Raw genomic sequence first — 71,849 nt, forward strand, 5'->3', positions numbered from 1 at the left:
GGAAAAAACCTAAACAAAGGGGACGTCACCCCGGACGTTCTCTCTCCTCAAAAACTCCTTGCGCACCACTATTCCCAGAATTGAAAAATCATGATAAAGTTTGAAGTTAATCAAGCCTTACTTGCGATCTAGCATGTCTCAAGAAAGAGTAAATGGATTAGCTTTGTCATCTATTGAACATGAATTATCTTAGAATATTGACTACCCAAATGTGATTAGTGATTTTGCATCGCAAAATACAAGCAGAACGGTGTTTAAGTAGTATTTGTTTCATATATGATTTAACATTTACAAATTTTATAAAAAAAAATTTACATTTTAAATTTTTTCGACTTAAAGTGTAGGGGCCCTCGTCTATACGTTCGCCTAGGGCCCTCCAAAAGTCAGTGCTGGTACTGAGCCTCAGATATGCAATCCTTCCAACTGAGCTATAATCTATACAACGGTTGCGTGGCCTGTCAAATGTTCAACGTGTTTCAGCCACACTACAAATTCGTTTGACACGGTCATGAACCATACCGTGTCGTGGCATTGCTAAGTAATAAAAATTTGTCACGCTTCACCCCATAGCAACGAGACATTCATGTCGTTGGGTCATGGAGGAGGGGCGGAGCATGGCAACCAGGGGCGTATGGTGGTGGTTAGTTGGCGAAACATGTGGTTTTTTCAAATAAAAATTTGTTATCTGTCACCAACTTCACAATTCTTATTTTTACTAATGACCTGGAATCCTACTCCTGTGAATACAAGTATGAGACAGTATAAAAGTTACCAGAAAAAAAACATCGTAGAATTTGTTTTTTTTTTTTTTTTTTTTTTTAACTTATACTGTTAAAAAATTGTTGTTACTACTAATTGAAATGGAAAAACAGAAATGTATGATGTTGTACACGAAATTTCAAAGCTCGATTATAACGATTCTTTTAGACAGAACTTCACCCCCTTCTGATAAAACCACGAGTACACAACGGGTATGGAATTTTGCCTTCGGGATACGATGAAGTCTTAACAACTATTTTGGTTCAAAGCATGCACGCCTTGACCAAAATCGAGAGCACTCTAAATATAACTGATAATGCCAAAGTAATTGACCCGAAAACTTGTCAAATGAATTGATGAAAATTCCAAAACGCTTTCACTGTTTGTAAAACATAAAATGAGATCAGGACAGAGAGAGAGAGAATAATTGGTTGTTTTGTTGTCTGTTATAGAAATGAGGAGGAAACATCATTATAAATAATCATCCACTAGTTGCCACTTAAGAAAGATGCATCCATTCAATGGGATGTGTCCATTAAACATGGAAAGGTGAATGGGTGTGATGGCAACCGATTTTCTCTTGCACATAGCCTTAATAAAATCACGACATGCACTAAACCCAACTCACGTACCACTTGAATCGGCGAACAACCGAACCCTTTGGACCTGCTTCAACCCCAGGATGTGATGAGTCGACACACCCCATGCCTACAGCAAACCAACTTTTCAAATATTGAAAATTTCTAACATAGACATGGGTTGGAGTTTATGTTGTATTATTCTAATGTTTTCTCCTAATTAATCAATTCTTGAATAGGAAAACAAAAACAAAATATACTGCTTCTTTTGCACTAAACCAACTTTTTTGGAGTAAGAGACTATTTTAGGCGATTTGTTGTGAATTATTGAGGTGAGACTTGTGCACATGGAGTAGTATATTTTGATTTGCAGCAACCAAAAAAGAAGCAGTATATTTTGTTGAATAAGATACGTATAGAAACCAATTACATAAGAAATGCATAGATTTACAAATTACACTTAAATATGTTTGGAACAAAAACCAAAAATTGCAAAAGGAAAACCATAGTTTACACACCACACAAACGTCCTTGCACGATTTGAGTATCACTTGTATCGGTTTATTATCTTTCATGATGAAAACCCATTCTAAAACAAAGAATCATCTTTGGTTGTTTTATAGTATAAAGATACTAAAAAGGGTTGATCTACAATCAAATCTAGCATTTTCGTGGACTGCTGAGAGGGAAACAAATGGAGATTTTGTATTGCACATGTAATTCCAATTCAGCCCCCCACACGATGGTTATTTCGACTTAGCACATTAATGGTCATAGTTGTTAGAAAGCTTAACTATGTCTTGAGGTTAACTTCTATGCTTCAGTCATTTTCTGTCAGTTTGATGTACTTTTTTTTAGACAAACATAACATATATTGATTGATAATTAAACAAGATACATTGATGTTACGATGAGAAAGAGTGTAGTTAGGAAAACAAGTAGTGGTAGTTGTGTTGTTCTTCCTAGAGTTAACTACAAGATTATGAGGTTTACTGTTGAACTTCCTATTTACATGCACAAAGGAGATACTAGTAAAAGATGAGACTAGCTTCTAGAATCCTTTAAAACATGTTTAGAGCTCTAGATGATCAAATTTCTCCTCCCATTCAATAAGTTGCTGAGATTGACTGAGTTGCCTTCCACAATAACTTGCTGGAAACCATATTTTCTTGACCACCACTTCGAAACCAGATATAGTTCAAGCTTCACCGAAAGAACCAAATGGAAAAAGAAATTCATAGCTTCCAAGAAACCACACAATTTCTTAAAGGTGGAATCAAAAGATTCCAGGATTACCCCCCAGTATTCTTTTGATAGAGAAGTCATGTCTCACCCCAAACACCTGGTAAATAGGGTCGCTTACTAAGTATGAGTTGAAAGACTCAACAAAGCCAGCAGAATCATGCAGACAGGGCGAAAGGTGAAGTAGAGAACCATAACTAATGAGAAATATGGTCATAATTGAGGCCACTGTTGTAGTGCTACCAAGATGGGAGGAGTCCGAAACCATAACAAGTACGGAGATAAACCGATATAGATTGTATCGTCTGAGAAAGATGTCAGTCCCAAATGAGCTTCAGAGCTAAACCTCGACCATTTACCCGGGTCAAAAGGCTTACCAAACATATAGAGTACCCAGACCCTTTGTATTATTCCTGGATCAAACGACTGACCCAAATAGTGATGGAAACAAGTCCAACTATAAACTATGGGTTTGGGCCACCAAACTATCCCAAGGCCCACTAAGAAGTGCGACCCATTTACTGAACTAGAATATACACATAAGTCACACGTGTACCCCCCCTTCCCCCGGGCATGTAATTGCAATGCTAGTGACACGTGCATTATCTTCTTCCACCGAACTATTGTTGTTTCTGACGTCGGAGAGCTCGACCACCATCAACCCATGGTAAAGAAAATCAAACAGGTAAAGAAAATACGGCTGTTACATTTGAGGGCAATAAGTCTCCAGTGAAGAAACTAAGAAAACTACTTGACTAGTTCAAGATCTCCCTTAAGGTTACAAAACACTTAAACACAAAACGAACTGATTCTTATGGAAATATAGAATCCAGATCTGAAGATAAAGTACTAGACAACAATGAAAAATAAATAACCTAATACATGAAACTAAAACAAAAAACTAACAAACCTAATTTATATGATAAGACTACTCCGTGCATATTGGGTTCAGGGACACCCTTATCTACGACTGTTTCCAGCCAAGGTCCATGGTTGATGCTAGAAAAGATTAGGATGAGAGGAGTTGAAGTTAAATCTGGTTTCTCTCTCTAGAAAATGGAAATAGTTGATGATAGAAATGGTTTTAACCAGACAGATCTGAACCAAAATCGAAACAGAAAGGATCAGATCAGAGGAGGATCAAAACAAGATTTTTTGCTCCATGTTCTTGGTTGAGACTGTTTAGATCTACTTTGTTCTGCACTTTAAAATACAATAGTCAGTTTGATGTACTGGATTTGATGTTATCATATTAACGAATGAATCTTTTCTTCAAAAAAAATCTCCAAAAAGGAAATTTTATAGGAAATGCCCTTTATTGTTAAAGGCAATGTATTTTGCAAACTTGACTTGGTCAATTTATTATGACCAAGTTTAGTTAAAGGCAATGTTATGTTTGAGGGTAAAATTCACCCGCCCAACAAAAAGTCATCGCCTGACAATCTCTGGACGACGACCTTAATTTTAAAAAAATCAACTGATACCTTGTTCTTCCATCTCCCTTCGCTGGCAAAAAACGGAGAAGAGATAGATGAGAGGGAAGAAGAAGAAGAATGTCAGAAACTAAACCAAGTTAAATGGACAATTAGTATTGGTGAAAGATAATGGTTGGGAGATGCAACAAAGAAGTTTTATATTTTTATTATACACTAGATTAGAGAATAAAATTATAATATTATGAGGCCATGAGAGAATAGTCCAAAATAAAACCCTAAAAAGATTTAGGGTCCCAACTTGCCAAAAAATGGGTTTGTAGTCCTTAAGATGTTTTGCTCAAAATAACCTCATTCGTGTTTGTTAAATACTTTTCTATTCTTCTATAAATATCCCACAACCATTTAGAAACCTTCAGGTTTCTTCTCATTAGTTCTAACTCATCTTCTCTCTCCAACAAAAAATCACATTTTCTTTCTCCAAATAAAATTATAGTTCATCTTCTTTAATCATCTCTTCTCCAACAATGTTTATTTTGGTTTCAAATTTTAGTTTTTGAATTTCCCATAGAAACAACCATGTTACTTCTAATCCACCAAATCTTACTAGGCATTAATTCATCTCTGGGTTTTTAGATATTATTCTTTTTTTCCAACCTGATTTGTTTTTATTTTTCTCCTGTTTTTTGTGACTTGATAGAAATACGAAAATATAAGCTTTCTAATACATATTTTAGCCAACAAAGAAGATGAGAAGAAGAAAAGGAAGAAGATGGAGAAGGAAGTAAGAAGAGAGATAGAGAACAAACAAAATTCATTATTGCTTATTCCAGCGAATCCGTTCATTAAAACCATTTTAACCACTACTCTACAACAACAATTTATGACATAAGTGTGAAGTTTCCCCTTCGGTAGAATTAGGGGTGAACATCGGTTGGATAACCGACTTTTTAGGTCAATCCAAAGTCCAAACCGAAGGGTTCGGTTTTTTCAAATCTCAATACGAATCAATCCGTTCATGGTTTAGTTCGGTTACCGATCCGAACTGTGCATGAACGGTTTGGTTCGATTGGATAATCGAACCACCTGTGACATTTTACCATTAACAAAATTTTGCATTTTTGACTTAAAAACCGACTACAATTATACTTTAGACATGCTGAAAATTAGTATTGAGTCACAAACGATTAAGTCTACATGTGCATAATTAATCCGACATAGGTTTTCAACACTCAAGGAGTTAAAAAAAGAGGATAAACGCATGTTTTCTAGTTGTTGTGTTTTGATTTCTGATTTTTTTAATATTAGAATATTTTGATGTTTTGATGAAACTAACTTAACTATTGAATTTCAGCCATCCATCATTCCCATCATATATATTTATATATACGAAACATAAAAATAATAATAAATAGTTTAGTTCGATTTTTTCGGTTATCTGTCAACCACATCCATAAACCGATCCAAACCACTCGATTTTGGCTTTTTAATATCTGAACCAATCCGGATCACCATTAGATCGCTCCCAAACCCGCCAAATCTTTTTTGATCGGATTGGATTGACCTATTTGGATACTAAATCAACACCGGTAGGTAGAATCCAAAATTAAACTTATGAGGCCGCAACAATCGGAGGGGATGGACGACAAACATAGAACAGTGTACTTCCAATCTTTATCCATTTTAAACCCTAAACCAACAAACTCCAAGAGTGGTAGTAGTAACACTACGTGTGAGATGGCTAAGAAATTCAAACCTCATTGTGATTTTAGAGAAGACACGTGTCATTCTAGTGGACAGTTGAAGGACACTTAACTAATTTTGATGATACAAGCGTGTCTAATAAGCAGCTCTCAACTCTTCTCCTCTTGCCGCGTTTTACCATTACGTGCCCCCACCACTCTTTCCTATAAATACGCAATCTCAAACATTCATAGTAAAACCAAGCAAGTGTTCAAATTAGAATTGAGAAAAAAAGAAAGGAAATCCAGCAAGCTTTGTTGTTTTCTTTGTAGTTTCAAAATACCCTTTTAAGAGTGTGTGTGTGTGTGTGTGTGTGTGTGAGAGAGAGAATGGCTTCAGAACAGAACAGAGATGAACTTGATGCTAGGGCTAGACAAGGTGAGACTGTAGTTCCTGGTGGAACTGGAGGCAAAAGCCTTGAAGCTCAGGAACATCTTGCTGAAGGTATATCATTTATCATTTATTTTATGCTCTGATTTGATATACTCTTTTTTTTGGTGGGTTTGAATATTACTCTTTCTAAATTAGGACGAAGTCGAGGAGGGCAGACGAGGAAGGAGCAGCTAGGAACAGAAGGGTACCAGCAGATGGGGAAGAAAGGAGGGCTGAGCACAATGGATCAGTCTGGTGGAGAACGTGCAGCTGAAGAAGGAATCGAAATCGATGAATCCAAATATCGTACTGGTGGTGGAAAGTAGAGTAAAAAAAAAAAAGAATGTGACAATAACTGCTGAACTTCTTGACTTGGGTAGTAGATGGGTCTAGTCTAGTTTATGTAACTGCATGTTTTTAACTTTTAATGTCTCTAGATGTTGTTAGTAGGCTAATCTTTGGTTAGGATGTTGTTCTGTTTGTTCCTAGGGTTTTTTTTTGGCCTCCTTGGAGGTTGGTTTTAATGGTGGAACTGTGTGTGTGCTGTATTTATATGTTTGAATGAAGTTCAGAGTTTTAGGGTATAATCATTCTCCTATGGTAAATTGGGATCATACTCAATACTGAGAAATATTTTCAAAACTACTTCCCATGATCCTCAAGAAATATGCAAGCTTAAAATGAGTCTTATTTACATAATGGAGATTATTACGAGCATATATTTTCAACCTCCAATATTTCAACATCAAAAAAAGTCTATCTCTCCCTCCATTCCCTTTCCTTAGGAAAGCAATCTCGCCTCCGGGAGCAAATGGAGGGAGAAAATCTTCCAAATTCTAATTCGTCACAAATATGTCCTTATACTTTTACACTAATCTAGTATTGGTCCCGACTTAATTATAACATATGGGCCATAAAAATAATGAATATTGAGTGAACTTTTCTCTTCTCAAATTAATGTCTTCAAATTCCAATGATGTTTATTATTTTCATTTTTGTATTGTGATATTTATTGTTTGTATTTGTTTATTTCTATAGCTTCTTCCTATGATTTCGTTTTTATCTTGTTAGTTCAAGGTGTATGCATAATGCATTACTTTTGGAGAGGATGACGATAAGGTGTTGAAATTGGAGAGGATGAGGAGAAAAAGCAAAATAGAGAAGTTCCATCAGTTGGGTTGGAACTTAGTTGTGTTGAGAATGTTTATGAATTTGATTTCAAATATGCTAAAAAATACCCAGTCAAGAAAAGGTGACAAAAAAAGATGGGGGATTTAAGATGAGGTAATTTCTAAAAAGGTCAAAATAATATTGAAAATGAGTAGATAAGCACAAAACATTTCAAAATTATTATTCAGGTCAAAAAGTGTGCAAATACTAAAATACCCTTTTTGTCATTTTGTGTAACTAAATTCTTTTATTTTTCTTTAAACTTTAAATCAATATAACTTTTGTTTGAAATTTCGGATTTCTATATAAATTATATATTTAGATTTGATTTTTCATTAGCTTTCTAACAAGATCCACTTTCAATACTTTTTTTCAAAAAAAAAAAACCCAAAAAAAAACGGCGTTTTTTCCTTTACGTTTTTCTGCAAACGTGTTTGCAACAATCTGTTATGCAAACGTGTTTGCAACAGTCTGTTCTGCAAACGTGTTTGCAACAGTCTGATCTGCAAACGTGTTTGCAACAGTCTGATCTGCAAACGTGTTTGCAACAGTCTGTTCTGCAAACATGTGTTTGCCACAGTCTGTTCTGCAAATTTGTATTTGCAAAATATGTATTGCAAACATGATTTGCAAGCTTTGCAGAATATAATCTTGAGTTGCATATCTTGCAAACTCGATTTGCAAATCGAGAATATAAAATAAGAGTTTAAACAAATTCGTACGAACTAAATATAACGATGCGAAAGAATTGAAACAAATTCTTCAAGTTGTAGCCTTCCAGAACCCCGAAAATGAAATACAAGAGTATATTTAAAAAAGAAGTTTACTTAATTCATCACGATCTCATCATTAGCATAATCTTAATCATACGTGATTTGAATATATGCAGCATCACATACAAATAGGATATCGACATACATTCCAGCCAGAGCACATCGAATGCTTTCAAGCACTGTAAACAAGTAACCAAATGTGATGGCTGTCCAGAAATGCATACTTATTTTCCTATTATATATACCATCTGGCATCCGTCGGCTTATTGTACCAATCACTTGTAATGCAATCTCGAGTGACAAACCCACAACATGAAAACGGAAAAAGTGTGGCCATTCTTTCTTCCTCACTGCCCCAAAATATGCAGCAAAAAAATACGACATTAAGAACCAAGGCTGTAATCTCCTAAGTGCACCAAGAAATGGGTAAGTAATGGATTCAAAGTCTTCTAAAAATGGGTGAAGATTGAATATTGTTTCTGCATATATCCATGTTTCATGAAGAGGCATTAGGTATGGGAGACAAGCTAACATTCTCCACCGCCATCTCTGTTTTTTCGTCATAAGAGAAGATCGTAAACTTGTCGGGACGTCTTTGGATGCCCTGGGAACCATCTGATATCTATTTGACACCATATGTCGTCTGAATAATAATGGGATTGTGTGTAATAGGCTTCCATATCTCCACTTAAGAGAGTAGTAGAGCTTGTAGAAAGGTTCAATCCTGACATGAAAATTATAATACAGTGTTTGAATAGAAAAAAAGACAGATAGAGCTAATTGTTCTCAATGAAATCAAGTTGACACATTCAATAGTCTGATTGTAGGCTATAATTGTTAGGTAACTAAGATGAAAATACCTCTTGAATGGCATGGATTTCCATATCATATTTCGAAAATGATGGTTTCTCACAAGCTTGAAGAGCCGCAACAAAAGTAAACGAGTTCATTTGAACACCCGATTTTCTCATTCTTCTGAAGAGCCTCAAAGCCTCAAGAGAGTCTCCATTGTTTGAATAAACTGAAATAATAGAATTCCATGAAACAACATCTCCCATTTCAGTAGTTCTATCAAATAATTGCATTGCTCGATTATAATCATCACATTTCGCATACATTCCCACAAGAGAATTAACAACAAAGACAACCGAAACGAAGCCAGACTTTATTGCTAGACCATGAATCTCAGTCCCATAATTCAAATCTTTCATCACCCCACAAGCCTTTAGTACAGAAGGGAAAGTACAAGATCTACAGTTACATCGAATACCCGCATTTCCCGGTATAATTGTAGAGCTCCCAATGGTTCACCATTCGAAACATAAGCACCAACCATAACATTCCAACTGAAAATAGTTCTTTCAGGTATGTCATCAAACAACTTTTTGGCACCCGCTAATGATCCACAATTCCCATACACGAACACAAGTTTAGTAGTACTAAAAAACACTGAATCAGTTACAGAATTGAATGTCAGTATATGTGCATGAATTTGTTGACCTTCAGATAATTTCTTTTTTGATGCACAAAGATCTAGAATTGATGAATAAGCTTCATCAGGAGGAAATTGAGGTGGGTTTTGTTTAGTGATTAAATTATTAAATTCTAAGAAAGCTTCTTCAAGCTTCAGGAGGAAATTGAGAAGCTTAAAAACCTTGGACTTGTCATTCAATCCATTAGGTCTAGTTAGTCTCCCAAACTGGTTACCAAACTATATAATGTTTATGAGATCAATTTTGCTAATACAGGATTAGTCGGTCAGCTTCCTTCATGGCTACCACCATTTACTCGGTTGACAAGACTGGATTTATCCAGCAATAGATTAAGCTGAGAACTACCAAAGTGGATATGCCAAATCATTACTCTCAATTACTTAAACTTACCTAAAATTTTTTTCGTTCAGCTATCCCGAACGACTTCAAGAGCTTAGCAAACCTCGAAGACCTTCGAACAACTTCACTGGAGGAATGGAGGCAATTTCGAGAAGAAGATGTTGATTTCGAAGATTTTTTTTTTGATGAAAGATGTTGATTTCGAAGATGTTAATCTATATTAAGTTTTGAATGATTATTTTTAATTTAATCTATGAAGAAGAAGAAGAACCGAGATGAAGAAGATTCGACAAGAAGAAGAACAAAAGAAACCCTAAAAATTTTCTCAGGTTTTTAAGAGAGAGAAACTGACTTGAAGTAGGAAAGGGTATTTAAGGAAGAAAAGAAATAGAAAATGACCTGATTGATAAATACCCATATTATTTTGAACTCTACGTCTCATTACTTGTAATATTTTGGCACATTTTAATTAATAGAGAAAGATACTGGTTTTTTAAGTTATTATGAATAATTTATTGACCTAATCAACCATTTTCTCATTTAAGATTTGTTACAGTAACATGTGCAGGAAGTGAACGAAATAAATCTAAAAGAAGCAATCCTGTTTGGCAGCAACCAAGTATAAAAAAATGGATGCAATGTCAAAATTAGAACTAAATTATAAAATAATGGGAAATGGCAAATTAGTCGAGTCTGTCTTGAGCACAGCATGATGTGAATCCTGAAAAAGGTCGTTATTATAGATGTAACAGAAAGATTAACTCACATGTCCGACGAAGTAATTTGGTGAAGAGTTTGAATATGTCACATTGTAGATTGGAAGAATATTGGTGAATGTAAAACAACTAAAAAGTTTACTTACAATGTTTTGTATCATCACGGTAAATGTGACGTAAGAAGTCGATGTCATTTATTTGAGTTTAAGGGAATATTGTTTCGACATTCACTTAATGTACTGTGTAAAAACGAAGTTAAAGTAATACCTGATAAATACATTTTAAGGAGATGGAGGAAAGATATGAAAAGGTTTTAAACCAAAATTAATGTGAATTATAGGGGTCGGGACACTACACCGAAGCAAAAACTTTATAACAATTTATTTTAAGAGCTTATCGAGTTGGCTGACTCGCATTTGTGGATGAAAAAAGTGCATCTCATTTACGATAATGGATGAAGAATATAAGTTGAGTAAAAAACATGATGATGCATTGGCCAGTAAATCTAGGGGTTCAAGTTACACAGTTGACTGTGAAGACAATGCACGCGAAGACATCCTGTAATCCGGAATTTTGTAAGTCAAAAGGGCGTCCCGAGAGAACAGATAAAAAATAAAACATAAAGGTAGAAAGAAAAGGTAAGGCCTTTAATATAGTATTACGTTGTATTCAAGTTTGTTGTGTAACTTAAATTTCGTTATGTTTGTAGTGTATGGCATCCTCTATGCCTACAAGTGATTAGATACCAACAAGTGTCTGATGCCAACTAGTAATTTGATGCCTACCAATAAACCAATGCCAACATATGATTCTCTGTCAACACATGAGACAACTCAAACATACGATCCTATGGCAAAACTGCCAACACAAGAAAGCGTTTCACTTGGCAGTAATTTCACACTGGATGATCATTCAAAAGTGGTAATTTATAAATGTTCAAATTTAACTTTTAATACAAAAAGAAAACATTGATCTGTTGATGAGAGTTCGTCATTATAATTACTATCTTCATGGAGTCCATAGGGGAAACGATGGATCTGCAAGTACTTCAAATTATTAGTTGAGGGGCGAGTAGAAATTCTTAATTGAATACTTGGATGAAGACCACTTACTTTTGCAACTATTATCAGTTATAGACTATTTATAGCTTAGATTCATTTTGATTCATAGTATTATTAGTTTCAGACTATTTGTAGTTCATATTCATTTTGATTCATGTTATTTGAGTTCATACTATTTATAATTCACATTCGCTTGATTCATATTATTATCAATTTCAAACTATTTGTAGTTTAGATTCATTTGGTTCATACTATTATCAGTTTCAAATTGTTATTAATTCAAGTACTGTTCATATAAAAAAAAAAACAAAATTTACACATTTATAATGTCCCGTTTTGAATTACACTTTCACATAAAAATGAATTGATAAAAAGCAAAAAACATTTTGTTAATTTAGTGTTAGAAATAAAAGATTAATATATAAAAAGATTTCGTATATGGATGGGTTTCTCAAATCAAACAAAAAAATATGGATGCTCAAACAATTCCCAATTGCAACAATTGAGCAACGAGAGTACAAATTATAGGAACAACAAATTTGAATTTCGCTTCAAGGGAACGAGTCAAGGGGAATTGAACACCCACAATGACCAGATAATGAAGCAAAAATAATTGATGACAAAAGAAATTCTCCCATTTGACTAGATATATAAGCTCCAATGGGATACTCAATCTCTTACACTTAGAGTGCCACATATGTTTTTTTGAAGTTCCTGTTTAAAAAACCATCTTCAGTGGTACACTTTATTAGACACTTTAAAATGAGAGTGTCTCCTTGAGACTCTATAAGTGTTACTTTTTCAACTACTTGTTATCAATTGGATTGAAGAGGGACATTTGTATCAAGTATAGAGACTTTAGAGATCTCCATTAAAGACCAACAAAAATTAGAGTGTCTCTATATTGACATTTAAAAAAGAGAATCTCTATCGACACTTGACAATTAAGATTTAAAGAGTGTTTGTTAGAATGTCCCATTAGAAATACTCTAACCATGACAACATTTAATGTTTAAAGAACCTGGTTATTACTTCAAGGGCGGCCCCAATTGGCAAGGTGGCAACCTTGCGACTAGCATCAGCCCGAGCCCCGTGTGAAGACTGAGCCAAATAAAGGGACCTCCAGCTTATTTCTATCAGTTTTAAATGTGTGATTATGTTCAAAGATGCAAGTATGCTGGCTTGGTTTTTTTTTTTAAAACTATATAATACTCTAAATTCTTCTCAACTATCATAATTTTCCTGCAAGAGTGAATCGACTGATACTGTAAAATACTCAATATTCTTCTCAATTAACAGATCCTCCATTGTACTATATTTGGACGAAAGAAGCTTGAGCTTCTATAACTTTTTCAAACACTCATCATCTTGTATAGGAGTACTTGGCCCTATAATATGAAAAATGAAAAGGACTACTACAGTTTATTTCTTCAAGAGGATGGATTATGTATGGGTTATTTTCTTGAAGCACCATCGCCTTATCCAATTATTGCATGCACAAAATTTGACATGCCCAGTTCTACATGCAGTCACATGCGGGCAATGACTACAACGTTTGAATTGCTCACCCAGCGCACCCAAATATTTATTCAATGAAAGGACTAGCTCAATTTCAAAATTACCTCTTTTTTTAAACAAATTTTTCATGATCTGCTAGTTCTTCCCTCATCCTCTTCCCTCTTGACCTATTTTTACAGCGAAAGAATAAACTACATAACCATGTATCTTTAAGAAAATTGATCATGAAATGAAATGTAGTTACCCAACGTCCAAATGAGGTACAAGAAGCAACTTTGGATAGCGAGGGTAACAAGTTTTATAGCTTCACCAAAATAAATACTACTAGAACTGATTAGCCAAGAAGTATTCCGTGAATTTGTACAAAAAGTGAAGCTTATGAAATCATTTCTTTTGAAAAGAATGATATCAAATAGAAGTGATTTTGGTTAGGGTTTGCCTCAGCCCCTTAGATGTTTATAAGATATGGTCATCTCCGTAATCATTACAGGTCTATTGAGTCATCATCGACATTACCCACTAACCAAAGGAAGCTCAATTCAAACTAAAAATGGAAGATATTTAGATGCTCAACCTATTCCCAATTGCAACAATTGAGCAAGGAGAGTACAGATTACACAAGCAACAAATTTGAATTTCGCTTCAAGGGAACGAGTCAAGAGGAATTGAATATCCATAATGACCAGATAATGAAGCAAAAATAATACCTTGATGACCAAACATAACAATCTTAACCTAACATCCAATCAGCCCACTTTCAAAGAACTCAATCTTGACCTAATTTCATACTAAAACAATAAACTACATAACCATGGACATTTAAGAAAATTTATCATGAATGTAGTTACCCAACGTCCAAATGAAGCACAAGAAGCAACATTGGATAGCGAGGGCAACAATTTATATAGCTTCACCAAAATAAATACTACTAGCATTAAATACCCAAGTAGTATTCCGTGAATTTGTAAAAAAGTGAAGCTTTTTCCACCATTTCTTTAGAAAAATGAACTCAAATTGAAGTTATTTTGATTAGGGTTTGCCTCAGTCCCTTAGATGTTTATAAAATACGGTCATCTCCGTAATCATTACAGGTCTATTGAGTCATCATCGACATTACCCACTAATCAAACAAACCTAAATTCAAACTAAAATGAAAGAAATTTAGATGCTCAAACTATTCACAATTGCAACAATTGAGCAACGAGAGTACAGATTATAAGAGCAACAAAGTTTAATTTCGCTTCAAGGGAACGAGTCAAGGGGAATTAAAAATCCACAATGACCAGATAATGAAGCAGAAATGATTTTTGACCAGAAGAAAAATACCTAGGGTTTTAAAATCTTTTCCACCATTACTAAACTGTAGTATGATTGCCGCTACAGCTAATATTGAAGAACAGTTGAAACTGAATATTGCTTCAAGGGAACGAGTCAATCAGGAACAAATCAATCCTGTCGACCAGATTAAGAAGCCTATTTTAAACCTAATTAACATATTCGAAATCGAAAAATCAGTGAGTACCTGTTAGCCAAGCCAGTAACTACTAACTAAGTATGCTTCCTATGACTTTTCCTTGTCAGCAATGGCGATCGATTTCTTGTACATCAGATTCTGCTGGGAAGAAAAGCTAAAAAAGAAAAAAATACAGAGAAAAAGACCTAGAAACCCTAGATTGTGAAGTAGGAACTTTGAAGGAAATGAAGCCTAGAACGCTAACTAGTGTGATTATAGAAGCATTTAGGGTTCAAGATATATAGAGGTAGAAGAGGTTTTGATCGGACGGTATGTACAACATTTATCTACTTCGACGGGTGAGATTGATATGTTTCATTCTATGCGTAGCCAGACAACCCTAACTATCTACTTCAAGCAATAGTTAATGACTAAATTAGCCTTCTTGTTATTGGAAAATTGAGCCCTAGCAACACGAGCTGGGCTTGAGGTAGGCTATAAGATAAGGTAATATGAAGGGCACTATCAAACTATTAAGCCCAACCTCTTAAGTTTGTGTACTAAAAGCAAACAATATATATAAAGAGAATAGCAAGAAGGCTAATGTTTACATCTTGCTGTCAATAATGTAATAATTTTGCCTGTAACGAGTAACGAATATCGTAGTCGAATTCTCAAAAAAAAAAAAAACAGCTCCCGGTGAGGATCGAACTCACGACCTTTCCCTTACGAAGGGAACGCACTACCACTATGCTACGGAAGCACTTGCACATTCATGGCTCTATTTATTTATATATAGCATGGATATATGTAATTTAGCCATTTAGGTTCTAAATTTGTCTCTATGTAATATGACTCTACCATAGATTGACAAGATATACATTTTTCCCACATTGAAATTTCTTAGTTGTGTGCCAGATTCGTCAAAATTGTTGTTTTTAAATACTTTTAAGTCTAACTCTATCCGATAAAATAAGTTGAAATTACTTTGTGTTTCTGATTAAAACAAATTAGGCTTTACTGAGTCATATAAGTTAAACTCATGGGATATGTTTTTGTGTTTGAATATGACTCATGTGACTCGGATGAACACAAATTAACTAAAAAAAAAGAACTGTTTAGACGAGTTTGAAAAAACAAATATTCTGAAATAAAAGATTCAAATCTCAAATCAAATTTCAGATCTGACGTAGAGAAAAAAACAAGAACTACTAACTTAACTGAGTTGAATTGAGATACGAGAAGAGGAAAGAATAAGCACCACTTGAAACTAAACATATTATTCATTATCAAAACTATTTCATATACTTGATTATATTAAGTTACAACTTTCATTTTATCCTAATCTCAGGTTAGTGCAATGGCACCCTTAAGTTACTTAATAGAACAATGCAGTAAATAGTAACTGGTTCCAAGTATCAGGTAACCCAGGTAGGCACCAATGACTGCAATCTGCGGAGCGTTCCGGATCAGCTCTCTGACCCGGACTCAAATCCCCACTATATACAGATGGATGGCCATCTTTCCTTAGTTCCGAGAGGGTTGTTATATCAAGCAGATAAGGAGGGGAATTCATGTCTTTCATCACTGCTTCAACAACTTTCATCTGGTCTGGGTACACCCCTGGATACATTCCTCCAGTTAATGGCATCGTCTCACCATAACAATTCTTCGTCGTTGAAGTCATTGTCCATTCGTTGGCACTGTATAAAACAAAAGACACCCGTTCAGATCTCAGGTAAAAGATTACAAATTTAGTACAGTATCAGAGCAAGATCTATAAATGATAGGACTGAAAGCGGTAGACGTGCTAGGTTCATGCTTGTGGACCGTGACTGCTCCCTGCAGGTGAATTGCAAGAGCTTGACTTGACAAGCGCAACGAGCACTTCTGCGTTGGCCCATTTTCAAACAGGGTCAAATGTTTTGTGTATGTACTCCATTATGTTCGAAACGGATTGTGATGGGCCGTTCTGGGCCGACATGGCCCGTTCTGGGCCGACATGGCCCGTTAGGGAACTCAACCAGTCAGAGTTGCCCATATTGGGAGGCCACAAAGATTTGAAGAAAGCATTATTTGAGATAAGATTCACCTCTGCACCAAAGATAACATATTCACTCCCACTTGTCTGAAAATGCACCAAGCATTTCTAACCATACCGACATAATCTCTAATTTCACTTTTCTTGATTACTAAACCAACCAATCAGATCATCTGACATATAAGAACTCTTGAGTCAAAATTGCAGGACTAAAGAGGTAAACCAAGATGACTTTATTGTTCTACTTGCAAGTTGCTATTTCCTGCTATTATGAAGCATTTATTCCTACTTTTCTACTTCTTGAATTAGGTATTTCTTCATAAATCAATACCCTTCTCAAGAAAGAAGAGAAAATTTGAAACTTTAATCCAATAATAATTGAAGACAGAGAAACAATAGTTTTAGACAGAGAGAGAGAGAAAGAGAGATTACTTGTCGTGAGTGGGAGAGATGGACTGAAAGAAAACAGTGGTTCTTGTTCTATCAATGTTGCTATCAACCCATCTAGCCCAAGTTCTAAGTCCTTTCTCAAATGCAACCAAACGATCCATGTCTTGATAAATAGAACCATCTGACTCAATGTAGTCCCACCTATACATATATTATAAACAAAAATGATTTGTCGATTCTGTAAAACCAACACGGTTATGATGATTTGATTAAAAAAGAAATAATGTACAATACCCTTGAAGCCTTCCTCTGTGATTCCACCAATGGCCCGAATTAAATGATAATATATCGACATCTTTCCACGCTTGGGAATTCATCGAAATATCGTCTAATTTAAGAATACGTTTTCCTTGTACCGTATCGATATCGACCAGATACGTAGCTTTGTAGAACGACAAAGATACTCCATATTCCTACAAGTTCTATAGGTAATTAGTACTATGATTAACTTAGTTGAGGTAATAACAAGAACTTCCTGTATTTATTAATCACTGCACTTACCAAGAAGTTAAAAGTAGAAAGAGGGTCTCTTCTGATTAGTTGTGTAGATGAATAAGGAACAGAAGCTGAAATCATACAAATCAATGACTCCCATTGATTTCTACCAAGAGAATCACCAACAAACATCACAGTTTTCCCTCTCATCTTCAACAAGAACTCAACCCCATCAAACCTAGGGAGCTCACAATTGGTGGGTTTCCATTGAAATTGTTGATAATCAGAATCAGGTCTGCCATACATTTGGCAATTGAATTGGGGATCAATGACAGGACAATTTGAAGCTTGGTAAATTGGTAAAGTATCATCATGAATCCAACTACCCATAAACAAGTTACAAACATTACTTTGATTACCTGGGTTGAAAATTTGATCTGCTGGGGGTTTACTCTTTTGATGTTGTTGGTTTCTTAAGCTAAATAGTATTGCTGATGAAGCTATTTGAGTTTGAAACAAGATCAAATTTAGAACCAGAGAACAGAGCAAAACATTTTGTACTAGAGAAGATGAAGAGAAACATATAAATGTAGTCATTAGTACTATTATATGTTTGGTTACTAGAACTGCAGAGAAAGAGAGAGAGAGTTGAGAGAGAGAGAGAGAGGTGAGAGACAGAGGAAAGGAGGAAGTTTCTCTCTCTATCTCTCACTGCCCTGTTGTTTGTTTCTTGTACAAACCAAGATGGGGTATTGGAGTGGTACTACTGTTATTGTTTGGGTCAAAACCTGCAATGTGAAGGTAGTCAGCCCGTGACAAGAAGTCTTGAATCTTACAAATATGATGTGTATATATTAGAGACAGGACATTAATGACAATTTTGAAATGGGGAGGTAGAGATGAAAGAAGAATATCATTTTTTTTTTTTTTTTTTTGTCCACCACACCTTTACTCTTTAGAAGAATACCTATGGAAAGTAGGTGACAATGTAGGGTTACAAAGGTAGTTTTTATGCGCCAAAAATACAACTAAGGCTCCGAAAATCTAAAATAGAACTTTGGTTATCATATTACATGAATGGAAGGGAAAACTATCTCTTTCTCAACAATGTCTTTGTTATTTGATCCAATAGTATTTCTGGAAGGAGGGGCAACAAAAGCATTGTTTTCTATACTATTGATGGAAGGACAAGAATAAATCTAGGGTAAGATATTTAATGGACCCCATATCTAGGTTTATTGAGTTTGAGTATCAAAGGAAATGTGTTTTCTCTTTGAATGTTTGGGTGCTCCAAAGCTGGATTCCATCTTTGTTGAAATGAGAAAAGAATTCTTGAGGCCAAAATAAAGAACTCTTGCAATCAAAAAAGTAAAACTAAGAAAAGAAGAAAAGTTGCTTTATTGACTCCCTTTATTTATCTCCAAATTTACTTCACCAACACATATAGAACAACTCTCACAAAAAAAACACATATAGAACAAATTCTAAACCTTATTGTTTTGTTCTAGATTCTTAAAGGTAAACTACCTTATGTAAACTTAGTGATTCTGAGAAATTTTAAACTATTGATGTTTAGATGCTAAAACCCACTGTCAAATCATCTAAGCTACTTCTTATATTTGTATTATGATTTTTTTTTGGTCCAGTCTTCATGAGATTTAGGCCTAGTTTTTATGTTGAAATATTGTGACAGGCCCGACAATAACGTATATTGTTGACGAACAATCAGTCAATCAATTCTATTACATCTAAACAGGCTTTCAATGACAAAGAAAAAGGAAATAAAGTTTAGAATGAGTTGTCTTTAAAATGACTAACACTAGTTGTTTTATAGTGAACTTGAGATCTGTCATCACACTGTTATTCTAGGTCATCTAACAGTATGCACAACCATAGTTTGGCTATGCGCTTGTATTCGAGTTCTAGGGGCGTCGATTTCGACAAGGCAAGGCAAGATTTTACCATTAAGTAACACAATTTGCAGAAAACTCAGTATTAGAATAAACTCATTCAGTAAAACAACTTCACATTTTTTAGTTTTAACTGCAAAGCCGATTTCCCTGCCAACAACTCTATAGTTTCACTAATTTTTTTGCCCTAGCCACCCCACATGTTATTAATAAAAGCGGGTATTTATTACTTCAAACACATAAACAAATCGAATAAGATATGAAAAGAATTTGGTTACATATGGTTAGAAATCAAACCCGCAGTCACGTTCGTATTGATAAATAGAAACCCACCTTTACATTTTTTTGTCTCCGGTGACCCTGCTCATACATCCCAGAATGACAAGATGAACAGTGCCTATTTCCTCCTTGCATATCCCACGTAACTTCAATAGTTTTCGCATGTTACAAATATGAGAAATCAAAATTTTCCTCAATGATGTCTGATTCATGAAGACTATTAGTGAACCACATAGAAAAACAAGGAGCAAATCTTGAAAAACCAAGGAAGCTAAGAAACAGAGACGGGCATCAAACACAGTCTAATAGTTTGTCACTGAACCATTTTTTCTTCCATCTTCCAGAAAACACACTAACGGTTAGTCGAGTCTGGCACTCCAATCTATCTACCATCTCCCAGAAAACACTGGCAAATTGTCCACTAATACTTCTGCAAAACTTCAAATTTAAGGAGGTGAAAATCTTCTTGAATACTACTAAAGCCCAATTACTGCCTGCTGATAATTTTGCTTCTCTTGGTGCCTACTGATTCATTAATCTTTATGCTGTTAAATTCAAGTGACTTTCCAGAACCCTTTTCAGACCGACTACTTCCGGGCCATGGACTTTTTTGGTCATGGTACACGTAATAGCAGAAGATAATTTCTTCCCACTCGATGGACGCATTGATTTCTCACCAGTAACCGTGTCCTCTGTTTGTCCTGCCTTCCCCAAGAGATTTTCATCTTCCAAATGCGCTTTGCAAGCTCTTACTAGAGATACGTAGTTCTTTCCTTTTGGTGATGTATAACGTACATCACGTTTGAGGTTTGGTTTGATGACACGTGATAACTTCCAACCAACAAATATAAGGTGTTGTTTTGCTTTTAAAGTCATTTTCCCAGCTATTCCAGTTTCTAGCTTCGGTTTCTCTTTCTCGGATTTATAATCATACCAATCTATCACAGCTTGAGGGCAATATTCAGGTTTAATGTCACAAAGGTTGTTGTCATCAAGAACGAGATCCTTCTTTGGTTTTTCGTCCCGCTGATAGTTTAGAGGCTTTGTTTTTGAATTTAAAGAAGAAGAGCCATCACTAACCTGACCTACATCTGTTTTGGAGAAATCTGAAACAGATCCTGTATGGGGCAATAAATCTCGGCTATCAATTCGAGAGTTCTGACCCGTATCTCGTGTCAAATTCTTGCAGATATCAGTAATAGAATACTCAGTCTTCCCACTAGGCGAGATATAACGAAATTCGTGAGTTGGATTACCTTTTTCATCTCTTCTACACTCAATTTTCCAACCTAAAAACGAAAGATGCATTCTAACTCTTGATATTATACTTATACCATTGGTAGCTTTTGTTTTTCTGATGTTAGACCTTGTATCATCTAGAGAGAGTAGGAACTCAATTAGAGCATCGGGAAAACACTGAGCTTGAGGGACTACATCAGAACCAACACTTACCCAAGTACCATTACCTCTAGAAGAAGAGTTTTTACTATCTGGTGAGTTCAAGACTGAATCATTGGTTTCTACTCGAGCGCTATTAGTACAAGGAGTAAGTGATAGTTCTCGACCCTCATCTTTTTCGGAATGTGTACTTATCAAGTTATCCCTATAATCAATGTCAGTTGAAAAATCTATACAATCAAGTATATCGAAATCAGAAGAATTAATAAAAGACGATTCATCTAGTTTCAAGTTAAATTCACATCCATACCCATTACTATTAACATTAGAACAATCCAAAAGAACCTCTTTTCCTGATTCCTGAACTTTATCTGGTAAGACTAAATCATTATCATCATCAAACATGTTTTCAAAGACTGATAACCATTCATTGTTTCTACCAAAATTTGAAGGTATCGCCTTAGAATCCAAACAACCATTATCATTAACTTCAGAGCTAAGATCTAAGTTTAAATCACTTGAATTTAAAGAATCATCAATTATATCATTAACTTCAGAGCTAATCCCTAATATATTATCTAAGTTTAAGTCATCTGAATTAAAAGAGTCATCAAAGATATCATTAAACGAAATACTATCAGGATCGTCTTCATACCGAAAATCAGACAATGTAGCATCTTCAGTGATTATAGAAGTGTTACAATTCATGGTAGAAGATAAATCAGAGATAACATGTGGTGGACTATTTTCCTCCCCATTCTTCAATATAACCTTCTTTTCTGAAGAACCCTCGTCTACTTGTTCTTCTTCTCTAGAAAAAAGTTCGGCTGAAGAACTCGTTTTTCTTCTTTTACTCGGGTACTCTTCCTTCATTGTAGTTGCTTTGAAAAACCTAACTCCTCTTACCAAGTGTAGTGCCGTATTGGTGCTTAAAAAGGCCGGAACGGCTCGGGTCTGGACCGCCTTGGCCCGTACGAAAGATGGCCCAGGTCAACCCGGGTTTTATTCCGGGCTGGGCCTCTATTCTAGGCTAGGCTCGGCAAGCCCGGGTTGAGCCCAGCCGTTTTCCCCCTTTTCTTTTTTCCTTTCTTTACAAAATTTTGTGACCATGTTTTAACCCTTTAGCTCTGGGCTTAATGCACCATAGTAAAAAGGTGATTCCAAATTTCTGAAAAATTTGTGTCTGTGATATAATTGACACAGGCGTATGTGTAACAACTGAATGCGACATTCGTAGCTATTGGTTAGCATTTGCTACGACCCGTACATATCTATAGCAAATGTTAACCTATAGCTATAATAAATTTAGTTCGTAGCTAAAGTCTGTTTATTTTGTAATGTTCTATAAAATATTTTGGTCATTGGTGTTTATAAAGCAGCTTTGCTCTTTCTAAAAATTCCTACTTTTTCACTTTCTATGTAAATAAGACTTTGATATTTATATATCATATAGGGACTAAAATAAAATTCTTATAAGGGTCAGATTGGAACTAAATGTCTTCTTCCATCTCCAAATCCAACCGCCCTTTCCCCCCTTATAGTCATCCACCACAAATACTATTCATGGAATAATTTATTTGACGAAGCGAGAAATTTAATATTTTAAAAAGCTTTATTCTTAGAGGAGTTTGAAGTTCAAGAATCTTCATTAATGGAGGAGCTTTATTTTTAATGAGCTATCAAGATATTGGACTTATAATAATATTTTGAGAGAAGACATGTGTTTTAGAAGTAAAAAAGAAAATATGGTGATTCTTCCCAAGATAACTCAGATCTAAGGTAGAATCAAAATTTTCGTTTTTGTTAGTGACAATAAATTTCGGTCAATTGATTGTTTGAACGACAAAATTTTTCGACCAAATGTTTATACAAAATTTTTGGTTATTCACAAAAATTTCGGTGAGAGCCAACGTTTTTCTTTTTTGCATTTTACATGGAATGAAATTTCGATCAGCGCAAAAGTGGAGACATTTCGTGTAAATATTTAGGTCAGTGTGGAAACTTTACAAATCTATGGAAATGATAGAAATATTATGCAAAAGTATATAACAAGATTATTAAACCATACAAAGCATAAAAAAGATGTTATGTTGATTCCAATAATTATAAAGTTAGGTTGGTGGTGAATATGAAAAAATCGACGGATTTGTAACAAAATCTGTTAGTTTGCGGATGTATCTGCAATCACATGGTTAGGTTGGGGGTAAATCAAACTATTTCAACTTATATAGTTGTGGCAGGGGGTAAATCGAACCATTTCAAGTTATATAGTTACGGCAGTGGGTAAATTGCTAAATTAAACAATTATGTATACTTAAAGTAAAAAAAGCATGAAAACCAGAAAGGATGTACCTTAGTACAACAAAATTTGACTTAAAGATTAAAAGCACCCATTATATTTTTTAAAGGCGCCTCTCTCAGGGCTAGAAGTTTTTAGGGAAGGACTCCTTTTACACTTATAACTGGCCCTTAGAAAACTTTTCTTACATTTAGGGTTTCATCTCTTTCGTAAGAAATCAAAACAAACGTTCTTTCAAACATTTTCATCTCTTTCGTAAGAAATCAAAACAAACGTTCTTTCAAACATAACGTTTCTTTGAGCTTTCTCTCTCTAGGATTTTCTAAGTTCTCAAATCTTCTTACGTTGATAAAATTTCTTGGGGTTTTCATACTAAAGATGATAAATAATGAAATAGAAAAGAAATCTACAAGAAAATTCGGTGAAACCTACCAGAAAATGAAGAAGAAACGGTGAAGGTATGCTCAGTTTTTCAATCAGATGGAGTCTGGAGCATGTATTCGAATTAATTGGACCTTAAGCGAAATTCCGTGATATTTCGGTCGAAACACTACATGATAAATTTAGTATCTCCGAGTCAATTGATGAGTAGCAACTAGAAAATGCATGACCATGCTCAAATAGATTAGATGGATAATCATTTGGTTGACAGTCGTACTCGAGATCAAGAAAGCCCGAAAGGGATGACGTATCAGATGGGATGTGAAGAAACATGGGAATCGAGCATTGCACTTGTTCTGAGTACAAGTGGGAGGTCGAAGGACATGTCCTTCAAACAGGATGACAATGCAATCAATTGGTCGGATAGGACAAATGGTGAAGGAGATCATGCATCAAGTTCAGTCAATTTTGGGGATCGTAGTGTTTAGCTAGAAATCAACTACGATCGTTGAATCACTTAGGTGGTTCTCGACTAATTCCAATCGGATCCTACAACAAGTTAGACCAAAGAGTGTCAACTCGACAGGAAGACGGGACTAGATAGATTAGGTATATGAAGTATGGATTAGATCCATAAATATGACCAAAGAGGTCTCGGTAAAAAGGGAAGGCAAAGATAGCACAAGCCCATAAGAAAAAGGGAACGAGTCGGACATAAGGCCCCACCATGGGAGGGTCGGTCATGACATGGCCTCACTCATTAAGGACTGATCTGGCCGACCACACCATTAGGGGTTCCCAAATGATTATCTCATGTGGGAATCTCAATCTAAGTGGGACTCAGAGATCTGTTAATGGTCCTCATTAAATCCGAGTCTGAATGGGATTCTTACTTTATGAGTTCTGTATAAGGACATCATTAGACCATACATGGGTGTAAAATTTTCTCAAAAGGATCTCTATCTCTGCAACATCAAGTCGAGAGAAAGAAAAAAAGTTCATGTTATCTATTTAGTTTAAAGAAGAAAGGTCTTTTTCGTCTAACTGTTGGAGATAGTTCTCGCTAACTGGGAAGGCGAGAAGTTCAAGTCAATTAACCGAATTTCTAAAGTAAAGGAGTTACCATTGGAGCTCTTGGTCTTCTAGATAAGACGATCAATTTAGTTTGTGGGAATAGTGATTTAGGTGTATCTTTAACTCCTTAGTTCACTATAAGTTCATGCATGAGATTTTGGGAATATTAGTCTTGGACTATTAGACGTTTGAGATTTCTCTTAAAATACTAGATGACACCATAACCCAACACAAAGTGTCAAGCTTACTTCTGCAAACCTCCATGCTCTCCCTATTTGGTCAGAGCAAGGCTCAGGTTGAGCTTGCTGGATCAACTCTACACTTGCGTTTATGTTGTGCAGAGCTTAAGGTGGCAAGTGGACTCGTGCCGACCTCTTTACGTCTCCTAATATAGAGTAGAACTCGTGTGAAAGAGCTAATCTGGCTTCACTTCTTTGCTATCCCTATCAAAAGTTTTTTTTTTTACGTGTGAGCGAAGCTAACCCGTGTCATTCAAGTGAATTCGTTGACATCTTGACTTTGTCAAAGACTTAAAGTTGACCAAATAATGGCTCAGTATGTTCAAATAGTGCCTCTATGAACAAATCAGAGAGAGAGATAGAGACTTTATAGAGAGTTGGTGTGTGAGCGAGAGAGATAGATAGTGTGAGAAATATAGATAGAGATTGGATGAGAAGACAAAGTCATGTGATCAGATAGGTCGACTACTCTCTATAAAACTTTGTTCATATAGTGGCATTCTGATTTGATCAAGTCCAAGGAAACAATCTTTCTTAAACTGTTTTGTAAATATAGTTTCTACATTTTTTAAATCTATTGGTTTTTCATTTTGCTTGAAAATATAAGGCTAGGTAGATGCGGTCTTTTTAATTCTTATTTAAGTTTCATCTTTCATAATTTATTTATGGTTTCTAGTTTGATCCAAAAATTCTAGGGATATAATCTTCTAAAACTGTTTTGTTAATATAATTTACACAACTCCACCACCACAATACAAGATAGTGCAATTACATAAATGGAATCTTGTTTCAGAATTTGAATAAAGATTACGCGATAGTGAAACTATCAATTCAGAAACTCATTTGCATCGAGTCAATTAACCAAAAAATATATGAGTTTACAAACTCGTATTGTGTAAGACAAGACAATTCGTTTTTCAAAATCTAATTGTAACTCTAGTTTATTGGTGAAACTATTATAAAACCCTTGAAAAGATTAGAAGTATAAAAAGATAGAATCATGCAAAAAAGCTGTTCTTCGTTGAGAGAAAGAAGGAATACAAGAAAACAAGAAGTTATACAGATATTTTTTTATATGTTTCAAAGATCACTCTTCCATTCTTGACGAGTCATCATTAGATTCATCATCATTATCATTGGTATTGTGATTTTTCTGTTTATCTCAATGTTCTTCTCGATGTATCTCCCAACGACCTGGCATTAACCGACAATGATTTATGGTAATTCCACCAAATCAACATTGTTGTTGTTAGCATTATCCGCAGAAGAATTTTTCGTATATCTCAAATTTCAAATCGATTATGTTTAATTGAATATAGACCAAGATTTATAATGATATTGTCAATGATTTACAAAACTTCGAAAACATATTCCTACAAATATATTATCAAGAAGAATCAGTTATTATAGAGATTTCAGAATTACTTACAATTGAGAGACAAATTACTCGGGAAGAAGATGAAATCTGCATTCCTCGGTCATTTTCAAATATTTTATTTGTTATACAAACGAGATGCAAAAGAGAGGGAGTCGGCGAGAAGTTATGGAAATCGATCAACAATCTCGATCTAAAAGTCTCAAGACCACTCTGAATCTTCCAATAATTTATTAGATAGATATGTAGATCCTCGGTACTCTGAAATCCAAGAGGTCACATATTCGACTCGTGAGGGTGCTTGTCATTACATATATATAAAATAAATGTAGATTTATGGTGCAAACTAAGTATAGGCCTTGTTGGGTCTTATCATGGACTTAAATAGTCGATATGACTATTACGACATTGATATGACCTTTAAAAGTACAAACATTTATATTTATGACAGTTAAGAGCTTCTTTAATCATCATGATGTAAGTTAGTTTTGCCATCACATAATATAATTAAAGTCATGTAAGATGTTTGAATTTTATTTTACTAATGTCATTAGTGAAATGAAAGTTGGTTTCTAAAAAAAATGTAGATATTGTAATATTACAATATAGATTGAGAGAATAGATGATATGCTATTCATCTTATAATTACATAAGATTTCTATATCAATGCAAATGGATAATTGGTTTATTATATAAGAGAGAAAATACAAGTTTTTGTACGTTACATCAAACTAATGGAAGTAACTATATTTATAATGGATATGAGAAGATGAGGTGGACATGAGTGAGGATGAGAAGGCATTATAGTCCGCCACCTTTTAAGCCATCAATCTCAAATTGCTTCAACCCAAAGTAAACCTATCCTCCATAGATAGTTCTTTAGGCACCCAATTTAACACTAAAACTAGCCAAGCTAGTTGGTCTATGCGCATCCATATACCATACAAAAATCTATTAGAGACGAAATGCTTTCCGACTTGGTTCCGATTTGATGACGTGGCGTGCCACATCATCAAATCAGATTGGTTGTGGGTTGAATTCAATTAGAAAATACGAAATTAGTTTTATTTTCCTCTAGAGTTCAGTTTATTGACGCGACGTCCCTGAACTAATTATCAATCTTTACCGTCTAGATTATTGAATGCCCAAGATCAAGACTTATTTCTATAGCAACCCAAAATTTTCGGGAATCTCTTTACCCTAATTTCTTAGTGGACAAAAGAGTTTTCTTCTCTCTATTTCCCTCCTTCCTCCAAATCGAAGAAGACAAGGGTTGTGGGGGTTTTTTCAAGTGTCTTTTCTTCATCTTTATACATCAAGACATCAGGTAAAACGATTTTTATTTTGGTTTTTTTCCCTTAATAACATCTTTACCCATTGTTCCCTTGTTGTTTAACACGCTTTTTCTCTTTTGTTTCCTTTCTAGTTAATTTGAATAACATGCAAAATTGATATAAACCTAAAATTCATAAGTTGCTTAACTTCTTTTAGGATCTAAATTGAACGGAACTAGGAAAATAGATTCACCGAAGAAACCCTAATTATGTTTTTCGGTACACTTGTAATTGTTACTTTTTCTAGTCTTTGATTGTTTTGAATTAATAAGAACAACAAAGAACATTATAATGGTCAGGTTTTTCATTCAATAAAAAGTTATTCCTTCTCGTCAAATAGGATTGGATTCTAAAATTATGTCTTTGTTTTCATCTTCATCATATTTTGAGTGAGATTTATGAGAGTTAAGGGTTTAGGACTGTCATGAAAATTACTTCTTGTTCTAGGAGAACTTCTGCCATGAAAGACTATACATAAGTCACTGATCCACATAGAAATGTTGCATTTGATCATCAATTAACAACGTTTTTTCGTAGCTTTTAAAAACTAATTCTGTTGCAAGAAGGATTTTTTTCTTAATTTACTCTCTTTTCCCTCTTCCTTCACTATTGTTAGTTTTTCGAACTACGTTATTCATTGCAAAAGAAACCATAATTATATTTTTTTGATACACTTATAATTGTTAATTTTTCTATCTTTAAAATCCAATTATGTTTTTTTTCTCACATATTAGGGTTTTACGTGTGACTGCTTCTTATATTAGGGTTTATTCATCTTCACCAGCGTGTCCTTCATCCTCTACATCAGGTGAGACTATGTCCCATCTTTTTATGTTTATCTATTGATCTTACCAAGTAACTATGTATCTCACCGAAAGTTAGAATATAGTTTATAGGATAGTCAGTAACTTGTAATTTTTAATGAAATCTAGTGAATTCTAAGTACAAACAAAACCTTAGTATTTATCAAATTTAGGTAGAAATTGAAACACTAGTCCGAGTGAATATTTACTAAAATTCTTGCTCTGTTTCTCTTACAATGTGAATTTATGTTTGATAAACGTGTCGTTGGGTACAGAAGTGCATCCACAAGTGGGATGAAATTCACCAATGTTGAAGAATTTTATGAATGTTTTATTCGCTACGCTAGAAAAGTTGGATTCCCGGTGAGAAAGAAATCTACCAAAAAATCATTAGAATTTTGAGGTATGCATTAATAGCGTGGGGAAGACGTGGTAAAAATAAATCTCAAAGACAAAATCTAGCACGACCACAACCTATTACTAAAATATAGATGTAAAGTTAAAATTGTTTCCAAGTTAGAAGGTAATGGAAACTGGACCATAAAAAAGTTCATCTTGATGACAATCACGATATTAGCCCTGGAAAAGCCCGTTATTATAGATGTAATAGGCCGGTAAACCCACACATCAAAAGACAACTTGAAAGCTCAGACTTAGCAGGAATTAGAGTGAAACAAAGTTATAGACAACATGTGGTTCCAGCAGGTGGACATGAGAATATGACATTCCTATAAAAAGATGCAAGGAATTACATAGAAAAGGTAAGGAGATTACGTCTTGGTGAAAAAGTTAGTACGACGATCCAACATTACTTTCTCAACATGCAAAGACAAAATAATGGGTTTGTATTCAACATAGATTTAGATTAGGATGGTTGCTTACGTAATGTCTTTTTGGCGGATAGAAGGAGTAGAAAGGCGTACAAAGAATTTGGAGGTGTACTATTTATCTTACAAATAAATATAGACTACTTTTTGCGTCATTTGTTGGTGTTAACCATCATGGACATTCGATTCTACTTGGATCTGGTTTATTATCTTATGAAGACAAGGAATCTTTTGTTTGGTTGTTTAAGACATGTCTTTCTTGTATGGATGGTTGTTCCCCGATCGACATTATTGCCGACTAAGATAAAACTACGAAAAGTGCTATTGAGGATGTCTTTCCAACTACAAGACATCGATTGTGCACTTGGCATATAATGAAGAAGATTCCTTCAAAATTTGGTAGCCATAAACATTATCACTCTATAAGCTCTGATCTCCATGATGTTATATACGATACATTTAGTCCAGAAGAGTTTGAGAGTACGTGGAAAGATATGATAGAGAAATATAGTGTAAAAGATAACAACTGGTTGAATGAATTCTATGCTGGAAAAGAACGATGGGTCCCGGCATATGTGAAAAGATACTTTTGGACATGAATGTCTAGTACTCAACGTAATGAAAGTATGAATGCTTTCTTTGACGGATATGTGAACTCTAAAACTACATTAAAGCTTTTTGTTGAACAAAACAATGTTGCTTCAAAGGACAAGATCGAAAAAGAGTCCAAAGCAGATTTTTCGTCAGATTCATTTGAGCTTGAATTTGTGACTCCTTTTGACATTGATATACAAATGAAAAGTCTATACACATTTGATAAAATTTAAGGAGTTTCAAAAAGAAACGTTTCGAAAATTGTCATGTTCCTTGGAAAAAGTTTAAGCATCTGGTGAAGTTTCTGAGTATGTCATTGTACAGTGGTAGAACATTCGTGGAAAAATAGAAAGTATACTTTCAATGTTTCATATCATCCACGTACATGTGATATAAATTGTGAATGTACTTTATTTGAGTTTAGGGGAATATTGTGTCGACATTCACTTGTGCTATTATGTAAAAACGAAGTAGAGGTGATTTATGATGAATACATTCTAAGGAGATGGAGAAAGGATGTGAGAAGGTGTCACACCAAGATTAGTGTGAATTACGGAATTTGTGATACTACACCTCAACAATAACGTTATGATAGTTTATGTAATGAGGTTACTGAATTGACCAATATTGCATCGTTTGATGAAAAAAGTACTTCTCATTTATGAAAATGGATGCACGAATATAAGTTGAACAAAAAATGTGATGAAGCATCTACGAGTAAAGTTAAATGCTCGGGGTCTAGGGGATTGAGTTATATTGTTGACTGTGAAGCCAATGCACGAGCTGACATCCGCGATCATGTGTGTTCTAAATCAAAGGGGTGTCCTGAAAAAAAAAAAATTACTCAAGAAGACTTACAAGTCTAGGAAAAAGGTACAATTACTTACTTTTGTAAATTTCTCTTATGTTATATTTATCATTTAGTAACTAGTAACTTTATATGTTTATAGTGTACCGTCTTCGACGCAGACATGTGATCCCATGCCCACATCCGATCCCATGCCCACATCTGCTCCCATGCCCACGTATGATCCGGTTCAAATATTTGACCAAATAGTACTCAAGAAAGTGTCATGAATTTTGGTTGTAACTCCACAAGAAATGATCAACAAGTGGTAATTTCTCACATTTATCTATGTATTTCTTAGTTCACAATGATAATTAAATCCCATAATAATTTTATTTGTTATTATATGTGCAGTCTAACATGAAGCTAGTGATGAGAGTATATCGTCATGAATACGATCATTGTATTCCAAGTGGAGCAATTGGCAATGTTAGTACATTAAATTTTGAATTGAGAGGTGAGTAAGAGTTGCCTAAAATTGTGTTGTGTTGAACTTCTCTTGAGAATCTATTTTTTAAGTATTAGAGGATTAGTCTTTGGTTCAATTTAATATTTTAATTTTAAAATATTTAGATGGAGATGCTTGATTCGATTTATTACGTGATTCAATCAATTACTTGATTTAATTTATTACTTGGCTCAATTTATATTTGTAGTTTCACTTAACCGTTAGATAACATGCTTTCTTACTAAAGGAGTTGGTTCAATTAACATTTGTTATTTTGTTGGAATGATGAGTAAATTTGTTCGAATTTGTATAATATAGAAATGAAGTCGCAATGAAGCATTACCCAAGAATGATCGTGTTCTATGATATCAAACTGCGTAAAGAACTTGGACTTTACATTTCTATTTTTTTTTCGAGTTGTGTCAAAGTCAACAAATTGTTTAGAACAAGCTAAGTATAAAACTGGTAACTTGACGGGAGACTTGAAAACTAAATCGTTGATGGAGCAGCTTCTCCACAACCCCAAATTACAAGATGCATGTCCAATACCATTTAATAAAGCCAACTTATGAAAAGGAAAAGTGGATCAGAGTTGAAGTAACAGATTCAGAAACATCAATGCATTGATGGATTGTGTGGAATGTGAGAAACAAGTAAAACTTAAATGATCAGCTTCCCAAAGGCCTTCAATCAAAATTTAGAGCTATATAACCTGTAAGAGATGATGAAAATAATATTTGGTCGTCTTTAACTTTAAAAAAACACTCAATTTCAGGAAATAGGATAGGGAGGATATATAGAGTAAGATGATTAAACAACAATAAGTTTAGGGAGCCCTCCTGTTGGGACTCCCTGTCCAAATCGTCTGATGATTTGGACAAAAAGACAACTACTTCTTGGGCTGAAAAAGTGGGAGAGAAAAAAATAACTTTTCTCTCTCCCACATTTGAACAAATCCGATTTTGATGCAGTTAATAAGGTGACCGTTAATAAGTCTTGCTGGGATGATTTTTAATCCTTTTAATCTCAACCCTTAAATGTTTGAAGGGCTGAGATTTAAACCCCCAAATAACTCTACTATTCCAGCCCCCAAGCCACTCAGACTTCTCTTTTTTTATTTTTGTTGAAAGGCCAGTCAGACTTCTTTACTTTTAATATTTTGGTCCTCCATTGGGTGTTAGTTACTTTCCTGTTGCCCTGTTGCCCACTTTTCTAAACTAACAAAGAAAACTAAACTTTGAGTGAGTTTATGAAGTTAAATTAAAAAAATTTGGGTTGGATTAATGTAACTCATCAACTATGATTCAGTGAAATATGTTCATGTGCATTTAATTACCAATATGGTTTGCCAAAAAGAAATACAAACTGAAATAATACTAGTCTTGATCTAAAACTATTAAAATCAACTATCAATATATTTTGACAAAAAATTAAAAACCATGAAAGCTAACTATACTAATGATCACCCATCTTTCATTTCTTCTTTCTGTCTCCGTCAAGTACTAGAATTGAACCTCCAACTCAATCAGTCACTTTCCTGTAATAATATCACACTAGTTAGAACTAAACTATGAGAAAAAAGATTCAAACACACAACATAGTCGATCAAACAATGTGCAAATATTCAATTTACGACAAGATTAAATCTAAAAATGAGAAAACTTTCCTATAATAATATCACACTAGTTAGAACTAAACCATGACAAAAAAAACTCAAACACACGACATAGTCGATCAAACAATGTGCAAATATTCAATTTACGACAAGATTAAACCTAAAAGTGAGAAAAATACTTACACTCCTAGAACCATAATCATAGTTATTATGCGGATGATTTTGATGACTTTCTTGAGTAACATTGAATCCTACATATTGTGGATCACAATGATGACTTTCTTGAGTAGCATCGAATCCCACATGTACATCATCACCGTCCTAAAAGTAAAGGATTCAATTATTACTTGTATTTATCTAAAAAAAATACTAAAAAAAAAAAATCATAGATACGCAATAGCTAACTTTGTTTCTTTTGTTACTTGATCCATCTTTTTTCTTCGATTTAGTGAGAAGTATAGACTGTAACCTTTTTGTACGAGGTCGCCCCATACGCCTAACACAATTTGGATCAAGTAAGATTTCTTTATTAACATTACCATCTGGACTACTACATACATTTGTTGTTGAGATCGGAGGTGGATTAACATTCTGTTTAAATAAAGGTATATTTTTCTCATTCTCAACCCACTCAATGTATCTTTCACAACGTTGATCATCGTCACACGACAAGTCTGCAAGTTTAGTAAATGCACGACATAGTCGATCATAAGTACGGAGATTCTCACTTAATGCCCAATCATCATATCCAATTGACAACTTTGTGTGTGCTCTTGTAACATCATTTCTCCATCTACGAAGAATGTAAGTATCTGGAATAAAGTCAATACCAAAATCAAACAAAACCAATATAGAATGCCTACACAATAAGCCCTTAGATTCGAACATAAAACAACTACAATGTATACTACCACTTGTATGATTGCAATAAACTTTATATACCATTCTTTTCTTCACACCCTCTCCAATGACAATATCAGCTCGTATGTCATGCACGGTAACCATGTCATCTTGGTAACTATTTATTTCTTTGCAATACAACAATTCAATTAACTCATTTTGAAAAACTTTGAATTTCTCTGTAGTGTATACTTATTGAGCTTGTTTCTCCATGGAAAATCTAGTTACACATGGTATCTTGTGTGCATATGACCTAAAATCAGCCTCCGCTTCTTTTTGGGCTTTATCTCTTAGTGCACGGCCATATTGTTCGACAAATTGTTTTAGAGTTGTTTTAGAATTAACATAACCATAAAAGAAAGCATTCACACTTTCACTCCGTTGTGTACTTGACATGCCAGCCCAAAAACTATTGTTAAGGTAAATTGGAACCCAACGATGTCTATCTATGTATAATTTAGTCAATCATTTATGTTGATGTAGACCATACATGTCAAACATTTTTATCCAACCTTACTAAACGGTGCAATGTCGAACTGATTTGATCTTTTTGTTTATTGCTACCAAATTTTACGGGAACTTCTTCAAAATATGCCATAAACACCATCTATGTCTTGTGTTAGGAAACACTTTCTCAATGGCATTCTGCATTGCCTTACATTGGTTCGTAATTATTCCTTGAGGAGGACAATTATCCATGCAAGCAAGCCATGACTGGAACAACCAGACAAATGTGTCGGTGTCTTCATTTGAAATGAGATCACACCCGAGTAATTTTGTATGGCCATGATGGTTTACTCCGACAAATGGAGCAAATGGCATTTCGTATTTGTTAGTCAAATAAGTCGTGTCAAATGCAACCACATCTCCAAATTCTTTATACGATTTTCTACTCTTTCTATCAGCCCAAAATACATTTTCAGTCTACCTTCCCCATCATGGTCCATACAATAGAAAAAATCTGTATTTTGCGATTGCATCTTCAAGAAATAACGTTGCACTGCAACCACATCACCTTCACCAAGGCGTAATTGTCTAACTTTTGCGAGGTAATTTTGATAGTCTTTTTTTGTTGCAGTTAAGTTGTCATAACCATGTGCATCTTCAACAATTGTGCCAAAATTCTTACATACTCGAACTCCTGCTCTATCGTTCAATTCTTACACTGCAACCACTATCATCTTCTTCACTAAAATTTTCATGATCAATATTCTTCTCGGAATCTACATTATTGTCTATAGACATTCCTTCCATATCTAAATAAAGAGAGTTGGAGTTGAATTTTAATATAAAGCTGATAATGGGAAGTCAAGCAAGTAAACAATGTACCATATAAGAACCCTAAAAGATATATCATGATATAAACATAAAAAAACAAAATGAGGATTTAGAGTTGCCTTATATTCAAATATGAAGATAAGTAGAAAGTGAGAGATCGAGCTTCTTGACCAAGTGTGAAGCAACAATAATGGAGGATTTATTTATGAAGAAATTAGGACTTTGAACCAATATTTGTATTTAGGGGCGATTTGAAGATGAGTAAAGCTTCTCTTTCATGATTTAGATAAGTAAAAGTGAACCCTCTCATCAAAAAAAAAAAAGTAAAAGTGAACCAAGTTATTATAGAGATTAAGAAATTATCACCCAATGTAGGATGAAAAAAGTTCGAAGGAGAACCAGCAGCTCAAGAACTCAAGTGGGTTTGGACTAACAAATTAGGGCTACAAAAGTTATTTAGGGGTTTCAATCTCAGTCCTTAAAAAATTAAAGGGCTGAGATTGAAAGTTGAAAAGTAATCCTAGGAACATCTCAATAATGGCGTTAAAATATGCCGTTTTTATTCATGTGTGGGAGAGAGAAAAATTACTTTTCTCTCTCTCACTTTTTTAGCTTGTCTTTTTGTCCAAATCATCAGACGGTTTAGATAGGGAGTCCCAACAGGAGGGCTCCCTAGACTTATTGATTAAACAATGTAACATTTATTCCCATGTATATTTGAACAAAGTTAAAATCCCAAGAAAAAGCATTACCCTAGTTTGATTTTCTCAAAACAGATAATAACCAAAAGAAACAAGAGAAAGCAAAATCGAGTTGTAGTTTTTTATTCTCTGTTCTGACCAAATAATCACTTGTAGAGGCAGAGATCTAAGTAAAACAGTTCAGAGACTTAGGTGTTGTTTGTTTTTAAATTTTTCAGAGCTGACTGAATTAGACATCTGAATTGGCTGAATTAAGACACAGTTATTTAATACTTTAAAACAAGTCTGAAAAATAAACCTAGCTGCTGAAAAGTGTCAAATGACAAATATGCCTCGCAAAAACCGAAAATTACTCTATCTTCGTCTTCTTCATCTCACCACCACTAGACCACCACCAACCACACCACCAACACAACACCACCACTTCCACCACACCACCACCAACCACACTACCACCACAACATCGCCACCACAACCACCACCACAGAGCACAACCAAGACCACACAGTGCCGGTCTCAAACACACTCTAACCACCACCACAACACACCATCACGACAACATGATGGGCTTTATAAACCCTCGCCGCCCACCACCACCATATCTCACTGGAAACCCTGTGAGATTCGGCGACTATCTAGCTTTCGCTAATCTTTGACTAGAGAGAGAGAGGGAAAGAAAGAAAGAGAGTAGAAAAAGGGATTTTAAACGATGGCGCAAAATGGTATGATGATCGATCCTAGAAATGGTTTCTACAACTCAAATTCAACTTTCTACAGTAAAAGAAAACCAATTCCGTTTCCTTGTAAGGAATCCCTATATATCACTACTTTCATCTCTTCAAATGCTCACAAAATCGCCAATGAAAACATCATCTGTAGTAGAAAATGAAAAAATCGATGGTGGGTATCAGCCGTTTTAGATGACCTAGGGTTTCGGCTGAACTAGGGTTTTGGTATGGGAGCCGGATGGGAAAGAGGACAGGAGAGAGAAGGAGAAAGTGAAAAAAGAACAAGTGATGTTTTTTTTTCCTTCAAATAGGAATGGAGTATAAATGTAATGTTTTTAATTAAGATCTAATGATTCAGATTTGAAAAACAAACATCTTACTTATACCTTAATTCCGCCTATTCAGATTCAACTAATCAGTTCCGCCTATTCAGATTCAGCCAATTCATAGACGCCCACAAAAAAACAAACACAACTTTACACTCATGTTTCATTTTTAATGCAAACTGATTTGATGACGTGGCATGCATCTGCACATTTGGGTTCCAATAGATTTTTTTTTATACCATAAAAAAGGAAAAAATGAGTGAAAAACCCAAAAATCTAGACACTAATAGGAAAAAAACCCACTCAAAAATAATAATGTCAAAAAGACCCATTTTTCGAACACTTTTCAAAATGTTCACAACATATGTAATTATGTTGTTAACAAGACAACATATTTTTTTCATAATTCCATTTTTACCCTTATATGTTGACAACATATATCATTGTGTTGTTATAAAATGTTGACAATATCTATAATAATGTCCCGACTTATTATAAAATGTTGGCGTCATGTATAATTATGTTCTTAACAACATATATAATGTATTAGTCAAACTATTATTTGTTCGTTAACGGATTTGTTAAATACAAAGGATAATATGTATAACATTTTAATTTTTGTAAAGGACAAATAAAAAAATGCTTTAGTCTTTATATTTATGTCGAAAGCAAAACAAAAAATGCGGAAACCATTTATTTTTTCACAAGACAAATCGAAAAATGTTGTAGTCAAAATGTTTGTGTTAGTTTGTCTATGTAAAAGCAAAAGAAAAAAATGCGAAACATTTTGGCAAAGCAATGTCTAAGCAAAAACGAATTTGTTCAAAAATTTACAAATTGTTGAGACAAACTAAGATTTGTTCAGAAATTTACAAAATTTTCGAGAGCAAACCAAGAATTGTTCAGAAATGTTCAAAATTGTTTTTGACGTTGATTTGGACGGAAAATTTCATTTTGGAGGGTAAAATTGTATTTTTACCTACTGGGTTTTTTCCTCATTATTATTTAGTATTGGGCCTGATTCTCTTTAACTTCCCCATTTTGGGCCTTATAATTACCGGCCCATAAAAAAGACTTTCTTGGAGAAATTTTTGTAAAAAGGTCATGTCATCTCGACGTCTACTAGCCGTTGGGCAGAACAGTCCAAAGGTTTAGAGAGAGAGAAACACTTCGGCCTCTTTATCCATTTCTGCACATCAAACACAAATCTTGATCAATCTCTGATCTGAGAAAGGAACTGTTCAAAATCCACTTCTTCAGTGAACAAAATCGATATCCATTGGAGAGATACAAAGTACACAAATCCTTTGATTCATTTACTTCTGTTTAATAGGAAATCTTTGCCCTAGTATCGGAGAGCAAACCAGGTTGATCATTTAGGGCAATATCTCTCCACTATCCATCCAATACTAATGTAGCCCTTCAAATGCTTTCTGACTGAAAAAGGACTGGGGGATTGGATATTTCAAATGAAGTAGGGGTGATTCTAGGTATGCAAATCCTTCTAAGTTTATGTACTTCGGTTTGATGTAGTTTTTGATTTATGATTTATATGAACCTTTGGAAACCCTAAATTTTGATTTATGATGTATTGCCCTTGTGCTCCCCTTTTCCTGTTTTAACACTACTTGAAGGTATTGTTAGACTTTCTTTTCTTTCTTCTTCTATTTGATTTTTTATCAATAAAGAGAGACTACTTTTTCTTTAGTTTCTCTTATTTCCCATTGATGAACCCTCTTGTCCTTAATATGGTCGGTTAAATGCTTTAGTGAAGTCTTCTAGGTTTAAGATTTCTTTCTTCTTTTCTATAAATTTGATTGTACGTCTTCTATTTTCAGATTTTGTTTTCTTATTTCAGGTATTTAAGAACCTATCTTGATCATCTGTTAGAATGTGTTTCAGGTATTTAAGTTCCTGATTGTAAACTTTGGTTAGATTATTGATAATTTAAGCATTAAAAAGTGAAATCTGAAACAGAATTTGGAAAGTGTTACTTTTGCATAAAATTTTGGATCTAATTCTGTCTTAAATTCTGGGGTTCTGACCTTCCTTTTACTTATCAGTGAGTAAACGACTAGAAGGGAGATAATATGCATTTGTCCTGTTATCTTGAGTCAATTTGGTTGGTGATAGTGTTCGCTTTTACTGGTTTTGTACTTCTTATTTTATGCGCTTTTGAAGCATTCCCCGGGCCTTCCATTTTATGAACCCTCAGCGCGAGAAGAATTGGCAATATGCAGGAATTCTTTTCCCTTTTTTTTTTATATCAAAATCTTCTGAATGATAGCACAGGAAGATGGTTAATGTGATGAATTTTGATATTTAGTTACATACACTATGGAAACTGATTAATTGTAATTACGAAGCATTACAGGGTTCATACTTGATAGATTTAACTCTGCTTTGCTAGACATCCATTGACATGCGTACTTTGTTGATTTTTCAGAAGTTGCTGTGAACTACTTTTGTCTATTTGTTACTTGTGGATAATAATGATGGTGTAAGTGCACAAGATTTTCCTCAAGGACGTCAAAATATTATATTTTGAGGAAGTAAAGTCATAACTTTCGTCTGTCCTGCACATGCTTTCCAGGAACATAATATTCCATCTTTAGATTATGTAACCCTTAGTCATATATTGTGCCTAAACATGCATTTTTTTTTCGTTTCGAGAGATTAAAAGTATCTTAGTGCCTCAAAACCGTGAAAACTTGAGTTTGACAACAGGAGAGGATAAAACTAACACACATATTGCCTAATTATGCATGTTTGAATCATGATAAACTAATTGTTATCTTATTTATGGCAAAATTCCATAAACTACTTGCATTCCTCGAGGTATATAGCATTTTGTTCACCAGATGAATCTCGTGTCAAAAGTGTATCTAGGAGTTTCTAAAAGCTTGACGTGAGAACATGATTTATTTAATTTCAAGTAGTTTCATGGACATTGAAGTATGTTGTGTTTGATGGAGAAACTTGGCCAACAAATATAATCCTAGATTATGCAGTTAACTTAACTTATGTTATGTAATGCATATTCATTAAGAACACGTGCAGCAGTATTAACACATTCCCCGAGCCTTCCATTTTATGAACCCTCAACGCGATAAGAACTGGCAATATGGAAGTAATTGTTTTCCCTTTTTCTTATATCAAAATCTTCTGAATGATAGCACAGGAAGATGGTTAGTGTGATGAAGTTTGACATTTAGTTACAGACACTGTGGAAAATTGATTAATTGTAATCACGAAAAGTAGCAAGTTAAGGAGGCATCGAGCACTTGCAAATACCTCATAATTCTATGACGCTGTAAAGAAATAGAGTAAAGTCAGGATACTATTGCTTTAAATTTATAACTATCAGTGTATTTAAAGGTATGTGGTTACTTTTGATCTGAAATCTAGCATAAATGATTCATGATTCAAGGTTTCTGCTGCGTATTAACATGTTTTTGTTTGAGAAAATCCAAGATGGACGTATGCAGACCCAAGAAGACCTAAGGAGGAACAATTGAAAAATTTACGTTGCAGGTAATAAATGTCTTCTCTGTTAATATTTGGTTGTTCATTGCTATATGGACATGCTACATGTTTCCTGCACCGCTTAGATGACCACAACTTCTGTGCGAATTTGACTTTACATAGTTCTACTAGTTTGCTCGATGTATAGCCTGTTGGATCAGCTGTATTTCTGGACGAGTTGTTAGAGGTTGCAGGTTTGATGAGGGAATTTAATGTTTGTAGGGAGTTCATAACTTTGAAGTAATAGACAACTCATCTTTAGCTTCTAAATATTAAGTTTATTTAGTGATACCAATGAACTGTTTACGAAAATTTATGCATTCATATTTTCGTTACCATATCATCTGTTTAGGGGACATTTATGCAATCACATTTGCGTTCCTCCCCTGATACAACCCAACTCTCCTTAACAACAAGCCACATATGATGTCGAATACTCTTAGGGTGCAGTTTGAATAAGCAACAAAGTCGGCTTCAAGAGCAGGGATTCAACTGCAGGTAACCTGTTCACGGTGAAGGCAAGATATGTAGTAGAATATGATGCGATAGACATTGATGATGATGAGGCAACAATGACGAGTCTGTTAGAAACATGATACATGGTTTAGCTATCAAATCTCCAGATGTTCTGTTTTGCTCGTTGAGGAATTGAAGTTACGGTCTAGTAGGAAGTTCCAACTAATTTGTCCCGTATAAAAAATGCAGGTGAAGCTGCTGTTTCTGAAAGATGTCGTACGACATGCCAAATGGAGTAAGCCTCTAAACCAATGGAAAGGTCTTGTTGTAAATGTTGCTGCTTGAAACAAATAACCAATACCAGAAGGTAATTGTGTAATTAGTGCGTTACTTGTTCTTACATTTGGTCGATTTTGAACTTTGAATGTTACCTCTATTAATTTCTTCTTATGTATGAATGTGTAATTTTGTATTTCAAACTCAACTTTTAAATGAGAACTTATTATTGGAACAGATAATAGTAACCTACATAAATTTCTTATACAGAATATCAAACTTTCTGAACTAGTCATGGAATTGCGGCTACTGGTTAATTTTAGGGTGTTCGGCTCCTTTTCTTATTTTGCATAAATGGCAACTAAGCTTAGCTATCAGCTCATTTAACTCCACGAAGCATTTCACTGCATACGATTTCTTTGTTCTACCCTGTTATGATGTAAACGTACGAATATTCTGATTTTGAAAATTTTCAGCAGGGTTTGGCATAGAAGCTAACGGCATTCTTTGTGGTTTTGCAAAACAGTTGCCCACTGTGGGGCTTTTACATAGTGAGAGTTTGAAGAAAATCTGGTCATTTATTTATTTGTTTACTTGTATAAAATTAATGTGGTGTTTGTTTGAAATTGCTTTAAATCTTCGACCAATTTTTGATCAAAGTCTACTTTGCAGAAAGAAACTGTTCAAAATCCACTACTCCAGGTGCTGCTGCTATGTCAACAAAATCGATATCCATTGGAATCTTTTGTTAAATCAGAACTTTTCCTTGTTCTTGGTTCTACATGTATCATAAAGGACACCGTGTTGAAGGTTAAGGGTAATATCTCTCTTCAATCCATCCATTATTGATGCAGGCCTTCAAATGCTATAACAGAAATGGAATGGGGGTTTTGAATAGTATAGATGAAGTAGGTGATTCTAGGTATGCAAATCCTTTTAAGTTTATGTACTTTGGTTTGATGAGATTTCCTAGTTCTTGATTTGTGATTTATATTATTCCTGGAAAACCCTAAATTTGGTACTGAAAAATATATCTTTCTCAAACCTTTTCCTTGTATGATTGCCCGTTGTTGTTCTCCATTCTTGTTCGATCTTAGTTTGTTTAATTTCCCATTGTTGAACCCTCTTGTCCTTAGCGTGCTCGGTTAAATGCTTTAGTTAAGCTTTTTTAGGTTTAGGATTGCCCTTTTTTCTACTCCCTGCGTCCCAAATTAAGAGTCCACTATTCCTTTTTTAGATGTCCCAAATACTTGATTCCTTAGTTTGTGTTCTTGTTTCAGATTTCCACCCGAGCTTCTTAACCACAAATACTTGATTCCTTAGTTTGTAAGTGTAGAATTTGACTAGATTATTGATGATTTAAGCAAAGAGTTTTGCATAGTTCGATTCAAATTTTCAATCGTGAAATCTGAAACAGAATTTGAAAAGGGCTAGTTTTGACTTAAAATAAAATTTAATTCTGTCTAATTTAGGGATTTTGACCTTACTTTTTCTTCTCAGAGAAGACAATTAGAAAGGAGGTAATATGCATTTGTCCTGTTCTATAGTCAATTTGGATGTTGATAGTGTCTCCTTTTATTTGTTTTACAATTTTATTTTGATTCATGAAGATAAGGCTGTGTGGCAGTATTTGTTTTCCCTTTTTTCCATATCAAAGTTAGCTAATATTTGAATTATTTTACTATGTGTTAAAAAAAGAAATGAAATTTGAGTGATCTTTTGAAGTATTTCTAGCTGTGTTACATTTCCCTTGAATATAGAAGTTCTATTTTTGGAACTTGTTATGCGTGGAAAGATTAAGTCCCTGGTTCTTTTTGGGCAAGAGCTTTACAGTTTTACCTCGTGAAAACACTGAAAAGATGGATGAACTGTTATCAATCAAATGAAATGAGAAATGTTGAGGTCGAACAATATGGTGATTAGATGGGGGTTGATATCTTAGTTTCTTTAATTTCCCATTGTTGAACCTTCTTGTCCTTAATATGCTCGATTAAATGCTTTAGTCAAGCTTTTTTAGGTTTGGGATTTCTTTTCCGTAAAATAAGATTCTGCGTTTATGTATTCTTCTATTTTAAGATTTTGTGTTGTGATCTTGTTTTAGGTATTCAAGAATCCATGGTTGATCTTATGGAACAATATCTTTCTAGTTTCCTCGCCGAGCTTTGAAACCACTAATTCTTCATTCTTTAGTTCATAATTTTAATTAGATAAGTGATAATTTGACCAAAGAGTTTTTGTGTAATTTGAGTCAATTTCAGAAGTTAACTCTGAAATGGAATTTGAAAAGGGCTAGTTTTGAAGTAAAACTCTAATTCTGTCTTTATCTCAGGGATTTGGCCTTTCTTTTCCTTCTCATCGAATACACAAGTAGAGTGGAGGTAATATGCATTTGTCATGTTATCTTGAGTCAATTCATGGTTGCAGTATCTGCTTTTACTGGTTTTGCACTTCTAGTTTTATGCATTTTTGAACGATTACATGGTTCATACTTAATGGATTTAACGAATTCACATATTGTTCAATCTGCTATGGTAGACATCCATTAAATATGCCTAGTTTATTGATTTTTCAAATGTTGTTGTTAATTGATTTTGTTCTTCTACTTGTTACTTTCAGTTTCAGATATTCGTGATCGTGCATGTTTTTTTAATCATCTAGAGAGGTTAAAACTACCTTAGTGCCTCAAACCAGGAAATGTCGAGTTTGATAACTGGAGAGAATAAACCTAACACAAGTTACACACATATTGCCTAATTATGCATGTTTGAATCACGCGCGACAAATTGTTATCATATTTCCTATATAGTTCTATGAGAAATGACAAAATTCCATTAGCACTACTTTCATTCCTTGATATGTATAAAGTGTACGCACATTTTGTTCACCAAATGCACCTCTTGTCAAAAGTGTATCTAGGAGTTTCTAAAAAGTCCAATGCTGTACATGATTTATTTAATTTCAAGTAATTCCATGTATATTGAAGTATTAATTATTGACTTGTTGTTGGTGGATGTGAGGTAGATGTTGTGTTTGATGGAGAAAACTTGCCCAGTAAATATAATCGCAGATTATGCAGTTCACTGAAGGTGTCCTAGTTTGCCATACTCCCTACCATATTTTTCCTTTGTGATTATCTCGCAGAGTCCAATGGTATGTAATGCATATTTGCATGTAGAGAACAAATCTAACACATTCATTAATACCACGTGCACTGTTCAGCAGTGTTATCACGTTCCCACTCCATCCATTTTATGAACCTCAGCGTGAGAACTGCCTATATGGCTGTATCTGTTTTCTCTTTTTTCTAAATCAAAATTTCCCGAGTTCTCATAGCACTGAGGATGGTCAATTTGATTAAATTTGACATGTAGTTACAGATAATGACATTACGAAAAGAAGCAAGTTGTGGAGGCATCGAGCACTTGCAATACCTCAGAATTCTATGATGTTGGCAAGAAATAGGGTAAGGACATTTTCTTAGGATGCTCTATTGGCTTGAATTTATTGTCTCGGATTACAACAGTCAATGTATACAAAGGGTATGTGGTTACTTTGATTTAAAGTCTAGCATAATTGATCCATGATTCATGGTTCCTGCTGCCTATGAGCGTGTTTTTTTGATAGAGAAAACCCAAAACAGAAGATTTGAAGAGCGAAGGAGGTATAACTTCAGTGGAACAAGTAAACATCATTCCCCATTTATTCTTATGCTCTTAGTAGGTATGAGGAACAGTCGAAAAATTAACTTTTCAAGTAATAAGTTGTTTCTTTTCTCTGTTAATATTTGCTTGTTCGTGGCTATATGGACAGGCCACATGTTTCCTGCACCGCTTCGATGATCACAACCTCTGGCGAATTTCATTTTATATAGTTCTACTAGTGTGCTTGTTGTACGGACTATTATATCAGTTGTATTTCTGGATGAGGTTGTTAGACATTGCAGGTTTGGTTTCTTCAGTTGTATTTTGGAGGAAAGTAATTCCTCCTAGGGTTGGTTTCTTCATCTGGGCAATGTTCCTTAATAGAGTTCCTACGGTAGATTCGTTAAAAAGAAAAGGATTCTCCCTTGCTAACAGATGTGTGCTGTGCAAGGGTCAAGAGGAAAGCCTAGATCATCTATTCCTTTCATGCCCTAAAGCTAGCTCTATTTGGAACTACTTCATAGCCTCCTTCAAGGTCCCTTGGTGCAGACCGGAAACAATTAAACAAGCTCTAGAACAGTGGGAGGGCCTTTACAAGAGCAAGAAAAGAAGAAAGGTGTGGGAGGCACTCCCAATGGCCATTGTCTAGAACCTTTGGATGGATCGTAACAACAAGATATTCAAGGATTCAAATCTTAACACCAACGTAGATGTGGAAGACATCAAATGCACATTATATTCCTGGATAAAAAATTTTGACACGTTCAGGCTCGTTTCTTACATTGATGTTGTTATAAATTGGGAGGCGTGGATGTCGTGAGATGTTCACTATTTTCCCTCTCCCTTTGTAATTAGTTTTTTTCTCTTTATAAATTCAATCAAAGTTTCAAAAAAAAAAGGTTTGGTGAGGGGGACTAAGTGTTTGTTGGGAGCTCATAACTTGGAGGTAATGGACAAACTCATTTTTAGCTTCTAAAATTTTAAGTTATATTCAGTGATACCATACTGTTTATGAAATTTATACATTCATATAAATTGTTTACGAACATTTATGCATTCATATTTGTGTTCCTCCGAGGATAAAGCCGTACTCTCCTTAAAGAAAAGCAACACACGATGTCGAATATTCTTAGGGTGCAGTTTGAGCAAGCAACAAAATCAGCTTCAAACAGGATTGTAGGAGCAGGGATGCAACAACAGGTAACCTGTTCACGATGAAGGCCAAGATATGTAGCTAAAAGGTTCAAACTATTGGTTCAGGTCAGATTATTCATTTGCATATCTTACAATTTTCTCAGAACTTGTCCGAATGATTCTTCAAGCCAGTTTGCCCGAAGAAAAATAAAAAGCAAAAGAAAAAAACAGGAAAAGTTAAGGTCTTCCTGACCTTACGTTCTTGCAAGCTCAAGCTGCCTTTCACCAAAATATTTTTATGTATCTAGGCAGGTGGTTAGGTAATTGAAGGTGTTTGGTGCAGACTAGCTAATTATCATTGTTGAGGAGACCGCTTTGAAGTTTAGGTATTAGTATACAGGTTACATAGCCGTTTTGATTTGGTATTTTAAAACTTGTTGTGTTACACAGTCGTTTTGTTTTGTGCTTTATCAAGTTTATGTTCCATATACATATGCACATACATATACTTGAGACTTCTGAAACGCAATTAGGGTATTGTGTTTGTGGAAGTGTCTGTCATTGTGTTCCATATACATATGCATATACATATACTCGAGACTTCTGAAACGCAATTGTGGTATTGTGTTTGTGGAAGTGTCTCTCATTGTGCGCAGACGTAGACAACAAAAATGAGCTAGTTAGCAGAGTCTACGAGGAATTAATAGACTAAAACAAAGTTAATCCGCGGAGGAACACAAATATGAATGCGTAAATGTGCCAATGTGATTTTATATTTCCATGCTCAGCTTCTAAGTGAGAACTTATTCCTGGAATATAATATTAATACATATAAATTTTTTATATGGCTATCAAACTTCCTAATGTACTCATGGATTTGCAGGTACTGGTTAGTTTTAGGGTCTTTAGCTTCTTTTCTCATTTTGCACCAATGGCAAATATGCTTGGCTATCAACTCATTCAACTTAACGAAGCACTTCACTTCTATTGAACTTCTTTGGTGTACCCTATTGTGATGTAATAGTAAGAATATTCTGAATAAATTTTAAAATCATAGTTGCGATTGGTGCAAATATTTTGTTCTTCTTGTCAGATGAGGGCTACGAGATGTTTCTAAAGAGCACCTAACTTTGACAGGTAATAAATAAACTCATATTTAGCCTATAACCTTTTAAGCTATATTCAACTATATCATATGAAATCTTTTTAGGAACATTTTGTTTGAATCACTTTGGCAAAAAATTATGAACTCATGCTTCAAGTTCAAAGCACCATTAATGCTTCTTATGTCACGTCAAATAATTCATATTCTCTCTCCATTTTTATGCCCTTTTCCTATTTGTCCTCTTCATTTTAGTTACATTGTAAGCATGTCTAAAAATTTGAAGTAGCATTTTCCTTTTGGCGGTTGCTTAAAATTTCATCGACAAGTCCAGTATACTTTAAACTTCAATTCAACCATATGAGAACCAAAATTTAAATTTAACTTGTAATCTATTATTAATTTTTTACTTGTACTTAGGTTAACGAATAACATAACAAATATAGTAACATTCTGCTCCAAAGGATTACATGTCTAATAGGCTCGTTCTTGTCGGAAAACAAAAGATTGTGGTATAATGTCTTCCTATGCTTGCTTCTGACATCTAATTTTTTTTTTTTTTATTATATCTCAAGTTGTCATCTCCTTGGGTGATTATGGATGGTTGCTAATGTTATCCAATTTCTTATACATGCTGTCACTTTTACACACTGTAATCCAATTTCTTCTTTCTTATTCTTTACAGGCCCAAGCTGCTCTGAATCTTGCAAGTTACCGCAAGGAATGTCAAAAAGATTTTGTTTCTTATATGTACATTAAAACGTAAACTTTGCCCTTGTTGTAGTGCATATATATGTACAGGGTCTAATAATGGTAGAAGCATCACTCGTACAGAAATGTCGTGTCTTGGATAATCACAATTCACAAGCAACCTACCAAGAGGATTGATTCCTGCATCCTTATTTATTTGATGTCTTTGCTTGTGAGATCTCATTGGGTGGATAGTTAAACACTTGGAAAACAGAATCTACCAGGTAGGTGACAACTCAGAGTGTTCTTTCTGCTTTTGCATTAACGATCTTGATGGCAGTGCTCTCCAAAGCAGAAAGGGCCACGTTTTGGTAAGTGAGAGGAATAAAATAAATGGTATGTTGAGAGAGATTTAAAGCAAAATATCTGAAGTTGTGTGACCCAGTGATTTAAAGAATCAATAGTAAACTGGCAGCTTGGAAAGGTCATCTCCTCTCTAGAGGGGAAAAAATAACCCTAATCAAATCGGTCCTTCAAGCCTTGCCCACTTACTTTCTATCCCTTCAGGAATTCTAAAGGAAATAAATAGGAAGATGTGCAACTTTCTCTGGGAGGGCTCTAAGGATCAAAAGAAGATGCACTGGGGAGCTTGGAATCTGGTGTGCACAAGTAAGAGAAGATGGGGTTTGGGCATTAAGAACTTGAAACATATGAATAGAGCACTACTTATGAAGTGGCTTTGGAGATTTGACCAAGATAAAGAGGCTTTGTGGAGAGAAGTGATAAGTGACAAGTATGGGGATAATCAGAAGGAATGGGAAACTAGATCAAAGAGACAAGTCTATGGATGTAGTGTGTGGAAAGGGATCCAGTCCAACAGCAACCTGTTCTGGAACTTAACCAGTTGGGAGTTAGGAAACGGCGACAACATCAGCTTCTGGTCAGACAACTGGGTAGGTCATAACCCTCTAAAGGACAGTTTCCCAGAGATTTTCGGTCTAGCCAGGAATAAAACAGTAGCAGTGAGTTCAAATTACAACAAAAACCTTCAAGTTTGGGAAATCGATACTAGGAGAAATCTTAATGATTGGGAGGTTCAAGCATATGCAGAGATGTCGGATTCTCTTCATAATGTTTGACACACAGATCAACCTGACAAGAGGGTATGGAGATCAATGCTCAAGACAAACTCAGTGTTAGTAAGTGCTACAATCTTGTAGAGCAGGAGTTTCAGATCCTAGACCCTATTCACATAAGCATTATTTGGAGAAAAGCCATCCCACCTAGGGTCGGCTTCTTTGCTTGGGCCTTGTTTCTCAATAGAATCCCGCCGGTGGAATCTCTACGAAGGAAAGGATTCTCTTTAGCTAATAGGTGCGTGCTGTGAAAAGTTCAGGAGGAAAGCCTAAACCATATTTTCCTTACTTGCCCAATAGCAAGCAGCATTTGGAATTACTTTGTAGCCTCCTTGAAGGTGCATTGGTGTAAACCGGGCAATATAACGCAGATGCTAGAGCACTGGGAGGGTCTTTACAAAAGGAAGAACAAAAGGAAAGTCTGGGAGCTTATCCCCTTGGCAATCATTTGGAACCTATGGAGGGACAGAAACAACAAGATCTTCAAAGACATGAATTAGCTACCAATGTGGATGTAGAAGATGTCAAAGGAACTATCTACTCTTGGATAAAAAATATAAATGCCTTTAGGCACATTCCATATGTTGATGTAGTTACTAACTGGGAGGCGTGGATATCGTAAAGAGTCCACTTACATATCCCTCCCTCTGTACATATTTTTCTCTTCTTAATATATTTATTTAAAGTTTCAAAAGAAAAAAAACAAAGGAGAGAGGAGCTTTGATGAGAAGCAGAAACCGGGAAAATTAAGTTCGACAAGAAATAGATGGATGAAGTAGTATAGATTAAGAGGACAAGAAAAGCTGAGCTCTAACAGGATGCTTCATGTGATTAAGTTTGCCATTCAGTTTTAGATAAAGGATACACTTCGGGAACTTCATTAAATGTTGTTACGAAAAGAAGAAGCAAGATGAGGAGGCAACAATCACATGCAATCCTTCGGAATTTTTCTCACGATATTCTACTAGCTTGAATTTTTCTTTTATCTTTTTGTTTTGCAGCTTTCCTGGCGACTGTTGACCATAAACGCGTCTCCTCTTGTATGCAGCAGCAATTAATAAGGAATAAGTTGTGAGCAGAAGATGTGGGTATTGGTGAGGATATTCTACTGCACAATTGCACTCTCCTGGGATAGAGATGGGCAGTTTAGCTTTTCAGAGGCTTCTATATTATGAGATTATGAGGAAGTAATTTCCTTTTTATGCTTATTTAAGTTAATTGGTGTTTGTCCACAGGTGATTATGATGCAATATGAGTCACGATTGCTGTTTACCAGAGCAAAGCTTCACCTCCATCAAAAGGAATGCAAAGGATTGGGTGTTTAATGTAAGTGAGAGAAATGGTTGTGTTGGAAAGGAATGGACATAGATGTAGGTTGCTTGTTTTAAGAATTATGCTGCTCAAATTTCTATGCAAAACCATCGGTTCTTTAAGAAAAAGTAACTAGTGTGCTAAAAAAAAGGGAAAAGTTTGATCAATCATGGAAGAAGAGTTCTTGTTTCATTTATGTTAAGGTAGTCTTAGTGGCAAACAAGAGGCTTAAAATGAAGTTTATGAAGCTTGAATCTAGGCTTGATCTCTGTCTTAAGGAAGTCATTTTATGGTAAACATGTTCTTAAATAGTTAAATGTGATTTTAATCTTCTAAGAAGTTGATGTCAGAAAGTACAATGGGTTTGGGAGGATCAAATAACCATCAGGTCCGACCACTGTTATACTCTTTAGTAGTTAGGAAGAACAATCAAGACATCAACTTCTCAGAATATGAATGTTTCGTTCTCTTATCCTTGTATGTGGCCATAAAAATTCTGTTTTCCGATCCTGCAGTTTTCTTCATTTCAAAACATGTTCAGTTTTCCAAAAAAGTATCTTCTCAGGTAATTGATGTTTCTCTTCGCTCTAATTGTTTTTGTCAACTCATGTCTACGAGATGCTTCTTGGGAGCTCATAGCAGAGGTAAGAATACAAACTCTTGTTTTAGCTTGTGCACTTGTAAGTCATGGTCTGTGTTTTCAAAGGAGAAAGTGGTAAAATAGAACAAGTAGTTTGATGCTCACTTCTCAAATAACAAGGAGAAAAAGGTGAAGCAGAAAATTGATACATTAATTTGGGTGTTTTCAATTTGACTGAATTCACGTATGCCGTAGTTTTATGGCTTCGTTTGTTGGTGGCTCGTTTATGAACTCCAATCTTTATGTTGTTTTCTCTCCACTCCTAATGCTTGGTTATTTCTGTCAGCTGAGACCTCCGAGCTGCATTATAGGGACCTCATAGCAGATTTAAAAACCAAGTTCCTGTTTTAGCGTTTTCGATTCTAAGTTATGGCGCGCAGTATTTAAGGACATTAATTAAATCATGTGTGTTCCTCAAATGACCAAACCATGATAAACCTAACCAAGTTGGATTTTCATCTTCCTTACAGTTTTACATTGTTGATGACCTATCTTATGTGGTTTATAATGTAGATAATCAGGTTGCGCCTTGCGATCATATTTGAACTCATTTTATTCAAAACTCACTTATGAGTTATGACCGAATACTCTGCATTTGTATTCTCACTTTATCGATGTTAAGGTTTGTATTTCATTTCTCTTCTGAAGTTGATCAGGTCTCTTTCACTATCTTCTTTGGGTTGCACGTACATGGAGACCTTGGATTTTCTAACTTCCGTGATTTCATTTCCTTACAGGATTACTTGTGAAGAGTGCTACTTCGCAAGTTGAATACTGTATATCCATAACTGTGGAATTATTCTCTTACTCCATATTATCATATTTGTTGCAATTGATATTGGAATTGTTTGTTGGTATTTCAAGATTGTAGTGAATTACTTTTATTCTTCTTCTCACTTTCGAATATTCATGATTGTGCAGGCGCGGATGACGTTTTTCAATGCCCAATCAACAAGAACTATTAGATTTTAGGAGGTACCTCTATAAATTCCGTCTATCCTACATTAAATTTTCTCGAACATTATATTCTCAGGCCTCATCTACTTAATATCGTTTGTTCATGTAGTTTGGCATGCCAATTCCATCATTAAATGATAGTTCACTATGTGTAGTTTCTGCCTATTATATAAGCCTCAACCGTGCATATTTTTTTTTTTTTTTTCTGATTGTTATTGTGGGGTTCTTATTGCCTAATTATGCATTTTTCCTTTTAGAGTACAATTACCATTGTGCCTCAAGACTGTGAAAATTGAGTTTGATAACGGGAGGAACAAAACTAACATAACATACACTTTTTTTCCTCTTCAAATTCAATTGTAAATTATAACCTGTCACTTGCTCGTTCGAAGTTTTATGCTTTCAATATATTGTTTTTCTCGTTTAAATTTCATCTTAGCAATAATAAATATGAGGATGGTGCTGCTGTACGGGATTTGAATCACATGAATTACTCTTAAGATAAGACTTCTTCCTTTCAATGTAATGTAATCACTCCTTTTTCTTGTGGATGCTTTGTTGAGGAATCATGCTGCTCAAATTTCTAAGCAGAACCATTGGTTCTTCAATCAATCATGGAAGTAGGGGTTCTAATTGCGTTTATGTTAAGGAAGTCTGGGTGAGAAACAAGAGGCTTGAGGATGAAGTGTATGAATCTTGGATCTAGGCTTAATCTCCATCTTAACCTTATTTTTGGTAAGAAAGTTAACTTTGTGCTGATATGTTTTTAATTGTGATTTCAATCTTCTTAGAAATTGATGTGAAAAAGTGCAATAAGTTTTGCAGAATCAAGTCAAGATCGGCCATGACCACTGTTGTACTCTTAGTAGTTAGGAGGAATGATCAGGGAGATTTGCAGTTTGGACTCCCTTTCATATAATTGACTTGCTGTTTGAACTCCCTTTTTCCAGTGTTGCACTTTGGACTCCCTTTTGACAGAATCACCCGAGAATATTCCATCTCTAAAGTTATATTTTAAATAATTCCAAGTCTACCCTTATATAATTAATATTACACTTTTGACCCCCTAATTTATTTAACTCATCTTCTTAAATCTTTAATTCATCATCTTTTTCTTACAAACCCTAATCCATTTGGAACATGAAGCAACCCAGTTTCCTATCGTAAAACAGTAAATGATGTTAACGAACAAACTCCAAAACTCCTATTCATAGCCCATAAGTTTCTGTACAGTAGACAAGACATTTGGAACATGAAGCAATCCATGTACTATTTATGTTATTAATCTAAGTGTCTAACATGAGTTGAGGAACATTTAACCTGGCCATTGTTCAACATTCCATTACCAAGCAACTAATTAAATGAAATAACCTAAAATGAAATTCACCATTTTTTATAGACATGAAATTCACCATTTAGATTCATCTTTGTTAAGATAATAAGTTTCTAATTTGGGAGATTTGCTGATGTGATGATGAAAGAGCAGAGGAGTACTCCCAACAAAGAAGGAAAAGGAAGATTAAGTTATCTCTTTCAGTCTACAAGATAGTGAAGAGGATGCTCTGTTTTAATTATCCAAAATTCAAGATGATGAAGACACTGTTATTCTTACCCATTTCTCAATGAAACTTCAATACCACCACTCTCTTGAAATATCTGTTCTCCCTCTCAATTTCTCTAGAATTTTTCTATGGATAACGAGAAGGAAGAAGAAGATAGGATGAAGCTATTCTCTATTCTTCTAACTCTTTCTCTAAGACTGTGTTCTATTCATGCCGAGAAGATGAAGAATAAAACTATGGTCATCTGTTTTAGCCCCAAAGAGAAGATGATTCCAGTGCAGCTGTGCCCCCCTTGTCCTTCTCCTCTGTTTTTATAAAATGATCAGGAGAGAAGAAATAGTCAGTAGCCAATAGCTTCTTTCTCTCTCTAAAAGTCTCCCTTTAATATCCCCATTCAATTCCAGTAATCACCTCTGTTTTCTTAGAAATTTTATCCCTTCTCTCTCTCTTCAACGCCCTTTTTAATTTCTCTGTAAACATCTCCAGCTAAAGCCCGTTTCCCTCTCTACTGACAACAACCATTAACTCCCTCGAAGTTTACATTTTAAAAATGTCTATTTTCTTTTTGAAAATAGGAACAAGTGATGGAAATGAAAGTAAAACAATGGAGTAATGTTTCTATCAACAATCCTGGGTTTCTCTTTCCGTCCTCTTGATGCACAATAGATGAAGAAGATGAGCCAAATAGAAGAAGAAGATGGGATGAGTTAAATAAATTAGGGAGTTCCAAAGTGAAATATTGATTATATAAGGGTAAAGTGAGAACTTTTTAAAGTATAACTTTAGAGATGGAATATTCTCGGGTGATTCCTTCGAAAGGGAGTCCAAAGTGCAACACTGGAAAAAGGGAGTCTGATCAGCTAGTCAATTATATGAAAGGGAGTCCAAACAGCAAATCTCCCGAATGATCAAGACATCTTCTTTTGTTTTAGCTTCTGCACTTTCAAAGTGTTATTTTCGTAAATTGATAGATGTGTTTTCCTCCAAGGATCAAACCTCCCCACCTTAACCGAGACTAATGCATCGTACCACCTAACCAAGTTTGGTTTTGGAGTTCGTTACAGTTTTACATTGTTCCAAACTCAGGATGTTATCACAGTAACATATTTTATGAGTATAAATTAATCTTAAGCGAGTCTAAGTCAACTACAGAGATCCAAAAAAAGTTATTGGTAGATAATTACGTTGCACGATGCCGTGATAGTGCAGTCTAGATTTGGCTTACTAAAACTTGTTTTGTTCAGATGATACTCACTTAAGCATTCCTGTTTAGAGTTCAACTTTCACTTCACATTAATGAATTCACACATGATTAGGTTGTACTCTTTCATTCGTAGTGGTTTTTTGTGAACTCTTAAGCTCATTAGTTCTTTCATTTTCTTGTGCAGAGCCAAGGATACAATATGGTGAGAAATAAGCTTCTTTGTTGGAACTGAAACTTAAACTGTGGTGTGAAACCTATCTATGTGTTTCTGTGAACTTTTCCTACCTTGTCTTCATATTTGCGTTCTAACTTGATCAGTTACGAATTCAAACTAAAAGGACAAGACGAGGATAAAGTGGTAAAATAGAAGAAGCAGTTTGATGCTCACTTCCATGATAAAGAGAAAAGGTGAAACCAAAAAGGGTGTGCACGAGAAATTCGGTCCGATTGAAAACATTCATTAGACGAGAAATTGATGTATGTCGCAGTTGGCTTCTCTTGTTGGTGGCTAGTTTATGACCTCCAATCTTTATGTTGTTTTCTCTCCTCTGCTAATGCGTGGTTGTTTTCGTTAGCTGAGGCCTTCGAGCTGCCTTATGGGGACCTCATAACAGTGTAAGAAACAAGCTCTTTTTGTAGCTTTTGCATTTCTAAGTTATGGATGCATTGTTTAGTAATTAATTCATGTGTGTTCCTCCAAGGATCAAACCATGATAGACCTAACCAAATTGAACTTTCATCTTCTTTACAATTTTACGTTGTTGTAGTCCTAGGACATTATTACAATAAATTTGTACTAAATTAAGTAGTCTTGTTCAAACCCATTAACTCATATAGATTATAATATGAAAAATTAGGTTGCACCATGCCATTATACCGCAGTCTAGGATTTACGTTCATTTTATTCAAAAATTAGGGCTTGTATTTCATTCCTTTTCTCAAGTTGATCAGGTCTCTTTCAATATGTTCCTTGTGGATTTTTTTCTCCAGGGTTGCACGTATATGGAGACCTTGAATTTTGTGACTTCCATGATTTCATTTTGCTGCAGGATTGCTCGGGAAGAGTGCTCATTCGCAAGTTAAATCAGTTAAGTTATGTGACCGTGTGTACATGACTGTCAAGTTATTTTCTTTTACTTCATGTTATCATATTTATTGCAATTGATATTGGAACTGTTTATTGGTTTTTCAAGAGTTGTTAATTACTTTTATTCTTCCACGTCGCACTCTCAGATATTCATGATTGCACGGGGGCTAACGGTGTTCTTCAATGCCTAATCGGTAAGAAATATTACATTTTCAGGAAGTACCGACATAAATTACGTCTGACGTGCATTAGATTCTCAGGAACATTATGTTCTGAGGCGTAATCTACTTCATACTGTCTGTTCATGTTCATGTTCATGTTCATGTAGTTTGATATGCCAATTCTATATGTATAGTTTCTGCCTTTCGGTTGTATAAGCCTCAGCCACGGGTTTATCTCTGGTTGTTGTGGGGGTTCTTATTTCCTAATTTTGCGTTTCTCCAACGATATTAAAGCTATCATGGTGCCACAATACCATGAAAAGTTGGGTTTGATAACGCGAAAGAATAAAACTAACACACATTATGAGTTTTTCCACTCAATCATGCATAATCAACAAAATGTTATCGTAGTACCTATATAGTTCGATGAGAAAATGTAAAAAATTCTTTGAGCTCTTGCATTCCTCAACATGTATAGTGTCTGTGCGTTTGTTTAGCCAGTGCACCTCGTGTCAAAAGTGTATCTACGAGTTCTTAAAAGCGTATTGATAGATCATGATATATGTAATTTCTAGTAGTTCCATGGACATTGAAATATTACTTTTATTGAGTTATTAGTTGTGAGTGTGGGGAAGATGTTGTGTTTGATCGAGGAAACTTGGCCAGCAAACGTAATCATACTCTCAACTGTATTTCTCCTTTATGATTTGCCTCGTAGAGTCGATCTTATGTAATGCAGATTTGCATAGAGGATAAATCTAGCACATTCCTTAGGAGCACGTCCAACAGTTTTGTCATGTTCCTGGAGCCTTCTGATTTATTAACCCTCAGCATGAGAGGAACTGGTTATACGGCAATATTTGTTTTCCCTTTTTTCTACATTAAATGTTCCTAAGTTCCGATAGCACAAAATGAGAGGGATATATCCTGCACAAATTGTTAATTCACCATCTTATTAATCATTTGAAGTGTTTCTAATTGTGTTAATTTAGCTTCACACTTATTTTCCTTGAATAGAAGTTAAATTTTTGTAATCTGTTATGGTTGAAAAAATTAATTTCCTAGTACATCAGTTCTTGTTGGAAAAAATGCATTTTTGTACTATATCTTCTTTTCTAGGCTTGTCTCTGACATCTGCATTTGTTATTATGTCTTAAGTTGTCGTCTCGTTGAGTCACTATGGTTTCCGGTGCTTTCATCCACTTTGTTTTTTTTACATGGTTTCACTTGTAGAAAACCCAAGCTGCTCTGACTCTTGGGCACCAAGCTGCCCAGGATCTAATGATGTTGGACGCATAGAAAACTGTCAATTCATGGATGATTAAAGCAACCTACCGAGGAGTTTGATTCTTGCATCCTTATTTATTTGATGACTTTGCTTGTAAGACGTCTGTTGGATTGGTAAACACTAAGAAGTCAGAATCTACCTGCTAGGTAACCCATAGTGTGCTTTCTGTTTTTGTACTAGCAATCTTCATGGTAATGCTCTCCAAAGTAGAAAGGACAAGGTTTCAGTAGTTGACAAGGTCTTGGAGAGAGGTTTAAAGTGATGGATCTGAACAGATGTAACAGGTAGTGTTGATTAAGAGCACAAAAATTAACAAGACGGTTAATGTGATTAAGTTTAACATTTTCTTATAGATTGGGTTAATGTGATTAAGTTTAACATTTTCTTATAGATTGGGTTACGAGAAGAAGAAGCAAGATGACGAGGCATCAAACACCTGCAATATGTCAGATTTCTATCATGTTGGAAAGAGGGTAAGGTCATTTCATCAGAATAATATATTGGCTTGAGTTTTTTTTTTTGTGAGTGTCTTCTAGCTTTGATAATGACTGGTGGCCATAGAAAATAGTCTCCTCCTGTATGCAACAGATCGAGCACTAAGGAAATATGTTGTGGAGCAAAGGAGGATCATGCCTTTTACCTAGGCTTGCTTGTCAACCTAGAATTCATTCGGTTACCTTATATTTTCGAAAATAAATAAATTGTCAAACACTTAAAGTACAACTTCTGAAGAATAAGAAACCCAAGTTTGTCAAAAATTTCACTCACTGTAGGTAACTGAGACTTAATACCTCATTAAGATTGTAGTGAGCGTGTATTTCTGATCTTTATTTCATCAATATGGTTTACCTTGCTCTCAGCTGCAACCCTCTAAAGACGATAAATACAAAGCCAGAATCCAGTTCTTTTGCTCAAGTACCTGTAAGAGGAATCCATACACATTCCGAGGTTCGAATATGATTTCAAGGTATTATTCCCACTCTCAAAACATGTAAGAACATTAAACAAGTCAATGTCATAGCAGTTATCTATGAAGTCTTTTATTGTCCAACACATTCTCTACCTTAGGAGAACTACTCCTCAAAAAACTATGAACTTAAATTCAGACTGTGGAAAAAAAATTCTTGTACTGGATACTTCCAGAAGAAGTGAATCCAAATACCTCGATACGCTAATGTCCTATGGAACATAAGAGACATTCGGCTATAAGCCAGTGTTGGTTTAAAGGGACGATTATAAACTGTCAAAGTATGTCATTCACGGTAAACAAAATTCAGCCAACGCCGTTCCGGTATAAGGAGCCAGGTATTGTAATGCAAAATAGGAATATCTTTTGGCAGTAAGAGCCGCTATAGTTGAACTATAACGGTTTTATCTTTCTTTTTTAACATGTAGTGATTACTGATGAGAAAGCAGCTGCACATATGATATTGGTTAACTGGGAAAAAATCGAGAGACTAAATATGCCAAAAAATTATTTGCACATTTGAACATTAATATTAAGCCTCACCTTTCTAGCCTTTCTCTGTCCTTCTCTCTTTAATCTCAATAATCATCTTATCCAGCCATGCGGAAAAGCATTGTCAGACGTTAATATTAGCTAAATTCTTTAATTTTCTTTAAGTTGAAAGTTGAAAGATAAACAGATACGAGCAGTTGCAATTTGCAACAAATATCAAGTAGAAACTGTACAAAGAATCCATGTCAAGTCTTCAAATGAAGTGCAAAGTAGCATAAATGTAGATATTCCAATAACCAATTTTACTCCCTGGGGATAGAAACGGGCATTTTACTTGTTAATCCTTATACCATTCAAACATTCTTATGTGTTTTGCTTTCAGGTTCAGAGTCCATGGCTAGCGAATTTATACATGTTATGTTTTATTCCTTTTTTGAGCCGAAGGTCTTATTATGAATTCAAATATGCATCTATTTTATTCTTTCTCGCCACTGTTAATTATTTTGTTCCTTGTCAGGTGAGCGCTATATGATACTTGTAGCAAACTCATAACTCTACGAGGTAAGAAAAGGACCCCTCTTTGCCTTCCACCTTTCTAAGTTGTGTTCAGCTCAAAATCTTTAAACTGTGATTTAGATCTACATTTGTGGAATTTATCTCAACCAGAAATTATGAATAAATGAAATATGACCCTTAAGGAGAATCAGGAACCAAGTGAAAGCTTACAGTTTTACCTCGTGAAAACACTGAAAAGATGGATAAACTGGTTTCGATCAGAAAAAAAAAATGAATTAAAGAAAATCACAGAGGTTTAACAAGATGATGATTAGACTGAGGTTGATATTTAGTCATGGAAAAGGTTATACTTTGGAAGCTTGATCATTTTTTGTGTAATAACATAAGGCCTAAGGATCAAGATTGAGATGCAACAAATCATTCTGTGGCTGGGAAGGAACTAGATATGTAGCAGGTGTATCTTGACATTGAGTGTATTGCGTCTAGCCAATTTGTCAAAAGAAAAGAAGTGGAAAAAGCTAAGGTCAGTCAGATCTTCAGTCACAATCAATTTCTAAAGTTAATGGTATTTAAATTGCTCATTAACGACTATTACACTTGTTGCAAGCTCAAGTTGCTTTTTCACCAAAAGATTTGTATGGAGCATATCTTTTTATTTGAAGGTGAGATCTTCTCTTAAAATTTTTGTTGAGTTGCATCTTTGGCCAGTCAACTTGGGTTAGATTATTGTCATGAGTCGAGGGAAAAATATGGGACTTTGATGAACGCATCATAGCAGACTGTTCTAGAATTGGACTTCTCTTGAGATGGTTATTTGTTGTCGTTCATTTTGTAGGTAAGAAGATAATTTTGCTAATAAGGGGTTAAGCATTTCAGTAAAAAGGTTCCTCCCTGCTTCAAAATACCATGTTTTCTTTTATGGCTTTGGTTTATGTGTTGAGGCAGGTGGTTAGATAACTGATGATAATTGTTTGCAGCAATTGAGTAATTGTCATCATTGAGGAGATCATTATGAAGTTTAAATATTCGTGAACAGGTTAAATCGGCTCTTTGTTTTGTGCTTTAACAACTATTATCAGAATGCTTGGGTATAGTATTTATAATTTGTTGTGTTAATCTGAACCTTATCCTACCAAGGATTTCATTCATGTTTAACAGATTTATATTCCATATATATGATGAACTTGGGGATCCTGAGGCTCCTGAAAAATGCAATTTGGTATTGTGTTTGTGGAAGTGATTTTTGCATTGTTTGGATATGCAAACAAGAAATATGAGCTAGTTAGCGAAGTCCATGAGGAACTAATAATAGAAAAACATTTAAAGTATCCCTTGAATGTCTGAAATCCTAATACAATGTATCCAGATGAGCATTTGTAGTTGTTTGTTTAGCACCTGAAAGCCACTGAGAGCAAGTAACTAAAGAATAAATGAGTTTTTAAGGTGTGCAAGCTTGTAACTCTTAAACACGGGTACACGTTTGGGCTGACACGGTGCCACCTCATTTCGCCTTACCAAAGCAAACTTCCTCAATTTATTAAAATCCCTTTGAGAACATGGGTATCAAGTAATCATTTGAACTGTTCTGACTGCATTATTTCCGTCGAATTGTAACTCCATTTTGCATAATAGGGTAGTTCTTGTTGGAAGTCATACAATTTAATACTCGATGTAGTATTTGAATTTTGTAGGCAACCTTCTGACATCTATATATGTTGCTATATCTGAAGTTGTCATTGTTGCTTCACTGTGGTTTCTAGTGATATTATCCAATTTTGTCTACATGTCGTCAATTGACTCACTTCTACTGTGTGTTGGGCATTTGTTCAGGAATTACACATTTGTGATCAAAGAGATCAAGTGTGCTAGAATATGATACTACAAACATCATTGATGATAATGCAACGATGATGAATCTGTTAGGAAGGTGTACGTTCCTTAAATTGTTAATGGTAGTAAGTTCTAAGTTTGCCTGAACATTTCTCTCATAGACCATAGTGCTTGCTTGTGAATTCCAATCTTGATGTTTTTGTTTTCTCCATTGCTAATGCTTTGTTGTTTCGTTAGCTGAGGCCTACGAGATGCTTCTATCTTGTAGGGACGTCATTACAAAGGTTAGAAACTAGCTCCTATTTTACCTTTAATAGTCTTAAGTTAAGCACACATTATTTAGGCATATTCATTAATTTGTGTGTTCTTCCAAGGATCAACATGATAAACCAACTTCGGCCCAGGATACTATCACAATAAGTTTCTAGGAGTATTAATCTTATGCAAGTCGATTTAGTTATGTTATATAGTTTATGATGTAGATAATTAGGTTTCACCATGCCGCCATAGTGCAGTCTTGGATTATAGGAACTCATTTTATTCAGACTCATTTAAGATGGCGTACTTTGTATTTATATCCTTATATTTTACATTTTTTTAGGGTTTAACTTTCAATCTTTACATTAGTGAATTCACACGTGCCTAAGTTGTACACTTCGTTTCATCAGGTGGCTTCTTTATGATTTTTGATCGTTACACTTGATATTTTTTCTTCACTGGTAATAGGCCGTTGTGCTTGAGAATTAGCCGTAATTTTGGGTGATCCGGCCAGAGGAGAAAACTATTGCCACATAATTAATTTGGTAGTCTGCTTTCGAGAATTACACATTTTGATGATAGACATTTTGGCGCCGCTACCCACATTCTTAGCTAACTTTTAGAAATATCTCTTTGGTTTGAACGTTGAACATTTAGAAGCCAGAGTGTTCCAACTAGGTGACAAATCATAGTTTGAAGCGCTTGTGCTTTCTTACTTATGGGAGCAAGTTGGGAGGAATAAAGGTAGATGTACGTGTGATACTAGAGCGCATCTAGTGCGTGATAGCAGTACAACCATAGCCCTAAGTGCCACGCCTAGAGAAGTGTGTCACTGACTAAATCTCTCTTTTGGCCCCCCTTTGTTGGTCCATATTATTTCACTTTGGAGAGAACAAAAAACTGTTATGTTAAATCCTTGTTTTGTAGGTTCATTAGAAGTTCCCTTAGAATTTTCTTGTGGGACAAGTTGGAAGAAAGATGATTATATATTCAAAAAGGTTCTTTGCATTGGAATATAGAAGTCAGCATATTCAAAGGTTCTCTACTGTTCATCTTGCAATTTTGATCTGAGCTCCAGCATGATTAATCCATAGTACCATATTTATGTATGCTTTCTTAGATGAAAACCCAATAAGGAAGACTTCTATACAGGAAAAGGTGGAGCTTCTAAGAAACTGGTGTTAGAAAGTACGTACAAGTATAAATATATAATGGTTTTGGAGGATCAAGTAGCATTGCTATACTCGTAGTAAGTCGAAGGAATAATGCAAAAAATTAACTCTTCAGGTAATTAATGTTTTCTTTCTTCAATCCTTGCATAGTGCAGTTTAATCACACAACATTCCCGTCTTCTAGGTTCATGAATTGTGGCGAGTTTCGAGTTAGTTTTTGGTTTCTTATCCTTGTTAAGTTTCAGTCTCTTGAGGGAAAAAGTAGTGCATGAACCTGTTCACGACGAAGGCCAACGTGTGGCAGGTGTATATGGACATTGAGTGTTAAGATATACACTTGTAGAAATCAACCAAAACTGGAACAAGTAATGAAGAAGGTATGCTTATTTTTTCAATTAGATGGTGTCTGATACTGTGTATTCGAATATTTCGAAACTTCAAGCGAAATTTCGCCAGATTTCGACCGAAAATCTGCACGAAATTTTTGTAAGTGCCTTTTCGTGTCTATAAGTTGAAAAACCGACATATTTCGTCAATTTCGACTGAAATATGTCGATTTTTCATTCCTTGGCTATGTCGGTGATTCAAATATTTCATTTGAGTTACGTCGTTCGCCGATCAACTTGGGTAAGATCATTGTTGTCGAGGGATAACCACATTCTAGCATATCCTCTATTTTAGTATTGGAGTTTTTGTTTAATATGGTCATCTGTTTTTTTATTTATGGTAATAAGATAATTTTACTAAAAAGTTTTTCACTTCACCGTTAATATCTGGTTGTTTTCTTTAGCTCAGGCCCACAATATGCTCGTTAGGAGCTCATACCGGAGTTAAGAAGACAAAACTCTTGTTTTAACTTCTGCACTTTTAAGTTTTGGTATGTGTTATTCAGATTAATTAATACATGAGTGATAACAGTAGAGAACATGCTGTTTGATCACTCAAAAGAATCAGCTTCGAACGTGATTATAGGATTGTGTGCTGGTGCAACTGTTCGTCTGTTCTACGCTCATGACCAAATTCTGATCATCTAGATTCATGAATTATGGTGGGTTCCAGTCAGTTTCTTGTTTGTTTTATCCTTATTAAGTTTCAGCCTCCTGAGCTAAGACCGAAATATATGGCAAGTATATCACTTTATGGTACTAAATTACTTTGCCATGAACATCTCTTACCCACTGATTGTTTATGAATACAGTGCTTGGTTGTTTCATTAGCTGAGGCCTAGGAGATGCTTGTATCCGGTAAGGACCTCATAACAAAGGTAAGAAACAAGCTCATGTTTTAGCGTGGACAGTCTTAAGTTAAGCCTTTGTTATTTTGGTACGTTTATTAATTTATGTTTATCCCTCCAAGGATCAAACCATGATAAACTCAAGCAAGTTGGGTTTTCAGCTTCTTTACAGTTTTACACCGTTTTCGACCCAAGACTTGTCACACTAACTTTCTTCGAATATTAATTAATTTTTTGCTGGTCGTTTTAGTCGTCTTATATACTTTATAATGTAGATAAAGAGGTTGCACCATGCCTTTATATTTACACTTTCTTAGGTTTGTCTTTCAATCTTTACAATAGCGAATCCACTCGCGTATAAGTTTTATACTTTCTTTCATCAGGTGGCTTCTATATGATTTATAATCTTTACATTTGATGTTTTTCTCTTCACTAGTAATACACAGTTCTTCTAGCAACAGACTTCCAGACGCATGTACAGAGTTAAGGGTACAGTGTGGCATGAAAGGTAGATCTTTGTTTGGTAGTAAATTGAAATTCAGCACTTCATCCTCTATTGGCCTCCTATTTTTTATCTGTTCATTAAAGAAACTAACTACGACTTTACTACAGTGGTCTTGCACCGACTCAGAGTAATTAAATACGTAGCTTCAGGACTGAACTAGCTCTGCCCCTTTCCAGTAATTTGGGGTGATACAACCAAGGATGATGTCTTCTATTTAATGAGTCTGTTTTGAGAATTGCTGATAATGTGATGACAGACATTTTAGCGCCACAACCTGCGTTTTCAGTGTGTTGCTTCATGGTCTTGACCCTTGAATGCCATAGAAAATTTCTGCGTATGACCTATTTTTGCATAGTTTTTGATATTTGTATGTACCTCTTTTTCATTGGGTTTAATATGCATGTTTAATATGCTAAGACTTATTATAGGTCAAATTTGGTCTAACTGCAGCTTGTAAGCCAGTTATTGTATTTGTATCTCTTGCACACGCTCAAACAAGCAAAGAAATTGTTGGTATTGTAGTTTATTGAGTCTGCACTATTTTTGTACGTATTTCTCCTTACAAAACGTATTTCTGGTTTCTGAAGTAGTACTTATTTTGATAGCTATGAAGTATAGATGTGATTTAGAATTTAAAAAGTTCTACACGAAAAGAAATATTAACAAGTGTCAACTCTAAAAAAGTATCTTATGTGAGCCAAAAATTTTCTCCATTGGGACTAGTATATGTAGCTACCTTGTAGATACTTAACTTATGGTGGTTTTGTGGTGTATAAGCCATTTTATCCATGATAGGTTTTGAGAAGTATTTACAGTGAAGCTACTGCGCTTGGACCATGGGGCATGTTTTGTATATGTATTTTATTGCTCTTTAATTTACCAACCAGCAACAACTTTCAAAAGTTTTTTGGAGGGACCAAATTTTCTCCATTGGGAATGGTATTTTTAGCTAAATTATAGATACTTAACCTATGGTGGTTTTGAAGTGTATAAAGATATTATCCATAATAGGTTGCGTGAGAAGTATCTATAGTGAGGCTATTGATGCTCGTACCATGGGTCATTTATTCTTGTTTTCTAATTAATAAGCACCAACTTTCTCATTTTCTTATATATCTAGATTCTAGAATTTATAAACAAAAACTGTTTTTAATGGATGAAGTGTTCACGGATGCCAAATGTACAAAGTACGTGCCCTTAACTAATAAATGTTTACTTTGCTTGTATTTAGTTTCACAAGTTGGTATTATTAATATCAAGGAATGAAATTTCGGTTTCGGTGGAAATTTCGGTCGGTCCGAAAGTGGAAACGCTTCGTAGAAATGTTTCGGTCAGTGTGGAAATCTTACAAATCTACAGAAATGATAGAAATATGATGCAATTATGTATAACAAGATTATTAAACCATAATGATGCATAAAAATGATGTTTAACATTATCTATTAGTTTGAGGGAGTATTAACAATTACACAGTTACTTTTGGGGGTAAATTGAATAACTTTTTGGCTATAACACCCAAAAGATAACATTCTTACTGATAATAATTAACAAACTATGTTAGTTTGAGAAGGTATCGTCAATTACGCAGTTATATTAGAGGTGTTACTAAGATAAAATCAATTTAGGCAGAATTGAAGACGTTAAGGGAACTATTTTCTCATGGGTTAGGAGAATTGATAAGTTTAAGAATGTATCCTATCTAGATGTTGTAGTTCATTGGGAGGATTGGATGTCGTGAGATATCCGCTTTAAGCCACCCCTCTCTCTGTATATAGCTTTTTCTCCTTTAATATATTCATTCTAAGTTTCAAAAAAAAAAAAAATCAATTTAGGCAGTTAAGTCAAGGAGTAAATCATTCAAATAGATTTAAAAACCATGGAAAACATAACATAAAAATCAAGAGAGATCTAAGAGAAATGAAGATGAAAAAGACGAAGAAATGGATATGTTTCTAGTATTAGTTTCTCCCGTTTTTTTGCTAGATTTCTACTATGTCGGTCGAAATTTCCATCATGTCGGTGGAAATTTCGATCATGTCGGTGGAAACTATGCAGGAAATAGTTGTAAGTGTTATTTCGTGCACCTAATCTCATTTTAGGAAACGTTTCGCGAAATTTCGGTGAAATTTCTGGAAGTTTCATTCCTTGATTAATATAGGTAATAATGATAATAATTTAGTTGAATCGAGGCATTTGTATGACAGTATGTTGACACTCATAGATTGTAAAAGGGAAGACTTACTATTTGAGGTTGGTAGATGTTGAGAATTTCTTTTGGCCAGTATATTTATTATTATTCTAAGGAACTTATGTATGAATCTTCATTTATCAAATCATTAAAATGTTAGATGGATTTTGTTATTTGTTGGTAAATAACTTCATGCTTTTTGTTTTGTTGTTGCTTCATATAGACACTAGAATTTGAGAGTGGTGATGTTTTCCTTTTCAGGTAATGGAGGTTGGCAAGTACGGTTTTATGCGTATTATGGTTTTTAGTTTAACTTTTGATAAGGTTCCCATAGCTAGAATTTTATTATCTCTTGGAGAGAGGGAGACTCACCAGACTGCCTCACCCTGATGTGTGTATTTAAACTTTTCGGAACAGTTTCCTTCATCGAACGAGGACTATAGATCTCCAACACCTTGTAGTCTGTATTAGTAGCCAGGTTGCTAACAGGAAATGATTGCCAATCTTTCAACACAACAGTCTTTATGTAGGCATACATATTTGGTCACCCGATGCGCTACCCGAGCCCTCTACATTAACCAATCTGTTTCCTGATTTGGAAGAGTCATCTTTTACACCTCATTCTTGTATATTTACAGGGTAATTATGTACTTATTTGAATTGCCGATAAAGGAAATTTTAGAGTCCCGTTTTATAAAAGTAAAGTAGACAAAGTTGTTGACCTGCTAGAGGTGAATTCTAGCTCTGTAACCATCTTCACATCTCTAGGTTGATGTACATTTTTTTAGTGAGAACTGACAACGCATACCTGTTTTAAGTGATTTATTTCTCTTATACTGGAGTAAATGTCTACCTGTCACATCAGGACATGTTGGGACTTGCGCTTTTGCCATCTCTAGTGAATTCATTGGTAACTGCTATACATGCTATCTCTTTCTACTGGTTTTCAGTGAAAATTCCCGAACTAGCATCAAATATATACTCTTTGGATCATACATGCGCTGAAAATTTGCGAACTAACAAGTTGAAGGACCGGTTCCCTCTTATTTATGCTCTCTCAGTGGATCAAAAGGCTCCAGTCAGCTCGTTTTTCAACAAGGAGCATCAGTTTTAGGAAATCAACTTAAGAAGGAATCTAAACGATTGGGAAGTTCAGCAGTTTACAGATCTGTTAGAGGTTCTTCAAGGTGTTAGTCTAGGCCTATCAAACGATAAGAGGGTCTGGAGAGGCGAAGGGAACAAGAAGTTAGCAGTAAAGGATTGCTATTTTATGCTTGAAAAAGGTATTATCCTTACCTCTCTAGTCAACGTCCTGAAAAGGAAGCATATGCCCCCCAGAGTAGCATTTCGTTACGGGCTATGTTCATTGGGAAAGTCCCCGTAGTGGACCTGTTGAAGAAAAGAGGATTCCAGCTTGTTAATCGATGCGTACTCTATAAATCAGACGAGGAAAGTGTAGACCATTTATTTCTTCACTGTAGTGTGGGTGAGAATATATGGGCTTACTTCATAGGGTCGTTGAAAACCCAATGGTGCAGGCCAAACACCATAATCAAGATGTTCGAGCAATGGGAGGAGATTCGCAAGCCTTTTTTGAAGAAAGAGATATGGGATTTAGTACCGGTGGCCATCATTTGGAACCTATGGAAGTATCGGAACGACAAAATCTTTAAGGAATCCAATGCAAATTCCTGTTTGGATGTGGATGACGTGAAGGGAACAATTTATAATTGGATAAGTTGTATTCCTAAATATAAGCACTCTTCTTATGTTGATGTAGTGCACAATTGGGAGGCGTGGGTTTCGTGAGAGATCCCATTTGACCTCCCCTCTCTTTGTATAGTTTTCCCTTCTTAAACTAATTCAAATTTAAAAAAAAAAAAAAAAAACAATGCGAACGATATTCCTTATTTTGTCAAATCGTATAGAAGATGCTGATTAATCATAATGTACGAATGCTGTCACGACTTACAAACAACTTCAAGTGATCTTATTCCTATGGACCTGCTATATATGATTTTAGAACTTTGTTTTTTTGGCTTATTCCTTCATTTCTTGATTGGTACAGAAATTTATTTTGTCCATCAGGTGTATGTAACGATTAAGGTTTTAATTTGATTAATTTGTGGTGTCATCTCTTCACAGGATAAGGTTATACAGCTTCAAGAGGAGGATATAAAACTGTTGAGGTGGTAAGAGTACTAAGCTAGTAATAAATGATACAGGGAAAGCAAAGTAAGTATTTCATAATTATTCATTCTTCTATTTACGTTTTACACTTAGACTATACATAAATATGGAGCTAATACTGTATTATATCTATTGCCATTCTACAAACTCATTAGGAAGTGAAACAAAAAGGACTTAGATTTCTTTTGTATGAAGAGATGATAGAATGCCTTTCACCTTCCTAGACTTGATAGTTATAATTTCTGAAGCCATAAAATTAAAATGTCCCGAACATGTGGAATATGTTCTATATGAAACTAGTTCATATGCTAAGTATGAACATGATGGTCTATGTGCACACATATAACATGAGATTATTTCCTTATTGTGTGTACTGAATTTATGATTTTGTCGCTTGAAGATTTAAAGAAAATATGATGTGTCTGGAGTTATTGTTCTTCTAGTTTGTTTCTTTCATCCCAACTCTTTTACGGCGCAATAGTACTAGGGCTATTCGTCATCCTGTTGGTATTTTGAAAATTCTGAAATTTTCTAGGGTTCATATGGCACCCTTTCTCTTTGATTATGTAAACTGCTGCGTCCATGTCGATAGATCTTGTGTGCGGATAAACTTGGGGGTTGCTAACAACCTTTACTGCTAACATGTTCTCTTTCTCTTCTCCCTTGAACACTTCTTTCTACTACGTTTTGCAGGATAAACCTGTGTACCGAAATATACTTCTTCGGATCATTACATTTTTTACTATCAACTAATGTGGCGATGCTTCTATTTCACTTAAGTAAGCCCTACCTCTCGCTGTTCTTCTTAAACATTTTGAAATTGATTTTGTGATTCTCGTAAATTTTTTTGTTTTTGGTATCTTAGGCATGGTTATTTAGGTCGCTTAAGTTCTTTATATGCCCAATTTCTACAAAGTTCTTGATATTTGTGTCTACCTCCTCTTCTTTGGGTTCAATATGCATGCTGAATATGTTAAGACTAGTACAGGTAAAATTTTGGCCAATTGCAGCTAGAAAGCGAGTTTTCATATTTGTTTAGGTAGCCTAGAAGCAAAAAACGGTTGTATCTTAGTTTATTGAGTGTGCACTACTTCTTGTACAGTTTTCTGCTTACAATGTTTCTGACTTATGATTTTTTTTATTGCTCTAAAGTAAAAAATAAGTTGTTGAATTCAAGAAGTTATTCATTGAAAACAATATTGGTATAAAAATCGTTTTTTTGATTGCTTAATATGTTCACACATTCATAAGTGTATAGGTATATATGATGGTCTTCAGTGCGTAATGTATTCTTTTTTTAAATTAGAGAGATTAAAACTACCTTACTTCCATTTTCAAATATTCATGATCCTGTAGATACCAATGTTGTTCTTCAATACATAATGCATTTTATTGCATTTAGAGAGATTAAAATCTCCTCACTTCCTCAATACCATAAAATGTCGTGTTTAATAACTGGAGAGTATTGCCTAATTATGCATGTTTGAATGAAAGCCTAAGGCAGAGAATTTAAGTGAAAGACGAGCTTTTTAGAGAAGCAGGGACTCGGCGAAAGCTTTACAGTTTTACCTCGTGAGAACACTGAAAAGATGGATAAACTGGTATCAATCAAAAAAATGAAAAATGTTAAGCTTTTAGAAGATGGTGATTAGATTTGGGTTGAATTCTTAGTCATGAAGAAGGATACTTTGGAAGCTCAAGCTTCTTTTTAACCAAAAGATTTTTGTACGGAGCAAATATTTTTATTCAAGGTGTGATCTCTCTTCTTTAGCTACGGTTGTTATTAGGAAATTTCGTTTGAATTATCGTTGGCCAGTCAACATGGGTTCGATTATCGTCAAAAATCAAGGGAAAAAAGAATGAGACTTTGATAAACGCATCATAGCATACTCTATTTAGGAAACAGACTTCTTTTAAGATTGTCATTCTGTTGTCATTCATTATTGGAAGTTAAAAAGTTTTATTGCTAATAAGGGGTTAAGGATTTAAATCAAAAGTTCCTCCCTGCTTCATAATACCATGTTTCCTTTATAGCTTCCATTTATGTATGGTAGGTGGTTTGATGGTCATTTGTAGCAGATTAACAACTGTATCAGAATGCTTGGATTTAGTATTTCAAAATTTGTTTTGTAACAGAATCTGAACCTTGTTCTATTTAAGGATTTCGTTGCTTTTTATTCTTGAGCATGTTTATAATCCATATGTATGATGAACTGGAGGCTTGTGAAAAATGCAATTCAGGTGTTGTGTTTGTGGATGTTACTTCGAAACGATTTTAATCCCAGTACCAAGTGTTGAAATAAAGATTGTAGTGTTTGCTTAGCACCATAAAGCTATATTTTGCTATATCATTGAAATGTTGTTTAGGTACAGCTGTTTATTAATTTTTATACGTAAATGGGTATACGTAATCATTCGAATGGTTCTGACTGTCGTTTCAGCTCTACTTCTTTTCATTGAATAAAAACTCATTTTTGTATAATATTGTGGTTGTGGTTTAAAAACAAACAATTTACTACTCAATGTGTGGGTCTTTTTAGGCTTGCTTGTAGCGTCTATATTTGTTCTTACGTTATCATCTCCTTGCTTCAGTGTGGTTTATGGTGTTGTTATCAAATTTTTTATATGTTGTGACTTTAACTGAGTGTTGGACTACGTTTTGAGGATATATTCCATTTAGCATGAGTCTGATAACGAGTCTTTTAGCATCCAATCTGCAAACATTTTGTTTGTACTTGTTGAATATCAAAGACATCCATTGATGTTATGCATCTGTTAGTCCCTGCTGTTCTTTTGTATATCTGAAACACATTCAGTTCTTGGAATTTGTGTCTATACCTGTTACAAGGATTGGGAGGGATGGATTTCAACAGCGGAAATTTTGGAATTTTGTGGGGTTCATAGTTATGAATCATCTGGACTACATAGGGTTGCACCACTACCATTACTGAATATGTATAACTACCCACCATTACCTGTAGCATTAACTTTAGACACTAAAACCCCAACACATCAACCAAAGAAAGTGAATAAAAAATGACTGCCCAAGATTTCTCTAGCTTCTTCCATTAATCATGTGACCAAACTCACAATAAACCCCTGAAAACAACAATGTTTCTTTTAATCCTGTGACGAAACCCAATACAACCTTTCTGATATGAAGAACCTCCTTAACAGAAGGAATTGGTACAATAAGGTGGCAGTGGTTGAATCCTGACCATGGTTGTGGATGTCAACGGAAATAACGATAAACACAAGGAATTGCTACGGGGTTTTATTTGGTACGATTTGGTATGGGGTTACTTTTGATTAATGTGTTTTTCTATAAACTTTGATGTGACATCTAGCATAACATGTTTAGTTTTTCGAGAAATTAACTTAAAAGTAATGACTGT

The 71,849-nt window shown here is 34.8% G+C and overlaps 4 protein-coding genes, 1 long non-coding RNA gene and 4 other non-coding genes across 10 annotated transcripts; 2 read left to right on the forward strand and 7 right to left on the reverse strand.

Moving 5' to 3' along the window:
* The first annotated feature begins 5,950 nt into the window (after positions 1-5,950).
* LOC147557886 (protein EMB-1-like) lies at positions 5,951-6,711 on the forward strand. Its single transcript, XM_086659457.1, has 2 exons — positions 5,951-6,199; positions 6,284-6,711. The coding sequence occupies exons 1-2, from the start codon at positions 6,085-6,087 to the stop codon at positions 6,451-6,453; spliced, it is 285 nt and encodes a 94-aa protein (XP_086515583.1). The 5' UTR covers positions 5,951-6,084; the 3' UTR covers positions 6,454-6,711.
* A 1,379-nt stretch (positions 6,712-8,090) lies between these two features.
* Positions 8,091-10,441, reverse strand: LOC147557887 (protein TIC 20-I, chloroplastic-like). The gene is made up of 2 exons (XM_086664354.1): positions 8,931-10,441; positions 8,091-8,775 (listed from the first exon to the last, which is right to left on the reverse strand). Exons 1-2 carry the CDS (start codon positions 9,279-9,281, stop codon positions 8,158-8,160), a joined length of 969 nt encoding a protein of 322 aa, XP_086520480.1. The 5' UTR covers positions 9,282-10,441; the 3' UTR covers positions 8,091-8,157.
* A 2,792-nt stretch (positions 10,442-13,233) lies between these two features.
* LOC147557888 (uncharacterized) lies at positions 13,234-14,925 on the reverse strand. Its single transcript, XR_015234212.1, has 2 exons — positions 14,720-14,925; positions 13,234-14,649 (listed from the first exon to the last, which is right to left on the reverse strand). It is a non-coding gene; the product is annotated as an uncharacterized LOC147557888 (long non-coding RNA).
* On the reverse strand, positions 13,430-13,576 carry LOC147557889 (small nucleolar RNA snoR136). Its single transcript, XR_015235518.1, has one exon. It is a non-coding gene; the product is annotated as a small nucleolar RNA snoR136 (small nucleolar RNA).
* On the reverse strand, positions 14,034-14,179 carry LOC147557890 (small nucleolar RNA snoR136). The gene has a single exon (XR_015235517.1). It is a non-coding gene; the product is annotated as a small nucleolar RNA snoR136 (small nucleolar RNA).
* LOC147557891 (small nucleolar RNA SNORD25) lies at positions 14,233-14,311 on the reverse strand. The gene has a single exon (XR_015235542.1). It is a non-coding gene; the product is annotated as a small nucleolar RNA SNORD25 (small nucleolar RNA).
* Positions 14,926-15,341: 416 nt separating the features above from the next.
* On the reverse strand, positions 15,342-15,413 carry TRNAT-CGU (transfer RNA threonine (anticodon CGU)). The gene has a single exon. It is a non-coding gene; the product is annotated as a tRNA-Thr (tRNA).
* Positions 15,414-15,914: 501 nt separating this feature from the next.
* LOC147557893 (protein PMR5-like) lies at positions 15,915-22,070 on the reverse strand. Of its 2 annotated transcripts, none has more exons than XM_086659459.1 (5): positions 19,820-22,070; positions 17,643-18,364; positions 17,376-17,554; positions 17,124-17,282; positions 15,915-16,353 (listed from the first exon to the last, which is right to left on the reverse strand). In XM_086659459.1, the coding sequence occupies exons 2-5, from the start codon at positions 18,171-18,173 to the stop codon at positions 16,029-16,031; spliced, it is 1,194 nt and encodes a 397-aa protein (XP_086515585.1). In that variant the 5' UTR covers positions 18,174-18,364; positions 19,820-22,070; the 3' UTR covers positions 15,915-16,028. The 2 variants fall into 2 exon arrangements, with proteins under 2 accessions (XP_086515585.1, XP_086515584.1); XM_086659458.1 differs by having other exon boundaries at positions 17,643-18,407; positions 19,820-22,067.
* A 15,943-nt stretch (positions 22,071-38,013) lies between these two features.
* On the forward strand, positions 38,014-50,959 carry LOC147557894 (uncharacterized). Its single transcript, XM_086659460.1, has 11 exons — positions 38,014-38,422; positions 38,791-40,466; positions 40,810-41,280; positions 41,862-41,891; positions 42,044-42,111; positions 43,519-43,567; positions 44,211-44,275; positions 44,561-44,909; positions 45,000-45,132; positions 45,730-47,101; positions 47,752-50,959. Exons 3-7 carry the CDS (start codon positions 41,245-41,247, stop codon positions 44,271-44,273), a joined length of 246 nt encoding a protein of 81 aa, XP_086515586.1. The 5' UTR covers positions 38,014-38,422; positions 38,791-40,466; positions 40,810-41,244; the 3' UTR covers positions 44,274-44,275; positions 44,561-44,909; positions 45,000-45,132; positions 45,730-47,101; positions 47,752-50,959.
* The last annotated feature ends 20,890 nt before the right edge of the window (positions 50,960-71,849 follow it).

This window comes from Eschscholzia californica, unplaced genomic scaffold, assembly GCF_041429995.1.
Source record: "Eschscholzia californica isolate CP2 unplaced genomic scaffold, dmEscCali1.0.p SCAF_2, whole genome shotgun sequence".
Lineage (NCBI taxonomy): Eukaryota > Viridiplantae > Streptophyta > Magnoliopsida > Ranunculales > Papaveraceae > Eschscholzia > Eschscholzia californica.

Coding starts and splice junctions, on each gene's coding strand:
- LOC147557886 (XM_086659457.1), top strand. CDS start 6,085: ATGGCTTCAGAACAGAACAGAGATGAACTTGATGCTAGGGCTAGACAA. Junction 6,200..6,283: donor TCAGGAACATCTTGCTGAAG/GTATATCATTTA, acceptor TTTCTAAATTAG/GACGAAGTCGAGGAGGGCAG.
- LOC147557887 (XM_086664354.1), bottom strand. CDS start 9,281: ATGAAAGATTTGAATTATGGGACTGAGATTCATGGTCTAGCAATAAAG. Junction 8,776..8,930: donor AAATCCATGCCATTCAAGAG/GTATTTTCATCT, acceptor CCTTTCTACAAG/CTCTACTACTCTCTTAAGTG.
- LOC147557893 (XM_086659459.1), bottom strand. CDS start 18,173: ATGACTACATTTATATGTTTCTCTTCATCTTCTCTAGTACAAAATGTT. Junction 17,555..17,642: donor TTTCTACTTTTAACTTCTTG/GTAAGTGCAGTG, acceptor TAGAACTTGTAG/GAATATGGAGTATCTTTGTC. Junction 16,354..17,123: donor ATCTCTCCCACTCACGACAA/GTAATCTCTCTT, acceptor TGTTTTATACAG/TGCCAACGAATGGACAATGA.
- LOC147557894 (XM_086659460.1), top strand. CDS start 41,245: ATGTTGCTGCTTGAAACAAATAACCAATACCAGAAG. Junction 41,892..42,043: donor TTCAAAATCCACTACTCCAG/GTGCTGCTGCTA, acceptor TTATTGATGCAG/GCCTTCAAATGCTATAACAG. Junction 42,112..43,518: donor GATGAAGTAGGTGATTCTAG/GTATGCAAATCC, acceptor TCTTTATCTCAG/GGATTTGGCCTTTCTTTTCC.